The sequence below is a fragment of the Epinephelus fuscoguttatus genome, linkage group LG22 (assembly GCF_011397635.1).
Source record: "Epinephelus fuscoguttatus linkage group LG22, E.fuscoguttatus.final_Chr_v1".
NCBI lineage: Eukaryota > Metazoa > Chordata > Actinopteri > Perciformes > Serranidae > Epinephelus > Epinephelus fuscoguttatus.
In genome coordinates, this window is record NC_064773.1 from 18,034,258 (window position 1) to 18,084,825 (window position 50,568).

The 50,568-nt window shown below is 41.6% G+C and overlaps 1 protein-coding gene across 1 annotated transcript; it reads right to left on the reverse strand.

The window, feature by feature from the left end:
* Positions 1 to 1,894: 1,894 nt before the first annotated feature.
* lrig3 (leucine-rich repeats and immunoglobulin-like domains 3) lies at positions 1,895 to 30,422 on the reverse strand. Its single transcript, XM_049566328.1, has 19 exons — positions 29,953 to 30,422; positions 23,497 to 23,568; positions 23,309 to 23,383; positions 13,785 to 13,919; positions 13,551 to 13,694; positions 12,360 to 12,503; positions 12,091 to 12,234; positions 11,163 to 11,306; positions 7,222 to 7,302; positions 7,043 to 7,114; positions 6,446 to 6,517; positions 5,154 to 5,317; positions 4,455 to 4,790; positions 4,082 to 4,363; positions 3,492 to 3,968; positions 3,238 to 3,396; positions 3,006 to 3,146; positions 2,619 to 2,873; positions 1,895 to 2,530 (listed from the first exon to the last, which is right to left on the reverse strand). The coding sequence occupies exons 1-19, from the start codon at positions 30,147 to 30,149 to the stop codon at positions 2,286 to 2,288; spliced, it is 3,339 nt and encodes a 1,112-aa protein (XP_049422285.1). The 5' UTR covers positions 30,150 to 30,422; the 3' UTR covers positions 1,895 to 2,285.
* Between the last annotated feature and the right edge of the window lie 20,146 nt (positions 30,423 to 50,568).

Genomic DNA, 50,568 nt, shown 5'->3' on the forward strand with positions numbered 1-50,568 from the left:
AGACTGACTTGGGTCCACACCTCTGCTACTAACACTCCTACTCTCTCAGCTACTACAAATATCACTGCTTCTGATAGCAGCAGCAGCAGCAGCAGTAGAGAGGTTAGTCCTATTTGTAGACAACAGTGTAGACCAATGGCAACTACTCATCGTTGTAGTATTATTAATGGTTGTAATATACATTATTTCCCATTAAAATGGTTGTGTTATTGGTGCTTTAATGGAATTTTAAAACATTTAAAATTAATTCTTGAATCATTTTGTTAATAAATATTTCATGAGTAAAGATTGGTTGTTCATTGTTGTTTGATATTAGTAAATAAAAACAAGCATTTATGTTGTGGTAAGAATGGTAACACATTATAGAAGCTATTGTGCACAGATATGAATACTGGTGTTCCTTGGGTACAAAAAGTTTGGGAAAACACTGATGTTAACAGCACTAATATCTTGTGTATATTTGTGTTTCAGTGTAAAATTAATTGCTTTCTTAAAATGGACAGTTCCAGAATCATGACCAGGTTACTCCTCCAACCTTGTGAACAGTGTCATGTAGGAACTATTTTCTGTCTACCAAAATACAGCCAGCAATCGTATCACTGCAGAGAAGGAAGCATCTACCTAGTCCTGGACAAGAGACTCATGTTTGTGACGGCTGAGCAGCAGCTCCTCAGCTCAGCTATAAGGTTAGCTAGCTCAGTGGTGCTAGGTGAGCTAGCTGTAGATGCACGCTTCCTTCTGCGCTGTGATTCGGTTGGTGGGTGTAGTTCAGTAGACAGAAAAAAAGTTCCTATATGAAACTGCTCGCAACAAGGTCTGTGGATTATCTTGAGTAACCAGGTCATGATTTCTGGAAAGAGACATTGCTGTTGAGTTTTTCAGATGTGTATTTGGAGCGGGTCCATGTCATTGGTCCGACATCCCATTAGTCCGACTGTCCGTGGTGCTGAACGGCTCGCGGCGGGCGTATGGTGCGAGGCGACTGGCTCTGGGTCAGCTGGGAAATACTTGAGGCGGAGCAGGCTCACGGCTTATGTGTTTGTCACTTTCTTTTTCATTTTAACCCACACCATGATCTTTTCCTGACACTAACCAAGTGGTTTTTGTGCCTAAACCTAACCAGACCTTAACCATAGGGCATCATGATGATTTTGGAATGGACTTCGGAACAATGGGTTTAATATGGTCGGAACAATGGGATGTCGAACCAATGGGCTGTCAGACCAATGGGCTGTTCCCTTTGGAGCTTTGAGCACCACAAGCTGAGTGCTGTCTACTTCCATTATATTTGAGAGAAGGCAGACATCTCTACGGCCGATATCTTGGAAACTCACACCAAAACAATCTACACTGATAAATAGCACTGTGGGTAAGAGGAAAAATATGGATTTGTGATTTTGGGGTGAACTGTCCCTGTAATAAGAGGTAGTATCTGCTGCAATAGTAGTGATAGTAGGATTTATAGCATCAGTAGTGACAGCTGTACAGTGTGTGGCCATAGGTTTGATACCGCTGTCAGGATGTTATTAAGGATATTTTCTGGTATTTATTAAAACAACATCAGATCAAAGCCTTCATGTTGCTGCGGATCATTAGTTTGGACAACAGTAAATTCGTCCCACATGATTCTGCTGAGAGTTGATAAACTGTTTTTTGTGATTACTACCGAGCCGTACGTGGAACCAGATTGTGATAACAAACGGTTAAACATCCTCTCTGTCTCCGTCTCTCTCTCGGTGGGGGGGCTGACTGATGACAGACCTGAGGCGTCCTTGGCGGTCTGTGGTTCTGCTCTGGAAGGCCAGCGCTTAGCACCCACCGCCAGCACCACGTCCTCTAAATCTCTACCTCTATATCCTGCATGATAAAAACTCAGTGAGGACTCTGGAGTGAATGTAGCAGCACACATTAAGGTGTTTTTTATTGTTTACACATGTGCAAAACATTGCTTCATTCAAAGCTGGAATAACTGAATAGGCAAGGCTGCAAAATACTCATAGACAAAAGGTAAGCAAAAATAATGGAATCTGTTTATATACAATTTACAAAATATAATAAACTTTATATAAAAAATGTATATACTCATCTATATTATTTAACTGAAGCGGTGTCCTCGAAGGACAGCTGCTAATATGCTCCTTTCACTTTTCTCCAGGAACATCAAATTGTCCTTTACATTCACTCGTTGCACATTTGAGGAGTCCTTTATTGCAAAAGTGTCCATTCAGTGAGGTAGAAATTTATTTTTTTGGTCGTCCTCTTCATGAAAAACTAGAGTCTCTGAGCTAAGTGCTCGTCCTGCGCTGCGGGATGGCATCTGTCCTGCTGCTGTCAAACGGCTGTTCGTATACGCTGTTGCTTTGCTCTGACGACGAGTCCTTCGTGAAACTGTTCTCCTCGAGGTCTGATTCGGCATCTGGAGCAGCGTAAGGATTCTCGTGCAGAGTTATTCCATTATGCGTCACTGACGGTGGGCCGAAGCCTGTGTACAGGTCCTTGTGAGGTCGCCAGGGGGCTTTCCCAAATGTTCCTGAGCGAGAAGAAGAAAAAGAAGTCAGACCATTGTATAAATAAAATCCGGGAAACTTTAGAAAACTCTTAGAAGACTTAAGACGTACCCATGAAGGTGGCGGAGGGGGGAAGACACTCATGAGTTCTCCCGTAGTCGTTGGCTTCTACTTCCTCCACGGATGATCGGCGGTCGTTTTGCTGGTGAGAGAGGCCGTGATGGAGGCTGGCGTTAGGGAGCTGCATCAGGACAGATGAGGAGCAGAGGTCAAAATGCTCCGACATTAAGTAGTCCCTCATTTTAGAGCTGGTCAGGTTACCGCTGTAGGAGTCAATGCAGACGGGCCTTTGGTCCATGGAACAGCCTGAGGGTAAAAAAAGAGGAAAAGGAAATGATTAATTCCTTTAAAAAGTGAGAAAGACTGTAAATCAGGAAAATTCGGACACTGCAAAAGTTTATCAAGGCATTTTCTATTTGATGGAAAATTTGTACAGACCTGTCAAGACTTCTGATGAGTCAGTGGGGTACATGTTGTCTCGGCGAAGCAGAGAGCTGATTGGACCTTGATAGTGGCAGAGCAGAGGATCGATAGCTGCCTCCATGTCTGCTTCACTTCCTGTATCCAGCTGACAAAAACCTGTACGGGTGCAGGAACAGTATCATGTAAGAAAACCTGACAATGAAGAGGGATTCAACCATAGGATAAAGAAAAGGGGACGATGTTTTACCGTTCATGTCTTTCGGCTGCAAGTAGAAGCCACTAATTGACGAAGCCATATACTGATGGCTGCTGCCGCTCTCTGATGGGATGTAGCCGTCCTGTCGGTCAGCGAGTGTGCCCTGGGAGGACAGGTAGCTGGGGATGTCGGCAGGGAGGTTGGTCTCATCTGCAGCACAAGGACATGGAGTGATATCATTAACTTCCATTTTATTGTCCACAGACTGTGATACTTTTATGATTCAGGGAACCATTTGAACCCACCTGTGTTGGTGACGCTGCAGTCCTCATTGCGTCGTCGGGTGTGGTAGATGATGACCACCCAAACCAGTGACGTGCCCACCACACAGCACACCACAGCTATGATGACGATTCCCACAGTGGTCCACCCATCATCGTCTGATCCTGCCCCGCCCACCATGCCGACACCCACGCCGCCCTGCACTCCTGAGTCGCAGTTGGGATTTGGTATGACCGCCAGCCGAACGTTACCCCTCTCCGTACCCAGCGCGTTGGACATCTCGCAGGTGTACTTCCCCGCGTCAGCCTCTGCGGCGTCAACGATGATGAGGAGCTGGTTGGCAGCTGCGAAGAAGTGACGCTCAGTCACTACCAGCGGGCTGTCGTCTTTGGTCCAGTTTAGCCTCGGGGGAGGGCTGCCGCCAGCGATGCACTGGAGGACGGCGGTTTCACCCTTGGCCACTGTGCGATCCATGAGGGGCCGCAAGAAGGAGGGTGTTTCTGAAAGAAGGACGACAGCAGTAGAATAAGTTAGCGTGACAAGAAACCAACAAGGTTAGAGTGAATCATCAGCGTACATGCTTCTATCCCTCCTTTCAACGTAAGTTACTCACCTAGAACAGTTAGCGTAGCATTAGCAGAAATAGCTCCAGCTGTGTTCTGAGCCGTGCAGCTATAAACGCCGATGTCCTCGGTCTTGACATCCACTATGAAAAACACATCATCCTCCGGCATGACATGCATACGGCGTTCGCGGGCGGCAGGGAAGTCGGTGCCTCCATCCTTCTGCCAGGCAATCTGAGGCGAGGGGTGACCAACGGCGGCACACTCCAGCCTGGCTGTTGCTCCAGCACGTATACTCAGGTCCATTGGCATTTTGGTGAAGGAAGGGAGCACTGGAGATGAGAAAACGATATTTAATTAGAATTCTTTGAGACGGACATTTTGGGGAGCACATGCCAAACAATACTCCCATCCCAAACTTACTGTTGACAGTGAGTCTGGCCTTGGTGGAGTAGGACGAGCCAAAGTGGTTGGAGATGACACACTGGTACTTTCCCTCGCTGGAGAATTCCACATTACGTAGCTGCAGGGTGGTTGTGTATTCTGTCACCTCCGTCTCGCCTCCTGTTCCTCCCTGCACCCGCAGGTGGGCCTGGTTGTGGATCTCCGCGTCGTTCAGGACCTCATTGTCTTTCTTCCAGGCGAAGGTCATGGGTGAGTCGCTGGAGCTGGCCGCCGAGCAGACAAACGTCACGTTGGTGCCCTTTAGGGCCGACTGGGTCTCCGGCTGCACGGTGATTTGAGGCTTTGGGAAGTCATCTGGGAGGAAATGAAAAGGGCGAATTTGAAGTTTCTGTGTAAAAGTGTCTACGTGTTTAGGTCAGGAAGTAGCTATTTAGCAATGTCTGGCCAACTTTTTTGGCATTTTGTTGGCAGATGAACTGATCAGCTGCAATATTTCTTCAGTAATTCACTATGATGGTAACCAGGAAAGCTGAAAACGTAACCTGGTACATTTCCATAACGTTCTCTTCATGAGACTCATTAGCTTGTCCTGAAGTGAGGGAGGAAAATACTGAACAATCTGGGTCGGCTCGTAAATGGAAAACCAGTGTGTGTGTGTGTGTGTGTGTGTGTGTGTGTGTGTGAGAAGGTGTTATACCGAGTGAATGCATCACTTACCACACACAAACTCCTCCTGGCTGACTGCGAACACGCTCCTTCCCTTCAGCATCTGCGGGTGGGCGCAGCTGGCATTGACGCAGGGCAGGAAGGTTTGCTCTGCCACCCAGACGGGAAGCCACTTCAGCTGGCAGTCGCACAGCAGGCTGGAGGTGTTCAGACGGCTGCCAAGGGAGAAGATACCACAAAAGCTTTATTCACAATGCAATAATGTCACTGTAAATGGATGGTTTTCTATGATTTGGATCTCGAGAAGTTAAAACTAGAATGACAACAGTGAAATCTACAGGAGAAGGTTTAAACAGTGCAACATCAGGTTTAGGATTCCTTCTAGATTTATTGTTTAGGAGATTTTAACTGGGAGCAGAATTATCCGAAGATGTCTCTTCCTCTGCAAAACAAATGGACCAGGTGATAAAAACCAGTAAAAGCACTGAATAAAGTAGTTTCACTTTAAAAATCTGTGTTTTTTCTATGCTGTTTGGCTCATTGAGGAGTGGCTGCTAGCTCAGCTCCTCCTAATGTGTGCTCATCTTTTTTCTCTTATAACTCAAGATCCAGATCTTCAGAAGATTTTTACCGGGAGCCTAAATCTCCGCAGAAGTTGGACTTGATGATTTAAACCAGTAAAAGCACTGAATAAAGCAGCTTCACGTTAAAAATCATGTGTTTCTCCAACACTGTTCGGCATGCCAGGGGCTGGAGCCGAGCTGCTGCTAACAATTGTTCCACTTGTTTCTCTAATAACTTAAGATCTAAATGTCCTGCGTTTGTTTAAAAGATAGAGCTAAGAACAACCAAAAGTGTAGCGTAAAAATGTGGCTTAAAACTGGATAAAAAGTCAATTCATGACAGCGTCTGGCAGACAGTACAAAGAGGGATGACGCCACTGACGGGTAACAGAATGACATGACTGTGTCCCTAATTAAATCTGCAGATTTATCTGGGTTTGAACATTGTTGGAAACATTCGGGATAATGTCAGCACATAACTCAATACAACGTTGGTGTAGTCGTTTTGAGACATTTTAATGGGGAAAAGTTACATTTCTTAACTTAAATTCGCAATAGTTTGAGTAAAATTTAAAAAAAAATCTGTTGCCTGGCTCTTAACTAGAAACTATTCTTTAGTAGAAGGAGAAGAAGGAACCTGTGAACCCGTTATTAACACTGAAGCAGACGCTGTTTGGTGCTGACTTTCCCAGCAGACTATAATGAGTTTCACCTGGTGCTCTGTCCCACATCAACACTGAACCACTAACCGAAGCTGTCCTGAAACATGCTCATACTTACAGCTCCTGCATGTTCTTCATCTGAGAGAAGGCGTTCGCTTGGATGGACATGATGGCGTTATTGCTCAAATCTCTGTGGAGAGAAGAGAAAAGGAATTAGGACTGGTAAGATCCTCACGGAAAGATGGCTGCTTTTTCTGCCGGCATCAGCCGTATAGAGTCAAGGCTACAAAAACTTCAATCGAGAGAGAGGGAGAAAAAAAGGTCTGGGCTCCAGAACAATAAAACTTTGGGCAGCAGTTTGCTGTGTTAATCAAGAGAGGCCCAACTCTGGGCTGCTTTGAGCTCTGGCAACGGCTGGGAAAAAACTCTAATTAGAATCAAATGCAGCTGTTGTACACTCACACACACTCACAGTCACACACACACAGAGACAGAGTTCCCTGCACTTGCCTTGGTGATCGATATAGTCTGGCACACATGTAAAGATACTAATGGCAGAGTTTTTTTCTTGATTCCACATCAAAGCAGAGGAACAGAGAAGACAGTTTGGGTGTACGGCTCTAACAAACAGCCTCTGTGTCTCAGTGTGATTCACCCTGCTTAGTTTACAGCTCGGACTTTTGGAAACAATCAGTGAAACACGAGGCCAACTCACAGGTGCTGCAGCGCGTCCAGGCCAGAGAAAGACTTCTTGGTCACCGAGCGGATCTGGTTCCCCTGCAGAAATCTGGGAAAACAACAAAGATCTAATTAATTTCAAACCTCAGCCTCATTTTGTTCATAAAGTCACACAGTCCGTGGTGAAACATCATGTCACGTTAATCATGAACTCACAGTTTTTTCAGCTTGTCCAGCGCAGAGAAAGGGCCATTCATGTCTTCAATGGTCCAGGATATTTCATTATTTTGGAGATCCCTTTCAGAAACAAAGAGAGACCACATTGTAAAAAATCCACACCCAGAAAACAACTGCACTTGCAATGTTAATAAAACTTTATGCGGCTTTACATTTCGTGTGAGGGGGGAAAATGTTTCAGACTTTAAAATTATATTCAAAGCGGCTCCGTGCCTGACAGGAAGTTCCTTCCTGGCCTCTGCGGCACTTTTAAAAGTCTGCCATGGCTTTTCTGTGTTGTGTAGAAAAGGAAGTTTTACAAGGAAACGCTGCAATATAACATGTGTGCTGCATTTTAAACTTTGTTTGAGGGGATAAATATACTCTGCATGCAACTCAAATATGTATGAGTTAGCCTCAAAGGAAGTGTTACTAAAGATCCTCTATTCACCATTAAATATATAATGAATCTGAGATAGTAAACATAGTCTAATGGCTCGTATGTGAAAAGGAGTCGTGTTTTTTTCTGTATATCCCCTACTTTTAGTGAAGTCTAATCATTAAAACCTAAAGAGCATTAATTGCTCCTTAGTCAGAATCAAAGCTGTGTGTTTAAACTTCGCCTAATAATAACACTTTTTAACTACTTTCTGTAGCTAACGGAACCAGCTAAGCTAATATTAGTTTAAAAAGTAGACGGTTAATTTTTTAAATGACATAATAATATACCTATTAACAAAATGTTACGCCAATATTGTTTGACCAAATGGCCAGATCATTTCTTCCACTAACTCTGAAACACATATTTCTCCATATATGTGCAAATTCAATTTAGCTAGCTTACCTAGCATTGTTGGTGTTTTAGCTAACGTTTTTTTGGTCTATTCGCAGTTTCCATCATTACTAAACAGAATTTTATCAACAGTAAAGATATGTCAACCATATTCCATTAGCTGTTTTACTTTTCAACATTAATGTGTTACAGAACGTGCAAGCTAATGCAAGTTTTGCTTGTTGGTTCAGTTAAACCCTGTTTCCACCAACATTAGTGTGTGCACATGGGTTTTTAAAACATGGGCAAACTTGCTAAAAAAATAGGCTATAGAGTCCTTTCCCTTTCTATGTGTTTTTTTTTTTTTTTTTTGGTCCAGGTGTGTCACGTTGACGTTATGGACAGGTTCGAAGAACAGGTAAACGGTAGACAGCACTATTAGACAGCTGCACGGAGAAAAAAAATAAACTTTACAGTAACATTAGTTACTTCTTTTTATCTTTTATTTACTCAGTCAGTATTTCAAACTTGGTGCAGACTGATTTGGAACGATGTTTGAGTGCTGCTTGGGCGAAGACGAACAGTGTTTTGTGATGGCGCATCATTACGACTTGCCGGCTAAGGGGCTAAAATTAGCTCATTCCCCCAGGTGTGCTGATTGGAGCCGGAGGCGCTAAATACCTGTGACTGCTGCAAAGTCATTTGACCCGGGTGTGAATGCTGATTAAAACCATTACAATTGCATTAAAAAACAGACCTTAGCAGGTGTTAGCACTGGGCAATATATCCATATTAAATCGACATAGTGATATAACTAGATAATGTTTTTTTTTCTGGACATTGTTATATTGTGTAACTGCATTACAGTAAAATGATGTAATTTTCAGAACTTAGCAAACTTCTGGTTTAGTCATTATATCATTGATGATCGTCAAAAATCTCATTGTGTAAGTATTTTGTGAAAGCACCAATAGTCAACCCTACAATACTGTTGCTCAATATCAAGGTATTTGGTCAAAAATATCGTTACAGCCCTAAGAGTCACATCCGACAAACCGTATGTGTAAATATTCATCCTTATGTAAAAACCAGTTTGTTTAGTGCGCACTGTTTTAATTGAGTGTTGCCTAAATCTCCAAGCCTACTTATAATGTACATTTTTACTCAATTAAAACGTACAACCTTTATTGCCACTGCTGTGGATACAGAAATTGGCCTCTCTGCCTCTACTCTAATGGATTTCTCTTTGTATTTGAACATCAGGGCAAAGTAGAGTGGCTTTAGAAAGATGGCTCTTGCACTTTGATTTTAAGGTAATGACACCAAAACTGAAACATTTTCAGCTATCAAACTCAAACTGCTGCAAAACGTGGACATATTATACCTGCCATCCACAGACAGAAAAATACACCAAACAACTTAATACACGGCATTGGAGTACTAAATCACTAAAAGCCAAGAATTTCCCAGAGAAATTACCTCCTTTGATCCCTCAGCTGCTCTAATGCTTTCAAACAGTTATTTTCCTCCTCGACATGCCTGGTTATGGCTGATTGAGATTGAGGAAGGGTGTGTGCGTATGTGTCTGTGAGTGTGTATGGAAGGGGGTGGTGGATTTGAAGCCCTGAAGCAACCCATGTCCACCTAGCTGCACACCTGCCCTACGGTGACCTCAGCAGCACAGCTCACATTTGGTTCCAGTTAAAAGTTCCCAACCAGGGGAAATGTTACGGAGTCTTTCTGTGGGAAAGGGGGGGATGGGTGGATGTGGGTGTGGGTGTGGGTGAGGGGGGTCAGGCAGAGGAAGGGGAGAGATGAGGGGGGTTGTTGAGGTCGGGGGTTGTGCCTCTCGGAGGTTTTTTTATGTGTGTGGAGAGACCTCAACACAGTAATCTATTTTACATCCCCAAAACAAATCAGGCAGGATATTTCCACTCAGGCAGAGGATTGATGGTGGACGGGGGTTTAAACAGGGTGGGAGGGGCAACAGGGCAGCATGTACTCACTGTTTATAGGGACTCGTACTTATATTTAATATGACTGTTAGCTGAAACACTTAATCACACAAACTATCTACTTTGAGAAATACTTTGTAATGTAAAATACTATGGCTTGTGCTGATAACCTTAGCATGTTGTATTTGTTTGGAAACCGTGTTTAGTGTAAGACAGTTTTTTGATGGTGAACCTTTTAATGGAGCTGAATAATGGAGCTGAATTTTGTAACATTGTTTAATGTTGCTGTTGTCCCTGGCTTCATACGAGAAGAGGAAAAGTCTGTAAGCTGCTAGGCTAATTTATACAATGTAAAATGCCATGGGTTTGTGCTAAAAACGTTAGCATGTTGTATTTGTGGAGAAAATGTGTCCAGATAAAGACAAGTGTTTGTCTGTGAATGCTGTGAGTTATAGTGAAGCTGATATATGTACTTGTGTTTGAAATGGTAGCTATTAAGCCATGTTTAATGTGTGTTTAATGTGTGTTTTGAATCAACTAAACTTGACAGCACTTCACAGAAACCCTGTGCCAGCTAGTGTTTTGGAGATGTAACTGTAGAGTGACACAGACACACCATCGCACAGGTACAAATGCTGACAAAGGCGTAAGCCACGTGCGAAGGCTACGGCATAGGGTCTGCTGCACAAGTATACATCCCACTTAAGAAGATGGACATTCAGCTTTTAGGATAGTAAGTAAATTTTATATTCATGGTTTAAGCCTATTTTTTACTCTCAAAAATTAAGCTAACCATAGCTTTAAATGTACCATGCTAACAAAGCTAGCAGCTGGTATTAGCTGGTAACCCACAAACCAATGGGTGACAACACAGTGGCCACGTCCATTATTTTCTACAGTCTATGGACAAGACTGACAAGCTAGCTGCTAGCCTAGATCAGCAAAATAGTTAAAATAACAATCAGTGTACCAAAGCTCTAAAGCTCAGTAATATGTTATATCTGCTTTGTTTAATCTGTACAGAATTAGAAGAAACATATTGTGGTGTTGAGATCAAATTTCTGGTTCCATATCTTTCTGATAGAGGGAATTACATTCAGTATTTGATTTCATATCGATAATACAAGTCAGATAAGATTCACACACAAAGCAAAGAACAACACAAGGAAACCCTTTGCACAGTGCTTTGTATTAAGCTTTAAAATTCAACTCACAGCATCTGCAGGTTGGAGAGCCCCCGAAAAGCTCCATCTGCAATGAAGCTCACGCGGTTGTTTCCGATGTGGAGCTCATCCAACAGGCTGAGGCCTACGAAGCTGGATTCCTCCAGTCTGGACAGATGGTTGGAGGAGAGGTTGCTGCAGGACACACAACAAAACAGGATAACAGTCAATAACTAAGATACCTATAAGCAGTAAAAAAAGTGATTTCTTCTTATAACTGTTTGCAAAAAATAAGAAGTAATAATTATAGAGAAGCCAGTTTTTAAGTAAACTCAGATGAGGTCAAATCAGATAGCTGGGCGTGCTCCCAGCCGACGGGCGGCTTGTTTACGCTCAGCTTCATGTGATAAGAGCGAGTGAAACAGGGAATGGAACAACAACCTGTCTGTGAAAAACACTCACACAGACACTGCAAACACTGAGCTGACCACTGCTGTAAACAACAGCCACAACAAAGGAAATTCAATCTGCTTCCAGGAATGTGTGTTGATGGGAGGGAAATCACTAAAGTCTGTGGGTAACGTAGTGTTTGACATGGAAGAAACTGCAACTAATAACGGAATTTCCAACAGGAGAAAGAAGCAGCACTTCCGGAGCCCGATGTTTTGGTTCAACTGACAACAGAAAAGAGAAGAGGCAAAGCGGTGTGTAATAAATTGGCAGTGCTTTAATAGTGGCACTCGCTGGCAGGGCATGAGAGACGCTGCTTTGTCTGTGCGTCTGTGTGTATGTATTGGCGACAGGAGGAACTGGAGTGTGAGGAAGGGCAGGCGGGAGTGCCAGAGGGGAGGAGAGGGCGACACAGAGAAGTGTTGGGAGTTCAGGCTGTGAATGGAAAGTGAGGAGGGCATAACGAGAGGGAGGGGAAGGAAGAGAAAGAGGGAGAGGAGGGAGGGGGAAAAAAAAAAGGTGGACTCACAGCTCGCTGAGTTTCTGGCAGAACTCCCAGGCGTCAAGTCGGATCCTGCTGATGGCGTTGTGGCCGAGGTGGAGCTGCTGCAGAGTCAGCAGGCCGTACAGCCAGCCCTTACTCACCTCTGTCAGGTTGTTGTAGTCCAGCTGCCTGCAGGCCCACACACACACACACACACACACACACACACACACACACACACACACAATGAGGCTTTATACTACATTTAAGCTGTTCATGAAAAGGTGCTGCACATTTCTTGTAAATTCACGTACAGAACTTCCATGTTGCTGAGGCCCCAGAAGGCTCCATCCATCAGGCGGCTGAGTCCGTTTCTCTGCATCTTCAAGGAGCGAAGGGCATGCAGGCCGTGGAACGTCAGTCCCTCCACCCTGCGAACCCGGTTCCTGCTCAACTCCCTGAAACACACACAGAACAGTAAGCGTCAGGGCACAACCAGGGTAAACATGCAAAACACTACAAATTACAGATGTACCCTAAACACCTCACATGCAGACTACCACAATTTACAGAAGGTCACTAAATCAGTGGTTAAATCTGGTCCAGCCACGGGGTCCAGATTTCTGTTATGTCATTAGTTCCAGGTCCACACAGTTTAATATATTCAGCATAAAACTTGCATTTGGCCATGTTGTTGAGCTAGTTTGCTGTCTCTGTCGAGTAGCTGTCCGTTCTTCACTCTACAGCAGGAAACAGCACTTCAAATTAAAAGCTCTGTGCTAGAAATTCACTGTACTTCAAAATATAATGAGTTTTTTACAAAGCTGACATGTTTGTGAGTCGCTTGCGGTCCATTCAGGATCGTTTTTGGACTGCGACCAGTTGGAAACCACTGATTTCAAAATCTAATAATTCATTAATTAACCACTACTCACATAAGAACGTACCACTACCAAAGCGCTAAATATTTTGTTAAATTATCAAACGATTCTCTGGCAAAATCAGCAGAGGGAGGGGCATAGAACCAGCTGTTGGCATGTTGTGTCAGCATCACCCAATGTTATCTTTACAAGGGGAAAATATGCCCCAAAAGAATATATTTATTTCAACCGGAGAGAGACGATAAGATTAAAGGTTTACATGGTTTTTAGACGCTAATATTTTCCTAATGAAAGGATCTCAACCCGATCTTAAATTCCTTTTGATCCAGCCAGTCTCTTGCGATTAACGGGACCACATGAGGCATTTTTACTAATACAAGTAAATACGACTAGTGTAATAAAATGTCTGATTTGCTATTTCAGTACTTAAATTTCTGAGTGCCAAATTCAAGCACCTCAAGCACCTTGTTCAAACCCTGCTCGTGTATGTAGTCAGGGCAAAGGTCAGAAAAAGACTAATTTTATTTAGAATGTTTAAAAAGTATCAAGATGGTCATATGAGACATCATGAATTCTCACAGTTGAGATATTTCTTTCATAAAGCATAGAAACAATGGAACTTACAGATGCTGCAGGTTGGGCAGCTGGAAGATCTTCGCTGGGATGGTGGAGAGGCGGTTGCGGTTGAGCCGAAGAACCTGCAGACTGCTGGACAGGTTGGTGAAGCAGCCCGTCTCGAGTGATGAGATACGATTGTTGTTGAGGAACCTGAGAGACAACAGAAACATAGGGGTTGGTTTATAACATACTCTCCAGAAATAACACATGTTGTGCACAAACAGAAGTGGTGACACTCACAGGTTCTTGAGAGGCAGAGCGGGGAAGGAGCTGGCCTTTATTTCCACGATGTTGTTGTTGCTGAGGTCGAGTGTTTCCAGAGCGAGGAAGGGCCTGAGCTGCTCCACAGAGATCCTGGTGATCCTGTTGTTTGCTCTGAAAATACAGAGACCATCGCTCCAATAAATGACAAAAATACTGTGTATTTGACTAGTGGTGCACACCAGTTTCATGTTTCCAGATATGCAAACAGTCAAGTCCCTCAATTAGTCTGTGGTATTAAAAAATGACAAACTCTCACGCGCTTGTAAAGCAATAACTTACCACCCAACGCGAAACACTGTCAGTTTTTTTTGCTGATGCTGCATGCATATGTCAAATATGCCAACAAATTGCTCAGTATGATCAATGTTGCTGCTCTTCACACCAAGTCCAAACAACCTTTCAGTTTAGTGATGTGTGATTTTGTTTATAAGGTAATTACCAACAAGGTATTTAAAAAAGTAACCTGCCAATTACTTGGCTGATGAATACCATTCCCTCAGTGAAAGCATGCCTCGGCAGAGGCCAGCAATTTCCTGAGCTGCACGCCTCCTAAATTGCAGTGCAGGGACTGCTTAGTTATAAACAGAGCCTGTACAGTGCCCTCTTTGTGTATGAGACTCGGCAGTAGAGAGAGAGTGAAGGGGGGAGGCAGGAATTCCCTCCAATGCACCAGACTACAGGCCTCGTTTTCAGTATTCATTGCGATGGTTACAGTCGCCCCTCCAGCTACAGTGTACACCTTACTGACCAGAGGGCTGTTAGTTTTTCTGATTCACTTTTCCAGCAGCCGGCGAGAAAACACTGAGGACAGTTTCCTAATGTAGGTTTAATTTGGGATGTGGTGTCGTTAATATTTAATTGTTGGGAGCTGTCAGTCAACTGACCCACAGCATGGACTGCTTCAGGAGAGTGGCAGCTGTCATGGGCAGAGCTAAAACTCGAGGTGGCGTGATAACGGCAATAATGCAATATTGTTCTATTAACAAGCCAACTGCAGGGGATGGAAAACAACCACCACAACTGCTATGTTCATGGTTTGTTTTTCATGAAGGCGCTGCATATTTACACTATTGTACAAACGCCAGCAATGCAACAGGGCACCCAACATTCATTCTACGCTGAGCACTGCACATTTGCCATTCTTTTCTGGTTGCGGAAAGCTGAATTCAGATTGGATTTGCTCCACTGCAGTGCAACGGTGCACTGCTTAACAAGTATGGACGTGGGCTAGGAAAACCAGAGTGTAATGTGCCTTCCAGCTGCTGCAACCACGCAACTGTCAGCTGACAAAACAAACAATTAAGTCGATCTACAGGGCAAAAGCCATGGTAGATTTTCTGACAAATAAATCGCCTACATGGACAATAGTGATTTTATTTAGGCCTGAATGTTATTCATCAGTTCTCTGTCTTATTAAATCTCCCTTGACTTGTTAGTGTGTGTATGAAAACATCTTATCACGGTGGCGCTAACGCTGCAGTCATCTAACTGGACTGTCACTTTTTACGCTGCCTTCAAATCACAGTGGGGTAGGGGCGGGACAAATATCACAAAGACCAACCATCAGATCAGCCAACAACATCAACAAAGGAGGAGATATTAATATTGAACCCACACAGACCGACGAGTCCATCTTCTCTCCCTGTGTGTTTCAGCCTTTCCTTCATCCGGAACAAGTAGGTACTCTACCTTTTGCAGACATTTTTACTTCTGTGGATACTTCCATATCATAGCAACCAAAGCACCTCAGCTGAAAGACGCCTTAAAGCACCTCATCATCCTACTGTGTACTACATTTAAGTGTGTCATTGTTGTCATTTAAAAAGCAACAATATTCTTAATAACAGCCTAACAATGAAGCTTATTTACAAAGCTCTAAAAACGGAATAACAACCAAATATTGTGGTAATACCGCATATCGCCCTGTTGAGCCACCTTTAATCAGTGCATGGGAAATTCCCTGACTGTAACAGCCCCGAGCTGAAACATTCAGATGATTAATTATTCTCCAATTGGAAAGCTTTTTTCTTCCATTATCAGAAACACCAAACATCCCCAAGTTCTGGATGACAGAAGCAGTCTATTCACACCTAGTGAGGCCTTTGCTCTCATGACACTGCAGGTTAGTCTGATCCTGATCTCAAGTTTTATACTCATTCATCCACGTCAGGCAGAGAGACAGCATGGCACCGTGCCACAGTGAAACCAAGATGTCTCACCTATTCAAAACACTGAGTGCTAACACTGAGAGAACTCTGATGTGTTGACTGCTTTCACAGCACACATCTCCATAGAAACAGGCTCCTCCATCTGGAAAGTGCAACACCTTTTGGAAAATCTCCTGATTCAAACATACAGAAGGGAAGATTCACCAGTCAACAAAGATTCAAGATGGACGACAGCCCGGAGAGTTTGGCGGGACTGTGGGGAAACGCTGGAATAAAACCCGCCAGAGCGTGTTCCTGAGCTTAATGCTTGAGTCAACCTTGGTGCTGTGGCAGGGAGAGACAGTAGGCGAGGGGGCTGGCAGGGTGTGGGGGCTGACTTGCCCAAATTATACAAAAATTTTATGATGCACTGAAACTGCTGAAAGACCTTAAACCAAATCAAATCACTGCTGTGTTAAACTGTTATACTGTTACATGGAGTTCGACCAGCTAGCAAGCCTCTGCAGAATGGAAACTCCACAGCCAGTGTGAAACTTTCTTTACATCATCCTTTTTGTTTCACTCAGCTTTGTGCATGAACCTCCTTGCTGCAGTGGCTTCTGTCTGTCCCCAGAGTTACAGAGAGGTCAGCAGGCTGCTCTCTTACCCTGACATCATTTCTCTAACCCTCTCAACTCAAAACTAAAACCTCAAAACTTTAAGGAAAGTTTTTGGTGTGCAGTAACTACAAGGCTACAGTAAAGCACAGATCATTGTCCATGACAAAAACGGCACAGGCAGCTCTTTTGTTTGGAGATTTGCAGAGGGCTTTCCACGCACCACGGCCCCCACGTCCCAAACAAAAGCGCTGCACACCACCTGTATCTCAATTTTCATGTTCCCCTGACTGGTCGCTGAGAGAGGGAAGGCCGCCCGGTAAGAAAGAACCAGTCTTTCCAGTTTCTCTCGGGGGAAGGTAGAGCCATGGAGAGAGGGGCTGGTGCACACTTCCTGTCTGAGGCCACATCCACACTGATACGTTTTTATTTTAAAGCGGCATTTTAAAATGAAATCTACCTCTGTACACTGGCGCATTTAAGCAATGTTTCAGAAGTAATCTCCATCCATACTAAGCCCTAGCTTGATCACGTGTTGCCGAAGCAAACCATAACGGTTTTGGGGGTGGCTGTTTAAATTCTCCCAAAAGAGATCACCTGACCCAGCAAAGGCGAGGAAGATAAATCAAGCGCTGCCACCTCCCTCAGGTGCACCCACTTTCCTGAAATGAAATGATACATATGTTGCCTCCCTTTCTTTGTTCTTTCGCACAGCATGCATGATGCGTGCGTCATGTAAGTTAGTTTCTTTAATGCTTTGATTCACCTTGTCGCCGCACAATATTACTTGATGTTTGATTTATTGTCAATATGTTTGTACTTGTCATTGCAGAGCTCAAACCACAAACCTATGAGTCATTTAGAGAATTGAAATAAATCTGCCTTTGAAATAAATCTGCTGTGCTCTGACTCAAAACCTGCTAGCTGCATCTCCGTCCTTTGTTCGTGTGCATTAAGTCAACATCCAGTGCTTCTCCAAACAGTTACTATTTCTGTTTCTGTTCTTTGGAGCATTATTGAGGAATACCAGAGATTTCTTTGTATGGACCAAGGAAGACGTGGTAAAGGTGTCGGAAAGCTGACTGGGGGTACCAGGAAAGCAAATACCTCAACACCTGAGTGGTACTGGGAGCATTATCCATTATCTGAAAAAGCCACAGCAATGGGAAAGGAGTAACGTAACCCACACAGGAAGGATTGTTTTCAGAAGTCTCCGTTTCCACCTGTCCAGGCTTAAACGCAACCCCAGGGCTTTCAACATAAAACGGGGTCAGAGCCTTTTAAAGTCTTTGTTTTAGGGGTTCCAAAACACCACAGTCGTGTGGAAGCCAGGTTTAACAATAGCAGCAGTTATGCGTTTTAAAACAAAAACCTATTAGTGTGGACATAGCCGAACACCTGGGCCACAAAGCCTGCACGAGCAGCATGTGTGCGTGTCGGAACCTCATGAGCAGCCACACTGCTCATGTGAGCAGTCCTGCTCAGCTGCAGAATATCTAGAGCAGTGGTTCCCAACTGGTTCAGCCATGAGGTCCAGATTTGTACTTAGTCACTACTTCAAGGTCCACACGGATCAATACATCGTCCACTCATCATCGTCCATCTTGTTCTTTGTCTCTGTCAAGTAGTCGTCCATTCACTCAATCCACAGGAAGAAACAGTACTTCAAAATAAAAAGTCTACGTCAGAAATGAAATGCACTTGAAATTAAAGTTTGTTTTCTTGTAAACTTGACATCGCAAGTCACTTGTGGTCCATTCAGAATGGATCTGTGACCCACTTTTGGACTGTGACCGACCAGTTGGGAACCACTTATCTTGAGAATAGGAGTCTTGTTTATTTTTTCCATCTTACAATGTCTGTCAGTCACAGATATGAAAAATATAAATGTTTATTTTCAAACTCAACATTTCCTGTGTCCGTTTCAAAGTAAAATCCCTCTGACAAGGTTTCTGTTGACAGAATCCCTTTGTTAACACAAGGCGTTTTATTGTGAAATATTAGCAAGGCAGCGCTGTGTACAGCGTGTGGCCCGGGCACAATCCTGAAGTTTCGCTGGGTAGGTATCCAGCCAACTAAGTATTCCATTAACCTATGAGACCTCTAAGATTCATTATACGCAGTACTCTTCTTCTGTGGCGCACCTTTAAACACCAAGTCAACCATAAACTCTGTGTGACTGCACGGCCAGACAATTGCAAACACTTGGGCCAACCCTACTGTTTTCCTTCCCCCCCCTCTCATCTCAACAACAACTGGACGAGCACTCTTCCGCCTCCTCCACACACAAACAAGCCGAGCATTGTACACTTCAATTACACACACTTCAAATTTGTTCATCCACTTGCTGCTATCAGATAACGTGATTATAGAGCCATTACAGCTGTGGTTGTAGGGCTTTGCCGCTGTTAGTGGAAGTCAATAGAAGGCCAGCCATGTGTCAATAACAGCCTGAGGCATCTTGAGTATTGATAGAATATGCACTCATTATTAAACTGAGGCAAGTGGAAGATAGACACTAAATCAATGCTGTTGTGCTGCTGTGACTGCAACCACACACAATGTTTCCTATGGGTGTAAAGTCAGTCTAACTCTTTTTTTTTTTTTTTTTTTTGAGAACTATTACAGGCTTATTGCACCAACATGATGTGGGTTTCACACAAGCACGTACCTGCCAGCACCCTTGATGAAACCAGTATTTTTGGCTGTCAAACTGACCACTTTTACACACTGTAAAGTTATGTTGTTACGTAAGATTCCAACATCCATTATGAAGTTGTTTTGTTGTTGTGTTTTCGGGAAAGCTTTGTCCACTGAGCAGGGACTAATGCCTTTAATGGGGGAAGCTCTTTAAATGGAAAGTCGCTTTTTCTAAAACTGTCTCTCTCGTAGTGTGTGTGTGTGTGTGTGTGTGTGTGTGTGTGTGTGTGTGGTTGTGTGGTGGTGCGTTCATGTGCGAGTGTGTGGTATTTCCTATTGGAAAAAGAACAGAGTTTTGAGAAGCCATCTGATGACTCCCTCTCTCTGCAGTGGCGCCTGTAATGAAAACCAGGGGCTGCGTTCGCTGTTGAGACGCCATATTAAACTCTGCACATATCTCACTCGGATGGCTGATCATCCTAACACGTCGGCTTGGAGCGGAGAGAGGCAGGGATCGTATTAACACGTGAACTGAAGGACCTTCACGTAAAATGAGAGGGGAGCTGTAAAATTCCTGAAGTATCGATATATTTCTGTAGCGCCTGCAGCACTGAAAAATGTCAAATTATGGGTGCTATATAAGTTCATAAAGTTCACTTTACTGTGGTGTTCCTGCCATTCAGTTCTAGGAGATCACCTGTCAATCAAACTGTGAATGAGATGACATTTTCTTAGTTTTTTTGCCGAGTTTTCAGAGCTAACACAGGTATCAGACATTTTCAAGACAATTTTAAAGTAAATTTATGACTGAATTTTGGACAGATTATTTTTTGGTCCCACTTGTCAGAGTGAGTAAGCTTAATCTACACTTTGGTGACAGGTTAAGTGCAACCAAAGTAAACTATTAGGTTCAGAGGTGGGTTTAAAGATGTCTAACATCAGAAATTTTGAATTTCACACAGAAGAGGTTAACTGATGTTGACAAAAAGAAATTAAAAGATGGATACATGAATTTAGATCAACTTGGAATTAGGGAAATAGTGAAAAAGACCTTTTAATAGACTAGACAATAAATTAATTAATCAAAAACAACTAACAGATTATGAAAATGTTCTTTAGTTGAATCCCTATCGCACATATGAAACTGGCACTTTAATCACTACTGTTTCGGTTTGTAATCCTCGTCTTCTACAAGGTTCCCATTTCCGTAGACATACCAATAGGCTCACCTCCTAATATACCTAATCAGACGTGGAATCTCCAGGTCATTTGTTTGAACCCCCCTGAACACGGGCAGAGGGATTTAGCGGCGGTGGGGTTTACCCCCTCCATAAATTCCTGGGAAATTGTTCAATTAATTAAGATGATCACGACTCAATTACTACCAGCTGCAGGGTTATTGCCGTTTGTTTTTACTCAGAGCTGCGAGGTCAAAGAAGTCGGCGAGAGCTGCCGCTATGTCTGACTGGCTGTTTGAATAAGTGGTATTCGATACCCCGAGGTCTTTTTTTTCTTCTTCTCTTTACTACCCTCCCAGCTCGGAGAAACTGAAGACGGGAGAGAAATTCTGGAAAAATCACACAACGCCACCTAATCTGAAGGAGGAGGGCGGCAGCCAACACAGGCAGTGTGAGTGTGAGGGCAAGTGTGAATTTCAGTTTCTTCTGTGTGTGCTCTTCTTCATATTGCTTTGTTTGAACTGAATTATGCCCCTGACTTTACAGTTCTGTATAACTAAATGTGATCCTTTCAGACAAAAAGACAGTGTCAACTTAGGGAGGACAGACAAGGCTTTACAAAAAAATGCAATGTTTTTATCTGTTATTGATTTAAAACTGCTTTTATTTGCGGTGACATTTGCTGCTTTGAAAAATAAACTTTATCTGGAGTGTATTAAGGCACATATGACACCACTTTGACCTTAAAGAGTGGAGCCAAAAGACTATCTCAAAACAATCCAAGCAAGATAGCAAAGTAGCAAGTTAGCAACCAACTTGTCTGCTACACTGAAAACTTACTATACAAATATCAGTGTTAATCAAGTCTTTTTAAAAATCAAATTACCATGGCATTAAGAATTTTAGGGGTTAGGAAATAGGAAACTGTGGCTTACTAGCTTAGAGCTATTAGCTAGGCTAACTAGTTAAAACTCTGGATGCTTAGGTAAGTAGCTAACATAAATTAGCACTAGCTATGAAGCAAACCATTAAATTCTGGATGGCTAGGTACACAGCTAATATAAATTAGCATTAGCTATGAAGCAAACCACTATAACTCTGGATGGTTAGATAAGTAGCTAACATAAATTAGCATTAGCTATGAGGCAAACTGCTAGAATTCCTACCTCTTCTACTTCCTGTCTTTTTCACTGGGCATTACTGTTACATGGTCAAAAACAGACATGTAACTTTGAAGGAAAAAATAACTCAATTTGATTGAAGAGTGAAACTAACTGAATATTTGTCAGCTCACCCCTCCCTGTCTAAGCATTTAGTAGAATCAACCGTGGCTTTCAGGTAACAAAAAACAAAACAAAACAAAAAAAAAACTAAAAGGCCCTATCTAGAGCCAGTGTTTGGTTTGTCCATTCTGGGTTACTGTAGAAACATGGCGATGCAACATGGAGGGCTGCTTGTAAGAGGACCCACTCCCTGTGTAGATATAAACAGCTCAATCTAAACTAATGTAAACACAACTTGGCTTTTCCTTAGTGATTCACATTAATAAAAACATATTTATGAATATTATATTCCATTTCTGAAAATGGATCCTGCTAAATCCTGCTTTAAAATCAGAGTTAACAGGGATGACACGACTTCGGATAAACCACACTGAACAACAAATCGAATAAAGAAATTATGGTTTGGCTAAAGTCTGGAATTTTTTAAACTGAATCTGTGCAGGAACTCTGCACTTCAATCCAGAGTTGCTCAAGGGTACTTGGACAGCACACACAGCAGTTATGGCATGATGAACCTGTGACCTCTTTCGAACCATTCAGAGAACAATGCAGCCATTCACACCAGGTGTTATTTGTATGTGGAACAAAAAGTAAAACGTTTTTTTCTTGGCTCAGAATAAAAAAATTGTGTAGTAGGGAAACTTAAATAAAATATACACTTATTAGCCCTCAAATAATGCGGTAAAAAATGACATCTAAGGTGTAGAGGAGCTTGCTTTGACTTACACAAACCATTCCGCCCATCTTCTTTGTGCTGAAATTTATAGCTGGAGGTGACGCTCCTGCGCTAAACGTGCAAACAAATTGTCTGACGGCCACACACCCTGTGGCTGCTGCTGAGCGCCGTGTTGGGGCTTGATAAGGAATACGCCTCATCAAGCCGGGAGACGGATACATTCTTCTACAATAACTTCATGTCAGTTGGTTTTTGGAGAGACGTGCCAGAGAAAGCAAATAAAATTGTTGAGGTTTCACAAACTAATATCTGGTGTTCTTCTGAAAGCACGTATTGCACAACAATACACCAAAGAATCTTCTGGTTAGTGTCTGAGCAGGATGAAATATGACAGTTTTACTCCAGATAATCTCACAAAATCAGCCAAATGTTTTAAGACACTGTTGTTTCTGCTCCATATATACACAAAATCATCTTCCTTACGAAGACAGACAAACACATTTTTGCATTCTCAGGAACTTAAAACCTTGTTTTCAGATGAACCACCATTCACTTCTGAGTCCTATAAATGGCCACACAGATGCATCCACATAAAAATCCCCAAATTTGGATTTTCACATGACAGATTTTCCCTCTCTCCAGCGTCACGTCACTGCCTCCAGGTTAAAAATACACCAACAGCAGCAAAAGCCACCAAACAAAACATTTCCATTTCTGTTGATGGCATTTGTCTTCTACCACGTGACCCGTCTGGGGCTGGCTGCCATGTCTCAGACTGCTGCCCTGTCTGGGAACCAGCTCAGCCAAAAGGGTTTGCTCTCCGGAGGGAAAGAAGGGGGAGGAACCACTTCCCAGCTCACTATTTTAACCAGCAATGACAACTCTGGATTATCCTCGACACTAGTCTGAAGTGAGAGTCTGGATAAGTGCTCACAGAATTTAATAAAAGTCTTACTTACAAGATAAGTGTCGTTATGTTCGAAGAGTAAGGGCCCAGATCAGGTATTGCATCCAGTTCATTGTGGTTCAGCTTTCTGCACACATTGAGAAAAAGAAACAGTTTGTCACATGCAGAACAGTGATGGAGGCTGTTTGTAAAATCCTGCGTTTACTCTAGAAAGCACTGAGAACAACAAAGCGTACTTACATTTCACTTAAATGTTGCAGTTTGGAAAACAAAGTGCTGTCAAGCACCTGCAATTTGTTATGGTTCAGGTCCCTGTGAAGGAAAAAAAAAGAAGGCAAAAATTAAGGGAAAAGTATACACCATGGACTGTACTTCTCAGCTGCTGCAGTCCTCCATTTAGGTCAACACAGCAAACATAATTACATACAAATTCACTGTGTTATTGTGCCTTGACACTGTGAACAGGGGAAACGCATCAAAGGAAAGTCACTGTAATTAAAGTTTGGGTTAGTGCAAATCTGACGGGGATGAAATGAAGCAGAACGGTCACAAAAATAAGCAAGAACAAGAGTTATTGCTGACGTACTGTCACAAACAGACGATGTAAATAAAACTGAATACAGTTTCAGATATCACCTAAAGTCACCATGAAGTCACTGGCGTTTCCACTGCAAACAGTACCACATCTGTGTGCTGGGTACCTCAACAGAGGGATGATCAAAAATGGGAACGGTACAGAACGGTTCCATTGGTGCCATTCACAACTTTTTACGCAGTGGAAACAGAAAAAACGCGTACCAACCTGAACTGTACCGTACTGCTTGATGTAAACTGGGCTTGAAAGAACACTTCCCCTATAAAACGATCATTTGTGTATCAATTACTCAGCATAGGTTACACTGAATTTGTGAAGAAAACTTCACTTTTCTAGTATGCCTCTACTGTGAACGAAGAATCCAAAAAAGGCGAACATTCTTCACGTTCAAGAACAGCAAATTTATATCAAAATATCTATTTACAAACTCTTGCACAATTCGTGCAGTATAACCCTCGTCTCATTTACCCAGTCATATGCTCAGTCCTTCACAAAAACTTCTGAGTACATTTATTCCAATTCATTATCAATGTTTGCCTTTTTTGGATTCTTCATTCACCCTGGAGTCATGGGAGAAGAACCACACTTTTCTTCATGAGTTTTAGGTAACACATGGTGGGTAATTAATATACAAATTGTCATTTTGCAGGTGAATATAACTTAAGAAACTGATGACTTAAGTTTTTTTCCCCCACATCTTCCCAACAAAGTAGTTCAACCAGTTCTAAAATTAGTAGTTCATTCTTTATTTTCTAATAGTGGGTGTTCACTTCAAATCAAATCAACTTTATAAAAATAAAAATAAACCCAACCCTCCCACCCCACATAGAGATACATAAATACACACACACACACACACACACACACTAGCTATCACTAAAGAGACACATTTTCACTTCAGGACAAACTATTAAAATAATAGCTCAAAGTATTGTTTTTTGCTAATGGAAAAACTTCCAAAACAAACTGCTTCCCATTCAAGCCCAAAAAAGGCCTAAAAGTAAAACTTGCTTTTCATCCCTTCCTTGTAACACAGAGGAGAACGTCCATGCCAGAACAGCTCACTTCATATCCAGGCCTCTGCTGAGGAGCAGAGCCAAAACAGACAAGCTGATAAGTTATTGTGGGGCGAGATTCCCTTTGTGCTGAAAGGAGGCCGAAACCTGGCGAGGGAAGTCAATAAACCGCTGGAGCTGAGGCTTCGGTGCTGGCCGAGGCTTGGACCAGACCTCTTTTCTGGTGTCTGGACTTGTATTAACCGCATGCCAGTTTTGACTTTAAAATTTACGAACTTCCAAACCAGATCCAACAGATTAATAAAATGTATTTCCCTTAATATTCATGTCTAGCATTTCATACATTATGCTTCAAGAACAAAGCAATGTTTGTATTGATTAGTCAGGTTTTACATCAGAACGCCTAGATTTTTGCACATTTTTGGAAGCTTCTTAAGGAATATTTTTACATTAAGAAGGATATATACATCAGTTGCTTATTGCCTATTGTAGTCTACAGTAGTAGCTCTGGTCTATGTCTTCATTTTGTCTGAACCCCCCTTGGATCTGAGCCTGACTCAAACTCAACTGAGCCTGAGCTTGGACTGAAGTCTTGGCTGCAGCTCACTGGGGGTGAGACTCTTGTTTTTGCTGCCTGTTTTGAAAAGAAGCCTGAAAACCAGCTCAAGGAGTCTGGCAAGCGGAGCCTCGTGCACCATAAAGTGGTGGAGTTATTGACGCTGCTGCGCACGATCAACGCTGCGGTGCCAGACACTTTTTTTTTTTACACCCCCTCACCCTCTCCCCCTCCCCCTCCGCCTCCTTACCTCCCTCATCTGGAATCCATCAAGGAGCTCTGGGAGGAGGGGAAGAACCTATCAACTGCTAATGTATTCACAATGCCTGGAAAAGCGAGAGGGACGCCTTTCATATGCCTGAAACACCCCTGTCGAATTTTCTGGGGCAGGTTTTAGTTCTCTTGTGGAAAGTTTCATGAACCACTCAACTAGAGTTTTACTCCTAGCCTCACTATTGCTAACTTCCCCCACTATCCTCTTCCTTTTCTTTCCAAGCATATGTGTTGTTGTTTCTGTTGTAGTTCCAGTGCTGGGGGCCATAAGGGAAAGGTGTCCTATCATACTCCCAAGATAAACCCTAAGTAGCTCTGACACGACCACTTCCCTCACAAAGCAGGCTGTGAGCGGAGCAAGATAACACACTGCTGCATACAGGCTTCAGCCTGTATCTGCTGGTCTGGTGAAAATGTACCGTGTGACTTTCTTATCAAAGGCTGAAAAGTGAATAAATGAGCCACTCTTTAGGTCACAAGAGCAGCTGTCAGTAACATCTCAGATTATGATAATGGGAAAGAAGTTTTCATCAAGTTTCATAAATGTTTCTCATCAATCTCCAGGTATTTTCAGACCACAGGAGCTTTGTCATAGCTCTAAAAACCTAGATCTAAGAACTCCCATGTTGTTGTGTCTGTATGGCAAGAACTAGGAACAATTGTAGTTCTTATGACACTGTTTGGAGGGACTTTTTAGCTCCCATCACAGAGTAGGTACTCTTCTATGACTAACTTACTCGTGTTGGTTGTTTGGTTGAACACAGCTAATGCGACACCGGCAACCGCCATTTTTAAAGCCCTGCTAAGACATGTCAACAACAAAAAATATAAAACAAAAACAACAGATTATAACGGAAGGTAAAAGGCTGAAAACATAGGACAAATGGACCAGTAGTTGAGTCCAAGCTTTGTTAAGCATATGTGACAGTGGAAATACAAAGCAGTTTTGACTGCAACAATACCGCATACACTAGCCACTTACAGTGATAACCGCTGGCCGGCTTGCGTCACTTCAGTGTGCCTACTGGTGGTGTGAACGCAAACAGAAAAAAAGCTCTTGATGGTATGTAGTTCTTTGGGGACTTTGCCATAAGGCAGTTCCTCTAAAGGAGTAACCAAAACTCTGATAGTCTGAAAATGCCTTTTAATGATCAGGGCCAAAGACAAAAACTTTTAACATAGCCAAAAAATAGAATGCTAAAGAGAAAACAAGGGGAAAAATACAGATGTATGCAGTACTTTTCATTAATGACCACAATATTTGTGATTTTCGAGGGTTAGTATGATAAACCTTTGCTTGCTAGCTTGTAAGCTATCCGCTAGAACAGGTCGCTTGTACAGTCAGGTAAGAAGCTAACAAAAATTAGTGCTAGCTTTGATGTCAACTGCTGAGATTGGTAATGTGATCTACTTCCTTTTCGTACTTTCTATCATTTTCTGTGTTACCTTGCCAGACTTGAACATGCTGAAATTGACTTCAAAGCCAAATGTTTATAAATTCTTGAAGGACTTTGTACACTCCTCCGAAGGTGTATGTTTCTATTCAAGAATAAGTGTTTCATGTCATTCTTTGACCCACAAAGTTCTCTATTTATTAAAATTAAATGGTGTAGTATTTTGCCCTTAATTCACATATTGTTTAACAGCACAGAGTACTAATATTGATAGGTAGCTTCAACCCCAGAATGTTAGCTAACATACCTGTAAGTTAGCATTAGCTATAACACAGACCCCAAGGATTCCTATTTTTGTCTACCTCTTGGCTTACTTCCTGTCTTTTTCATTGAGCGTAGGCGATGCTTGGCCAAATAAGTTCAGTTCGTTAGCTCTGAAAAATCAATTTCCTCTGATAAATGTTTGTAAATTCTCTAAGGAATTCATTCTTCTCCAAAGGTTTATGTTTCTATTCTAAAATAAGCTTGGTGACTCACAGAGTTTGCTGTTTATTAAAATAAATTGATGTAGTATTTTGCCAGTAAGTTGCTAGATGATACAAAGCACTTAGGACTGCTTGGTAGCTTCGACCTGAGAATGTTAGGCAGGTAGTTAGCACACCATGAATTATCATTAGCTTTAACACAAACCCCAAGGATTCCTATTATTCTCGTACTTCCTGTCTTTTTTTTACTAAGCATTTAAGGCACCTGGCCAAATATACATCCTTCTTTAGCGCCAAAAAAACATTAAATTCCTCTGATAAAAGTTTGTAAATTCTTGAAGGAATTCATACTTCTCCAAAGGTGTATGTTTCTATTTTAAAATAAGCTTGGTGACTCGCTGAATTTCATAAAAACAAAGCACGTAGGATTGCTGCGTAGCTCCAACCTGAGAATGCTGGCTAAGTAGCTGACACGCTTTAACATAAATTAGCATTAGCTATAACACAAACCCCAAGGATTTCTTTTATTGTCTTACTTCCTGTCTTTTTTAATGAGCATTAAAGGTACCTGGCCAAATAAATGTCTTTCTTTAGCACCAAAAAACAATAAATCTCTCTGATAAATGTTTGTAAAAGTCTCAAAGGAGTCTGTACTCGTCTAGAAATGAGTGCTTCTTGCGGTATTTGACTCAAAGTTCTCCACGTATTAAAATTAAAATTGTTTTCAAATTAAAACTACAGTTGTGCCTCACTCTTAAACCTTTAAAAGTACAGAGGCATTAAATCTGGGCATAAATCTATATCTTATTTCTCCCAACAACCTCACAGATATTCATGGCTTAATCCCACTTCTTCATGCTCCTCTCCTCTTCTCCCTCCTACTTTCTCCTTCCCCCTTTTCTTTCTGAGTTTGAATCAAACTAATCCTACACGCTCCTCCTTAATCAGTACCATCGCTGGCTCTGGAGTTGCTAATTCAGCAGAAATAATGGGGTGCTGGAAAACAAAGGGTCGGGCGGTTTAAGGGGTTTAAGATGTGCTGGAGAGCCACTCGTAAATTAGCATGCCAGAGTGAAAAGAATTTTTCCCCCCATGTGGAACTTTTTTTTTTTTTTCATTTTCTTTGGAAGGCCGTCCTCGGTTATGAGGCTCAGGCTGGGTCTGTTTTCTCTGGCAACGTCAAGTTTCCAGAGCAGCACATTTTAGAAAGAGAAAAACTAAATCCAACAGCAGGGCAACGGATTGACCAGGCAGTGAATCAAGCGCTACAGCCCCTAACACTGTACAATAAAAATCAAGTACTGCAGCTTAACGCCGGGCAATAAAAAAATCCAGTAAGAATAATTATCTGTAAAGTAGAACACACCGAGGAACATGCCATTAAAAGTTGCGTTTGGTGTTTCTGCTTCAACAGGCCGAGCTCAGCCTTGTCTCATCTTATAGAGCCAGAAGGCAAACAGGAGAGTAATGGAGATATTACTTTAGGAAGCAGTCCAAGGCTGCACACAGACTGCATCTGATTTATGCCTTTATGGCTTTGAAGGCCTCGAGGTCTGTGAAGCTGAAACCTGAAGACTGACTCCAATCACTGCAAATAAAAATGTGGATGTAACCACTCTGTCAAACCATATACTGTATAAATGTCTTTACTATGTGAGATACCTGCTATTATAGTGCTGTTATTACTACTAAAACTGCAAGTATTGGCACCATTAATACTGCTACTACTACCTATATATCCAAAAGAGATGCATGAGAAAGCCTCATTTTCAAAGTATTACCTGCAGGCACTGTGAAGATTTATTCACAAGTATTTACACTTTAATAAAGAGGTCTGGAGGGACTGACAATGGCACATTGATGTGTAAAAACACACACTGAAAGGCTGCTTGTGCTTCCCTGGTGGCCTCAAGGAGCCTGATGTGCTGCTGCTAGGACCAATAAAACAAATAAAACCTAATAAGGCACATAAATAGATTCATGACAACGTGTTGAATCGGATTACAAGCAAGATTTGTAGTCACAGGTGGACCTTGATGCCTGTCTGTGACTTTAAATGAGGCAGAAAAGTTCTGCAGTGAGTTTACAGCCTGGATTTGAACTTAAATAAAATAAGGACGATTTTAAATGAGAGAAAAGCAAAGCCACTCAAAGTTGTTTTCTCCTGCAGCACCAGATTTTAAAGTGGTTTACAACCTATTCCGTTTTCACTACGACAGGAATGTGGTCCCGTCGGTGCTGAAGGAAAACAGAGAATTTATTCCCCAAAGTGCAGAGATGTGAAAAGATGTTTCAACAAATTAACCATTAAGTTACAAATAAAACAACTATGCAACACAGTGATAAAGATGCACAGAGGCTCTTTAACTGGACTCACAGTTGAACTGTCCATTCCGGGATCGTGTCTGGAATTTGGCCCCTTTTCACCCGACTGCAGTCCAAAAGCTCCCCAATACACACGCAGGGAGGGGGACACGTCCTTGTGTTAGCACCACATCCACGTTGTAGCCTCAAAAACAGAATAAAAACCACGGCAAACCTCGCTAAACTGCGAGCCTGCGTAGAGGAACACATTTTTCTGGCCACACAAGAGAACACCCCTCTTCAGTTTTATCTTCAGATGAAGCGCAACCAATCCAAAGATTGAGAAATCACCAACACAAATCCCAAAATCTGGTGCTGGTTGATCAGCACAGTCGATCCTTATATCCAATCCCTTGCTGTTCCGAGGATCGAGGATGTGAAATGTAAACGAAAAGCGCTCTTCTGAAAGTTGCCCATTCCTGTGGAGAAACTTTAGTGCCGTGCGCCTCGCTGCTGCTGTTGGGGCAACTTGTGCTGTGCAGGATCCCCACAGCGCAGCGTGAGCACACAGCAGAGGTATGCGGGGGGAGGGACCACAGGGGAGCCTGGGACATGTAGTTCAGGCTGCTCCCTCTGGATCCTGCAGGTTTATACCAGTCAGGACAATTTCAGCCAAAAAAATCACTTGTATTCCATAGTTCCATAGTTAACATTTATTCAGGATCAGTTTGCGTTATGGTTATCTTTTTAAGTCTGTAAAGTGAAGTGTGAATTTACAGGATGTGTACATGATGGAATCCAGAACAGCAGCTCTGCAAAACCTGCAGAATATTTCAACATTTCAAAAACCACATAGATTCAGTTTGATTAACAAGTGCAATTTAATTAATTAATTTATTTATTTATTTTTTATATATATGTATATTTTATAAATCACTGAGGGGAAATTCAATTTTTTCACTCTGCTGTCAATTACACACAGGTCCGAACACACACACTCACAAACAGGACCTGTCAGAGTGGGGTCGCCCATGACAGGTGCTCCGAGCGGTTGGGGGTTAGGTGCCTTGATCAAGGGCACCTTGGCAGTGCCCAGGAGGTGAACTGGCACCTCACCAGCTACCAGTCCACGCCCCATATTTTGGTCCAGACAGGGACTTGAACAGGCGACCCTCCGGTTCCCAACCCAAGTCTACCCTATGGACTGAGCTGCTGGAACTGAAACTGAAACTTCGATTAACATTTTTTGGACAGTTAAAGGTTCATTGTGAAGGATTTACAGGGATATATTGGCAGAAATGGAATATAAGGTATAATAGCCTGAAAACAAGAACTGTGCCAATCGTTACCTTTGAATGAGTAGCTTATATCTACTTAAAGACTGGATCCTTGTCTGTGAAGTCCACCATGTTGCATTGCCACAGTTCTAGTAGCCCAGACCAGACAAACTAAACACTGGCTCAAGATCAGTGGTTTTCAAACTTAATGTGCCCAAGGCACACCAAAGAGCCAGCCAAAATCTCAAGGCTCACCTGTACTTATATCTGTGCACAATAGCCTCTACAACGTGTTATCACTCTTATCACGACATAAATGTTTTTATTTGCTAATATCAAATAACCATTGACAACCAATCATTACTCATGAAATATCTATTAACAAAATGATTCAAGAATTCATTTTAAACCCTTTAAAATTACACCAAAGATAATAAAACATCAACTGAAACAAGAAATAATGTAAGATACTGGGTTCCAGGTGAAGGCTTTTTAAATGAAATTAGATTACATTAAATTACATTTTTAAGCTAGTTTGCCTCTTTATTAGGAAATGGGTACACACAACATACTGATACAGTCAATTAAAAATTCATAACTTTTTGTATAGACCCAGTTGAATATTACAATTTAGCAGCCCCTCCAGGATGAGCATGATCTTTTAACGTGAAACTGCTTTATTTAGTGTTTTTGCCTGTTTAAATCACCTGGTCTGAGAGAAAGAGCACCTGTGGATAATTTGTCTCCTGATAAAAACCTCATGAACAACAAACAATGAACAGGAATTCTAACCAGGAGAAGTTTCAGCTGGTTGCACTCACTGCTAGATGAGCTAAATCCTCTTTAAACTCACACACTGGACATTTAAAGGGGCTCTATAGAAAATTCAGAGCGTATGAGTTGTCTGAGTTGCATTAATTGATTGATTATTTCAATACAACTTGAAATAAGGTATTCTGCATTATGGTTTTGTTAGTTTTACAAAAGTGAAGGGTCTTCCATCTCTCTTGTTTGTCCGTATTGGTTGTTGTTACAGATTAAAAACCAATTTACTGGCTGGTGCACCAGTTATTTAAACGCCACAATAACATTTCTATGTACATTTGCTGAAAATAAATGTTTTATAAAACACATATTTTAATTAACATCTTATGATAGAATAATAGGATACTTTTTTGGTTAAGTGATCTTTTCCTCACACCATATAACTTATGAATAGCTATAACCAGGGATGGGCAGTATTTCTATTACTTGTATTTAAAATGCGTATTTCAATTACATTTGAGTATTTTGTAATTTGTATTTGATAAGGCCAATAAAAAGCAAATGTAATTTGTAACTAAATACTTTTGAGTGGAGTCATTTTGTATTTAAAATACCCAAAATACTTTCTCCACGAATCAAAAAACAAAAATAATAGGCTACACATTCTTATAATATGTCAGGGACTTTCTGAATTATTCATGAAAAGCTTTGTGGACTGACCGACCAACCGACCGACAGAGTGACCTATAGAGCTGTGAGTCGCTGCTAAAAAGAAAAGAAAAAGTATTTTCTGTATTTGAAAATAAAAAATACATATATTTTATTTTGATACATTAATTTGAGGGGTAATTTGTATTTTGTATCAAAACACATTTTGATAAATTTTTGCCCATCTCTGGCTATAACTGGCTGGAAGGCCAAATTCCACCTTGTTGTAGGGCCATGTGAGACCTGCTGGAGGGCCAGATCTGACCCTTGGGCCGTGATATCACTGCCCTCAGCAATTAACTAACAAATTAACACATAAATATTTGCTTTAAGTCTGACTAGCTTGTTGTGTCCTCTACAACTGAGGCTAAAACTTTGATTAAAACATTACAAAAGTGCACTTAAGTGTAAGTAGAGTATAATATCTGGGAGACTTCATGTACAAACGACCCAAATGAAGAATCAGCACTGACAGGAAAACCAGCTCAAACTGCTACAGGAACTTTTAGATTAAGCGCTTTCATGGAGTTGAGTGAACTTACTACAAATTTTTATGAAAGACAATAAGATCTCAAGAACTAATAGCTTGTCGAGATCTTGATACTTTTTAATTAGGTGTGACTTATAGTGAATAAACACACATGAAAGGATAATTAATTTACATTTTGAAGAGCTTTTTACAGTGCATGCCTCTCTGAACCTTCTGGTATGAGGCTGCTTTTGATCCTACAATGTCGTTTATTGGTGATGAGCAATTCTATTGTTTTTTTTAAATTGTCTTGTGAATGGTTTATTGTGTCTGTGACAGCTGCTCAAAGGTGTGAGACTCATCCTTTGCTCAGGTCGCTGACCCCATGTATTAAATAAGGACAAATGGGGCAGCTACAAAAGCAGAAGAAGAACCCCCACACACTGCTGAGAACCCGAGGGTCATTTGTTCAAAGATAAGATGCTGCTCACGCAAATTTTTCTTTGTAAAATATGTTCTAATATTTAATATAATAGTCACTTGGATGTTTACCTCTATTGTTTTATTTAACATTGTTTATACCAGCTTTTAAACTAATGGCAAAACACAGCACGCAGCATTTTCCTGCTGCTCCATTTGCTTCAGTCATTTTTAATTAAAAGTTGTCAATAAATTGGATTGTGCCAGAAAGAAACTAGGCTGCTGAACAATGCATTGATTCTATACTTATGGGATAAAACGAACGTCAAGGTGATTTAACGTTGTTCTCCTGAGAAATAATGAAAACCTTATTTCCACTTACTGCTGTTGTAGTTTTTCTTACATCATTAATATAGACTTATTTGTGTGAAGAGCAGTTTAATTTAATTTGAACAAATGATTCAATTTAACGTAAGAGCCATCTGGCGTGATTCCAATCGACTTTAAAGTGCTTTAAAGTGGCTGAAACGTAATGAAATCAAATTCTCATCTGCGGCTCAATAACTAACTATAGAGAAAACGTCCCGCTAGACTCAGCTGATCAACACTACCGATAATAACCGACTTTCCTTAAGCGCCACAGTGTGCTGACTTCTCAGCGGGGAAAAAACAAACAAAAACACAAACTTAGCAGGAATCTGGGGCAGGGATGGAATGTCTGAGTATTTTCGCCGGCCCGTAGTGATTGATTAGGTCTTGGCAGACTCCTGCAGGATTTTGGGAGAGCAGAGGGGGGATCACACCGTCCCAACAGGCCCACTCATCGATGGGCTGATTGCTTCCTCATGGTCTGCTCTGCTGAGGCCTCACGCTGCAAACCAACACCAGACAACAGCAACACCTCCCTCTAGCTTTACAATCTGTTTCAGAACAAAATCGTACTTCTTCTCAAAGTAAGAAGCAAGAAATGTGACAGTAGTTTGAGATAATTTTTCTGTGTGAATCAACTCATAGGCTACTTTTCTTCTCCCAAGCACCAACAGGGCCTTTAACGTCAGCTCTGGCCAGCTGTAGGCTCCTAGAATCATCCCCACAGCAGACGACACTGCTCCCATCATGCCCTCCTTCTGCACAGCGTACTCAGTGTGCTGCAGCCTTGCAGCGAGCCTCAGCTCTCACATTCCTCTCTTGGTGAAATCATATTTTCTAGCCGCCGCTGATTTGTTTGGTCACAGCGGCGCCTGCATGATAGATGTTTTTCTGGCTGTGAAACACCTCTCGTACCCCTTACTGCACCCCCCGCCCCCACCCTCAGACAGTTTGGAGGATAGTTTAGAGGTATGCGGAGCTGCGAGTCAGTCCGTCAGTAGAGTAACGGTGCCAGAACCTCTGCAGTCTGTGTGAAGCACGTACAGATGTTGGCAGCGAGCTTGCTGGGCTGCTAATGCTGCACGTGGCCGGCAGCCAGACATTATACTCAGAATAGTAACGGTGCTGAAAAAATGCCTACCCATCATGCCTAGCTCTAGATATTGCTCTCTGCCAGTAATAACATACAGTAAAGGGGTAGAGTGGCAGGGAAGGTATGTCTGTGCGTGCATATGTGTTTTCAATGAATATTGCTTTTATAAATGGACAAAACTGCACAGAAAAGAAAACATTTTGTTCATCAGATTAAAACTACCATTGTTTTCCCATTTTGAGGCAATTATTTGTCCATTAATGTTCAAATTGCTCAAAAACTGAGTGGGTTTTTGTTGCTGGACATAATTTAGTTCATGTGAATGTCAGTACATTTTAGCACTAATTAGTTGTACATATTTTTCAATATAATGTTAGGATGATCAATTTCAGAATATATCAGCAATCAGGTAAGAATATTTTGAAAGTCTGCAGAAAAGGCTAGTCACAGTTGCTGTCGTGCCAGCAAGGAGCAAAAACCTAACTGTATTTTTAGTAATGTCTGTAATGTTTTTATGGAGTTCTGTTTTGGTTAAGTCCCACGGCTCTTATCAGCCCCGTTTTACAGCGACCTGCCCAGCACCAAACAACAGGCAGACAAAGTTAGCAACTAGCTTGTGAACACAGTGGAACGTGTAGCAGCCGTATGGTCATATATTTCCCAGAACAGATGCAAAAGCTGAGTGAATATTGGACTTACATTAGTTGGGTGATTAGAAACATGAACGTTAATTGTAGTGTTTTGGTCAGTTAAAAAATAGTCTTGGTCAGCATTTGGGTGTGCGAAAAGAACTGACGTCAGAGAACTAGCGATAACGAAGGTCCCCTGCTGCTTTGCCTCACTTCGCCTGTGTCACGGACAAAAAGTTGCACATGAATATACCACAGAGACTTCAACCGATGGCCAACCAGCATGTACATTTTGCGCTTGAGAGACAGGACATAACTCTCCACACCAGCAGACGGTGGTCATCTGTAGTTGTCATACAAAAAGGGAAACCAGAAGATTGTCTTGACGCTAGCTATCCATTTGCACATTAACAACACAATCCAATCTTAAAAGAACAAAGCATATATACCTTATCTTACCTTATGTAACACGATTGTTTTGGTCTCACTCACTCTCGACTTTAGCTCTTTGTTTACTTTCCTCACTTCTGTTTCTCTTCTTGTGCACTGAGCTGAACTGCTAATCAGGGTGACTTTATCAACTGATGGACTTTACAGTTGCCAATTCAACATGCTGAATCGGAAGAAAAAAGAAAACTACCACCAACGAGGACCAATGGTGTGGTACACACTGCAGCAACGAGGGTCACAGATGCTCACTAACAGCCCAACATTAATCAACAGCCAACAGTTGGCTTGGTGTGTCAGAGCCTTATAGAATTAGATGTTCATTTTCCCAGTAAATACATTTTGTCTTAATAGCTTTAAGCCTGTTTGTCGCAAGCAAAAAACAGCATTAGCATTATCTCAGTTAACCATAGCTGATGCACCATGCTAAAAAGCTAGCAGCTAGTGTCAGGGTTATCTCCACCTTCTTGTCCAAATACAGTCACTTCTGGCTCCATAAAAACAAGATGGCAACAGCCAAAATGCCAAACTTGGAAGCCGAAGCTTCAAAGTGGAGTCCACAAACCATTGGGTGATGTCATGGTGGCTATGTCCATCATTTTATACAGTCTATGTTACCGTTTATTTCAGACTAACTTCATGTATGCTGATGATAGTAAACTGATAATGTCTGCTGCCACATTAGCGTCACAGAGGAGGTCTAGAGAATATCTTGTCAAGGAATGTGGTTAATGAGACCTTTGGGATTTCTGAGGTGGCCATATTTTTGTCAGCAAGTTTGAGAACAGCACCATTGGTTATTTTTTCAGTCGGTTACCAAACAACTGTTGCGTAATTTTATTATTGTAACAATCTGATGTGTCTGCTGTTTTCTTACTGCCTGTTGAGCTTGGATTTCTCCCAAACTCCATGTGGGATGGATGTCTGCCTATTAATTCAAAACAAAACATAAACACAAAACAGTTTAGGTTATTGCTTAAAATACACGTGCAACACGTCTGAGGAGGAGAGGATCTTTGAGCCGTGCTGCGTTAAGGCTCATTCCAGGTGTCGAGCCACGTTCGTGTGCTCACTCCCAACACAGGAGCATTTAGACGTCAGAACAGTGTATGTGTTGTCAAGGCTGAGCCTGTGTGAGGTTGATGTTGACGGGTGGCTGAGAGGTTCCAAAGTGGGCCGTGTTAAGGTCTGCGTTGTGTGGCCGCCGCCAATTACAAGTCTCAGACCCCGAAACAAAATGTCTGCTGTGTGAACTGGTCAGCGGGGATAAACGAGGCAGTGTGTGGGGCTTGGTTGGGATGCCTGTCTTTCATAATTAATGGGACGACTGACTTTGGCATGGAGTGTGGTGGCCCAGACTGATGGCCATATGATTTGTCAACATGCGTCCTTTCACCCCATAATTTTACCCCCCAAAACACACACACACATACTGCCTGAAAACCAAGCAGAGGAGATGACTTTTTTTTTCTCAACAGCTTGGAGCAGGTTCCTAATCCTTAACTATCTTGCTCTTGACATCACAGATAAAGGACATTTCACTCCTAATATGGAAATCATTACTGATATCAATATCAGTTATCTAAATGCAGGAAAGCACCAACAAACACAGCACAGATTCATTCACCATGGGTTCAAGGTCAGAGTATATAGGACTTTTGCCTGAGGTTAGTATTGATTGTAATTATCTTTCACCCTGAGGCGAAATTGCTCCTCATTTGTAACACAATTTTCCTGTATTTGTTAGACTGGTGTGCTTTTCATCCAATAATAACCCTTCTGCACGAAGGCACACTGAACGTAATGCAGACAAGTAAGTTCAATATCCAATTTAACTTCCCAATCAACCTTTTGCTCTTTCCCTAACTGACATTTATTTCACCACATACTCTGCTGCTCGACTTAATTAGTGTGTATGCGTGTTTCCCATGTTGATACACATGAACAGACATGCTAAATAGGCTTGGCACAGTGCAGCAGACAGCAACTAAATGCACAGACCTTATTTGACAAGTCAGAAAAGGTAAGGGAAGACCAGTAAACACACATGCTTATGCTGTATTCATAGAATCCTCTTGTTAGAGGAATATTAATACATTATCTAAAAGTGAGATTTCCAGAGATGCTGATAGTGATGATCTCCATCTGCTTCTTTTGTTTTTACTTAATTGGTCACTGGGTTGAAAATAAGAAAGAGACTCATGGAGCAGTAGGCTTCAATTGAAGTACGACTGAAACCATCCAAGTGTTGCAGGTTGCATCACGAAGTAAATTAATGAATGCAGCCAGTTACTCCAGAGACGGCTATTAATATCCAGATTAAAGGGCATTTTTAGAGTATCTAGATTCAGCATCATGAACTTTGTCTGAGTGACACAGGACAGGCAGGTGGGATATATTGTTAGGAAAAATCAGATTTGACTGTTGAAAAGTGGGCATGCCATAACAGTGAGGTACTTGGTCTCACTCCAAAGTTGTCGAAAACCAGCGCTTGGTTAGTGACTTCTGGCTTTCCCTTCCTGAAAGGTTGTAAAGTCAAACCCTGTTCTTTTTTCCTAAAACCCAATCAAGTGCTTTGTTGCCTGAACACAACCACTGCCTTTCACCCGGGAGGCCGGTGTTCGGCTACCGTGAGATTGTAAAGCCAAACATTCGTGTGATGGCGAAATGTAACCCTGTGCGTTTTTTGTTGAAGGACAAAAACATTAATTCACGATGTTGTATGGACATAGTGCATTTATTTTGAAAGAGACTGTTGGCCTGTTGGTAACAGGCAGAAGTACAACAACCAATGCACCCAGGGTACCTTGCCCATCATATCTTGATGTGAAAAGTCCACAGCAAAACGTTGATATGCGAAGAGTCAGAATGTGTTGAAGGATGTGGTCACACATGAGCAAAATGAACGTTGGTGAATACTCACCTCCTGTTCACTTTCATTCAATGCGGGTAAAGAGGCAAATAAAAAATTCCGTCTACTAACAAAGCAAATTTGCATCTTCACATCACGTGGAGTTCAACTTCGGTGGACTTTGACAGGCAAAGTTGCGGCCTCAGCCAATAACAAAGAAGTATGTGTGGACGGTTACCTAACCAGCTGATATTGTATGATACTGGAGATGAAAAATATAAACTCCAGACATGAGAGATGCTGCCTAGCAGGCACTGAGTGTGTGGAAGGAAAAAAGGAAAAGGAAAATGTACCAGTAACATCTTATTTCGCTGTATTTTTTTTAGCAAGCTAGCTATTATTAGCTAGCAGGCTAGCTTTCTGTGTCCGTCACATTTGGCACTGCCCAGCATCCATATCGCCTCGGCAGACGTTAGCCACTTGCCTGCATTCGCTTATGTGTGACCTTACCCTTATGGTGTGTTCATACTGAACGGAAAACAAGTTTTCGTCTTGCAGCTAACCCGATCGTACCGTAATATCCGTCAAGTAGAGAGAGTCAAAGTATCGTATGCTCCATGTAAGGTTAGCTGCTGAAGCAGTCCACTGTAAAATTTCTCACTCATAATCTGAAGCTGTCACAGATACCATTTTCCTTTAAAGTGAATGAACGCTGTTTAGGGGAAACAAAGACATACTAACGTAGCAGGCTGATGTTCCTTTGGCCTGAATTTTTTAAATGGTCCACTTGAGTCAACAGTGACTCTTTGTCTTGCTCAAGGACACTTCAGCAGGTCCTCTTGTTGAAGAGGACTTGCTTTTGTGTCCTTCCCATCAGGATTTTCTTCGGTCTACAATAGTCTATTTTTACCTGTTAGACCTCAGGCACATATGCTCTGTTAGCATCACGATTATCAAACTCCTGAGGACACGATCTCGGAGGGAGACAGAGACATAATGCTTCTTTAATCACTCTCATCCAGCACCAGTGACGATGTGTGTCCTCCCTCTTTACTCCAAACAAGGCAGTAGTCAAGCCAGACCTCCTTCCTGCTGAGAGTCTCCAACCCCCCGGATCCCCCACCTTCACTTACTCACCTCACCTACCCCCCCCACCAGGAGGAATCAGCGGTGGGTCTGCAGCAGTGATAAAGAAAGCCCAGCTGTTCAAACAGTTGGAAGGAACACAGTGGGGGTGTTTGGAGGGATACATCAGCATATTTAGTTTATATAAATCAAACTTCATGCACATCAACAGACCACCATGTAACCAGAGCAAAAACCAAATGTCAGACACATGACTATTAAAATTAAAACTGGGATACTAGAACTGTGCTGGCTTTGTACGCTCCTGCAAACCCTGGATATGTTACATTTGTACGTTTCATAGCATGTATCATATCAACATTTCTAAAGTGATATAGTTCTGATAACAAATGTGTGAGCTGACTTTGTCATCAGGAGGTGGAGGAGATGGTAGATCGCATGGCATTTAGACGAGACAGCTGCCAAGTTGCAGACCACGGCAAAGCTTGAGACCAACAAACAACAAAACCGGCTGTTATTTAGTGAAACATCACGACAGTTTCAGCCATTTCTGTGACACCAAAACCAGGTATTTCAAGCCAAAACATGATCTATTCCTAGCCATACCAAATTGTTTTGGTGCCTATACATAACCACACATTAACCACACTGTAGAAACATAAAGTTAATGTTCAAATGTCACAATTCCCTGGTTTATAGACATGGCCAATAAGCAGTGGTACTCGACTAATGGAAATTTATTAGTACAACGAGTGACCTCATCTCTACTTGTCATATTTTGTTGGTTCTGTCCAGGCATCGAAGGCAGCCTTTTGCATTGTTTCTTGACGCAGGGGGTGAGTAGATCTTGATGCAGAAGTGTTTGACGGTAAGTCATATAGGTCGACTGATGTGACTGAGAAGGAAGTCGGTGGTTAGGTTTAGGCCAGAAAACCACTCAGTTTGAGTTAGAAAAATATTGTGGTTAATGTTAGTCACGTCAGTCGACTCACGTAACTACAAAGAGACCAGCAATTAGATTTAGGCAACAAAACTAACCCATCCTTCTCCCATGTATCACTATAGACCAGGATGATTAGTGTGAGCAGCTCCTTGGCCTTCATGTAGTCCCCTGAACACATTTTAACAGAGGGAGCTACCAGACTCCAGTACCATATTCTGATTTTAAAAAACCTGCCTTTATTATTGTTTGAACATCATCTAAAAATAATTAGAAACCTTTCATTATCTGTAAAAGGAAGCTTATATTGGATGTTGTAAATATGGATCTGTTCTTTATTTACACAAGTTCACTGAAGCATAACTGCAATGAAAAAAAAAACCCTAAACAAAAGTTGAATTCAAACAGCCTCTAATAGATACTACTCAAGAAAGAAGCTTGTGTCCGTAATTCTGCCTTGGGCTCAAACAAACCATATTTCTGAAGAAAAAAATCAATGAAATCCATCATGAATTACAAAACGTAAAATAAATTAAACATTAATTCAGGTTTTTAAGCCTGTTGTCTGTGGCTATCATCGAGAATGAACCTCAGTCATACTAGATATTCGATAAGAGGCCACACTCACAGTGCATTTACATGATATTAGAGAAAATCGATTTACACCCAGATAATGCAACTGAGTATTAAATTACTCCTGCATGTATACAGTCATTCAGACCCAAACTGGCCTTGATGCACTGCACAGGATCCACAGTTTTCGCCCTGGGCTTTGACCCGGAAGGTGAATAGCATTAAATGCATAATAGAAGAAGAAGAAGAAGCCGATAACAACATGGCGAAATGACCATCCACTGCTGTGCATTTCTGGATGGACGAGGAGACACAGGTCATGCTGTGTCAGCTGAAGGAGGTAAATACATGGATGGGAAGAAAACTTGGAATGGCGACCTGTTCAAAATGTGGCGGAACAGCTGTACGATGCTCAATTGTTTGGTCCGTGACGTAAAAAGGTCCAATACTAACAAGCTGAAGGGGGCATATCACCATCTATGGTAGCAGAGTCGGACATACTTTGGTCAGTAAATCGATTCCCCTCCTGTGCTTGTATACTGGGACAAGGACAGTAGTCCAATTAAATGGCCTAGTCAAGCCATAACCGTAGCTTGCCTTAACTGTGCATATAAATGTACTGACTGAGGGTCACCCCATATGATCCTCATATTTTGTTCATCAACACCCTCGGGGCAAAACAGTTTAACTAATCCTCTTATCAAAAGTCAACAAAATACCCATAGTGTCTGATCCTCCTCACCTGCTGGCCTGAGCTGAAAAGGGAACAGAGGTTTACTTTGGTACGACTGCACTGACAGGACGATGATGTTAATCACGAGAGGGGGGTCGGCACATTTGCATTTCAAAGAGTACTTGTTAGATTAAACCACATAGCTGTCAAGTCAGTGATGGGTTAAAAGGGTCATTGCTGAAAACAATGTACTGTTAATAGGTGACTCATTTTGAATAGACTAGAGGAAGTGAACATATCAGATGGGAGATAACGGGGAGAGAAAGCCTACAGGGGGAATGTGTTTTCAGTTAGAGCGGGACAGTTTGGACTCAACACTGTCTGAGCATCAACAGACTGCTTATTGTTTTAATGCAGGGAGGTAACTTTACTCACATTTCCATATTTGTAAAAGTCTGTTGTAACATCCATTTCCAATCATTTATACTCACATCAAAAGACCTTTGAACAGATGTACAAAACTCTGAGTGGCCCTGAATTAACCTATTTTGACTTTAACTATTTATCACACTGATTCTATGCATTATCTCACACTGGTGGACTCTCATGCATTCTGCTCATTTATGTGGTGTTTTTGCTTTTCTGCGGTTGGTTTTCGTCGACCTGCCTAACCCAGCTGCTAGAATAAACGCATGCATTTTACATTCTGCAAACCCCAGACACAAAGCTTCTGTCTATATCTATGATATATAGTATATATAAAACTATGTTAAACCTTTATATTTCAACAACACGGTGGTTAATGTGTGCTTATGTTAAGGCACAAAAAACACATGATTATGGTTAAGAAATGATCATGTTTTGGCTTAAAACATCTGCTTCTGATACCACAATCCCAGCTGGAAATGCTGCCACATGTTGTTATAAACACCCGCTTTTAGTGCCCCAACAGTGGCTGGAAATGGCACTACATGTCACTAAAAAACTCCTGCTTTTGATGCCACAATCACAGCTGGAAATGCCACCATGTGTTGCTACAAACACCAACTTTTGGTGCCACAATCATGCTGGATATGATAATATGTGTCACCAAAAAAAAACCCCACCTGTTTTTGATGGCACAATTGTGGCTGGAAATGCTGCCACCTGTCGCAAAAAATCACTTGCAATTGGTGCCAAAATTGCAGCTGGAAATGCCACCATGTGTTGCTAAGAAAACACCGGCTCTGGTGCCACAATCATGCTGGAAATAGCAATATGTGCCACCAGAAAACACCTGCTTTAGATGCCACAATTGTGGCATGCTGGAAATGCCAATGTGCATTAAAAAAACAACCGTTTATAATGCCACAATCGCAGCTGGAAATGCTACTACGTGTAGCTATAAACACTCACTTTTGGTGCCTCAATCATGCTGGAAATGCTAATATGTGTCGCTAAACGAAACCTGTTTTTGACTGCACAAATGTGGCAGGATGTGCTGCCAGATATTGCTAAAAATCACTTACAATTGGTGCCAAATTTGCAGCTGGAAATGCCACCATGTTTTGCTAAAAAAAACAAAAAAAAACAAAACATGCTTTTGATGCCACAATCATGCTGGAAATGCCAATATGCGTAAATAAACAACAACTGCTTTTGATACTGCAATCGCAGCTGTAAATGCTAACATTTGTTGCTAAAAACACCCACAATCATGCTCCAAATAGCAATATGTGTTACTGAAAAACGCCTATTTTTGATGGCACAATCACGGCCAGCAATGCTCCCAACTGTTGCTAAAGATCATTTGTTATTGGTGCCAAAATTGCAGCTGGAAATTGTGCCATGTGTTGCTAAAAAAAACGCCCGTTATTCAGTCATTTGTTGGACTCGAACAGTGGTTTGCTGCTTGGCGGCCATCTTTCCTAGGTGTCATGCCATCTAGCATCTCCTCTTGCCTCCCAACATACATACCAACTACATCACTTTTTCCATGGTTTGCAGAAACATACAATGTCAACATTTTCCTCTGCCGACTGGGCTGACCTGCCCGGGGACAACAGATGCAAATGAGCTGCTTGCTGACTCTACTGCAGTTACTTTTAACTGAGTGCTGTCCCTGCAAAAAACCAAACAATGAAATAAAAATAACCTCAAGACTTTGAAAACATCACCAACCAAAATTATTTGAAAGTCTGATTTGTGATCAGGTGACACCCCTCCAATTGTCAGGACAGCCTCATTCTTTGTGGTTTGTGTACTCAGCATTGTGGAGAGCAGGAAGGGGACAGAGCACCTTCACAGCACCCCAGGGACTCTAATGACTCTACCCAGCCCCCCACCCAACTTTTATCCACCACATACCTCCTGCTGCTTGTCTCCTGAATGTTTGCCCTCCTCCTCTCACCTCCTCTGTGTCTGCATGCTGACCTATTGTTTGGCGACTGACGATGCACGGCATTCAGGCCCGGCTGGAGCTTTTTGTTTCCAGAGCGGCAGGAGATACCTGGTCAACCAACCGAAAAAAAACCCTGTTATGTAGGGGACGGGAGGTGATATCTTTCTTTGATATTCTGTTAAGGCCTTTCTAGTAATAAAGAATATAAAAGCAGTATAGAGACAATAAACTAGGGTAACACCACCGGTCACATGCTATTTTAGACTGACCCTCATAAAGTCTTTGTATATTACTGCATCAAGCATAAACAGCACTTACCCTCTCCCAGTTCACTACTGTTTGTCATAGCTACTTTGAATTGCAGTAAACAGTCATCTACTCTTTTTGTTTTGGTGTCAGTGGCTGAGTGTTCGAGATATTGACTAAGATGTCTGCCTTCTCTTGAATATAATGGAACTCGATGACACTCAGCTTTTGGTGCTCAATCACCAAAAAATTTGAAACATTCAGCAGCAAAGTCAGATCCAGAAATCATGACCTGATTACTCAAGATAATCCACAGACCTTGTTGTGAGTAGTTTCATGCAGGAACTATTCTCTTTCCACCGAACTACACGCGCCAACCACATCACCATACAGAAGGAGGTGTGTATCTACTGCTAGCTCACCTAGCACCACTGAGCTAGCTAACGTTACAGCTTAGCCGAGTAGGACGCTGTTAATGTTTACATCTCACGCTGTCATGAGCATCAGCTCCTCGTCCATGAGTAGATGCACACTTCCTTCTGCATGATGATACACGTGATTATAGTCAAGAGTAGGCAGACATTTCTACGGCCTACTTTGCCTTCAGGTCAGAGGAAGAATATGAATTTTTGATTTGGGGGTAAACTGTCCTCCTCAAGGAGTGTTTCGAGAAGTGCGTTTATTTGCTGCCTTGCCAAGAGTAAGGAAGATCGATACCTCTCTCATATCTGTAAATGCAAAGCTGCAGCCAGCAACTGGTTAGCTTAGCTTAGTTTAGCATAACATAAAGACTGGGAACAGGGGTAAACAGATAGATTGGCTTCATCCAACAAACTTTTTTGTGTGGTTGTTTTATCAGCTACCATTTTATCAACGTCAAGAATGAGCTTTTAGTCCCAGGCCCTGTTTAGATGACAACGGTTTCTCTAAAAATGGAAAAGTCTGCCCTTTGCCTTTTAAAAAACTTCTGCGTTTATATGACGACGTTATTGAAACGATCCCTGTTCACACGGAGCCACAAAATCTGCTGGAAACACTGTAGTATGCACGCCAGGCCAATGGGTGGCAGTGTAAATTTGCAAAGCGCCTTCCTCTACAATGTGGTGATTACAAACCAAAACAAAGAAGACACAATGGTGAAAGCATGCACAGATAACTTTGTCTGGATGGACAACGAGGTGGAGTTGCTACAGTAACAGATCTACACTTGATTTCAAATCAACAGGGTGAGCAGCACAAACAGAGCTCGGCATTGCTGTCGTGACGGTCGGCTTGCCTAGTGACTGGAACCGTAATGCGCATGTGCGAAAAGTCTCCGTTTTCAGAGGAACTGCATATTGCAAGTTTACATGACAACGGAGACGCTGCCGTTTCCAAAAAGCACTCTGGAACCCGTTTTCGAATCGTTGCGTTTTCAGACACCCAAAACGCCGTTGTCGTGTACACGATTGGCCAAAACGCAACTAAAGTTTACTGTTTTCAGTTGAAATCGCTGTCGTGTAAACGGGGCCTCAAATGGTCTGGAGTTTATGGTCACTCTCAATGTCGCCCCTGAGGCCTTCAGCCCTGAGCTCTCAGAAGCTTTTTTGCACTATAGGGCCATGATGAAGTCCCTTCTTCATGCTGCCTTTGCATTTTTACACAGGACCAAACAGTGGTGACCTTATGCGTTTCCAGTGTGTGCCAGCATCGCAGGAGCAAAAGAGGTGTGACGGGTGTGACATGTAACACAACCGTGTTGGCCTCTAGTGTGACGTATGAAAGAAACACCAGCAGTTCTTCCTAAACAGTAACAGGGATAACATGGCAGTATCAATCATTTACTCTCCGGTCATTTGGCAGCTGATCTTGTCCTTTGCTGGGAGGGTAAGGACCTAATTCTTTGGACACTTTCAGCCACTGTTCATCTTATTTGGGTTTGCCACTAACTGCTGGTAGCTGCTTTTTAAATCTCTGGTGGTGGGTTGCATGCATAACACGTTGTCAGAATGTCACACCGTCCAGCTGGCTGTCCCTTTTACACAGACGTTGGTTCTGGGAGCGTATGGATGTAAAGAGCAGCATGACACAGGTGGAGGGTGTCTCTGGATCCAGCTGTTGGATGTCTCCTTACTCCTTCACCCCCACACCAGAGGGAGGCGTTGAGGTGAGAACGCAGCTCTCCACAGCAGCAGCCCCCCTGACCCAAACAGTCGGGGTCGGTCTTCGCCGGCTTTGTGGAAACAAGCTGACAGGAAAGGTAAACATCAAGGTGTGGAAAGAGCCTCTTCCTTCGGTGGTCTCATCAGTCACACGGCTCCGCATGGTTTAAAACGCAGCTTTAAATCAGGAATGCAGGCTGTAAAGTTAAACACCAGCCAGCGGAGAGGACAAGTTATGATGTGAGAGGCGATGAGATGATGTGGGAGCACAGTGCTGCTCCTCTTCCTGTGTGAAGGTGATTTCTGGTGCATAGTGACCTCTAGAGGTAGAGAGGGTGGAGGGGAAGTTTGCTCAGACTGAACTTCATGTGTGCAGGTCAGTTCCTGTTTGTGTTGACTCAAGGCTTCAAAACCCCTCCATGACTTGTGTGCCTTTCTTTCTCTAAATCTCCTCCTTTGCTTTGCCTGCAGTTGTATCATCATGGTATGAAGGAGTGTCCCTGAAAAGTATAATGCATTCATTGCAGGTCTTTGGGGAAATTTGACCAGGATTAATGGTTTTCATCATGATTTATGAGTCTGCAGATGATTCTGATGCAGAGGCCATCAGGAAATAATGATAATAAAAAAAACCAATAATTTGTATTTGTCCCACATTTTTATCAACAGTCTGTTACTTTAATGCACATCCTTGACCCCTGTATCTGTAGAGGACACATATTCACTATACTATTACCTTTTGCATATCCTAATATAAGATTAATTATTATTATTAATATGAAGAATAAGAAGAGGAAGAAGAAAAAGAAGAAAGCTCTCTCACTCTGCAACAGCTATATTTGTTAAGTTATAGTATTTTTAAAGTATCTTGTTTATATTTCTGTTGTAGATTTTCTATTCTACATTTATGTTCTTGACTGTTGCAGTACTTTGCCTTTATTTTAAGTTTATTTCATACTGAAATGAAATATTGTATGTTTATTGAGCACCAAATACCAAAGCAAGTTCCATGTAAGTGAAAACCTACTTGGTAATAAATCTTCTGATTTTTAAAGCCTCTTAATATAATGGAAGGAAAAAATAAATTCACATTTATTTTATTTTTTCTCTGGTCTTTTCTCTTTCACATCATAGTGTGTTAACAATTTTTACCAATCAACAAGCTTCAACAAGTGAAAACAAACTTATTGTTGTTCTTTGTTTTTTGAGGAAGTGCATCAACTGACACTCACTGCAGGAGAAGGGTTGTATTGTATATTTAAAAGGACAAATAAACACTGCACAAACAATTAAATAATGCATCACTTTTGTTCATGCTTCTTTTTCTCATGTTTTAGTTTAAAATTTTTGGACACATGAGACTTAATTCTCTTAAATTTTGGTCACAACTTGTTAAAATCTGTGTTAGTGAGCACTTCTCCTTCTCCAGGATAATCCCTCCACCTGACAGGTGTGGCAAATCAAGCTGCTGATTAAACTACATCGTTAGTACACAGGTGTGTTTGGGATGTTCACAGCAAAAAGTCCCCCTAAAATTCAATTCAATTTTATTTATAAAGCCCAAGTCTTGAGGGAGCGTGTTATTATCATGCTGACTGCAGGAATGTCCACGTGTGCGTGTGCATGTCAATGTTGACCTGAACTGAATGTTCAGTGTACGACATTTCAGTCGTCCTCAGTGGAGGCTGTGACACCATGCCAGGAGGTCCAGGATGAGATTTCAGATTAATTAATTTAAATTATTTTGAAATTATAAGAAAAAAAAAATAAAAATAAATAAATAAATAAAGTATTATAAAATCTATAATCAGAATCCATGTTTTATTCAGCGTATGTGTGCTCTAATAATGAAACACTATATGTCAAAATATGCGTGTGTCTTTTCTGAAAAGTATACTTCAAATTAGTCGTTTTCTTTTGATTTGTCTTCAATATTTTGTTTAGGTACTGAGTTATTGCAGCTACTTGACCTGACGGTGGGTCTACTTGCATTAAAATACCTCTTCTCAATTTTTTTTTAGTTGCTTTGAATGTTATAGTCTGTAACAGGAATCATTAAAAGAGTTTCTATTTATTTATTTATTTGGCAATGCTTCAGTTGATATATTGACATATTACTGCCATGTGATAAACAGTGTCTATTTGGTGTTCGGTGCGCTCTGAAACCAGCAGAGATTTTAAATATTCCTCAAACTTTTTATTTGGACGGATATTTCCTATTTTATCTTCAGGGGAAGGATTATATGATGCTTGGTTGAGTTAATCCCTTTAAAAAAAAAAGAAGCATTGTGTCAACTTATAAATATACAGCAGTGTTGCAGCTGACAGAATCAACACGGCTTTAACATCGGCTTTAACATCCTCTGAGAGGCTGAAAGATTTGTTTGAAATGTTTTAACATCTGACTGACAAATGTTTAACCAGGATGGGGAGAAGAAGCTTTATGAGACTCAGTTACAAGATCCTCTGCCCTCATAAAGGAATGAACCTGAGTATATTTTCCACTGTGGTGGGACTCAAGGACAACTTCAGCTCATATGTGACCTTTTGGATTCATTTACCACACCGCCCCCTACTGGTGGGATATATAATGTCCACCAGTGGCACCTTGTCCATGTGCTTTCCTTGTCCTTTGCAGAACAAAATCAAAAGACTCAAATTTGATACTCATAGGTGGGTAACTTTACATCTATGACAATATATCTGAGAGCTATTTTAGCAACATACACACAGCATATTTGGATGTGCTGAGACTTGCCTCCAAGCAAACACCTGTGTGACAACTGTCTCTTCATTTCTTGATGCTTAATGAGCACTGTCTTCCTTTTAAGGTTATCATGTTAACTCTCTATGGCACTATGCTGCCCTTTGCTAACATACCCATCTTTACCAATTTACACTTACACAATACATCCTCAGTTATGTTGCAATACTTTAAAATCAGCCAGCCTTTAAAGAAGAAGAGGGTAACATTAACACTCCAAGTTGATGTTAGTGAGGACGAATCAGATTTTGTCAGAAAAGACACACATCACGACACTGAAAACAGGCAGTTAAATGTAAAACACACAATGAATCACTGAACTATAACTCACTATCTTGTTTTTAAGAGGGCTGTGATAGTTTGGTTTAATAAATTGTCGATGTACATTTTGCAGAAATATGGATACACTTGTTACACATTCATTCCTATGGAACAGTGTCATCTGACAGTAACGTTCAGACAAAAGAGAGAGTTAAAAGAGTCACTTTTAAATGTTTTTCAATGTCAAATGTCAGAAATTTTAAATGAAAGGTTTTTGAATATTTCTCATGAGGGCTTTTTCCCATTTCTTGCCATTATGGTAAGGTGTTGCTTCAAGGTAATGTATCCAAAAATGTACTATTTATTTAAAAAAAAGTCTTTAAATTATGTTTGCTTAGTCTATAAAAACATTTAAAACTTTTTCTATACCAACTGGCATTGTAATGTGTACCATAGAGGGTTAAATTTAATCTAAAACACATGTTCAGTGTAGTTTGTTTTTACTCATCTACTTACTAATTAACTCTTCTTAAAGCTGTGTATCCATCCAATATATCCTTTAAGATTCAGTCTTTAAGACTCCAATTAAAACATGAT

Bases quoted from the DNA above. Each gene is read 5' to 3' on its own strand.
- lrig3 (XM_049566328.1), bottom strand. From the start codon at position 30,149: ATGTGTTCCTCTACGCAGGCTCGCAGTTTAGCGAGGTTTGCCGTGGTT. The intron at 13,695-13,784 runs GTGAGTGTCACC...GTTGTCTCTCAG, and splicing joins GCTCTGCCTCTCAAGAACCT to GTTCCTCAACAACAATCGTA. The intron at 2,531-2,618 runs GTACGTCTTAAG...CTTCTCGCTCAG, and splicing joins CCCCTCCGCCACCTTCATGG to GAACATTTGGGAAAGCCCCC.